The sequence below is a fragment of the Phyllostomus hastatus genome, unplaced genomic scaffold (assembly GCF_019186645.2).
Source record: "Phyllostomus hastatus isolate PE091 unplaced genomic scaffold, TTU_PhHast_1.1 phas_contig_150, whole genome shotgun sequence".
Classification (NCBI taxonomy): Eukaryota; Metazoa; Chordata; class Mammalia; order Chiroptera; family Phyllostomidae; genus Phyllostomus; species Phyllostomus hastatus.
In genome coordinates this window covers 39,828,030-39,885,291 of record NW_025333611.1, presented here as the reverse complement: position 1 = coordinate 39,885,291, position 57,262 = coordinate 39,828,030, and the positions used below count along the sequence as shown (strand labels likewise).

The following is a 57,262-nucleotide window of genomic DNA, read 5'->3' as shown; positions in this document are numbered from 1 at the left end:
AACAAATAACAAGTGTTGGTGAGGATGTGAAGAAAAGAGAAACCTTTTGCACTGCTGGTGGGAATGCAGACTGGTACAGTTACTGTGGAAAGCAGTATGGAAATACCTCAAAACAAAAGATTAAAAATGGTTCTGTCTTTTGACCCAGCGATGCTGAGTCAAATCGCTGAAGAAATTTAAAACCCTAATTTGAAAGAACATAAGCACCCCTGTGTTCACTGCAGTGTTACTTATAATTGCCAAGATATGGAAGCAGCCCAGTGCCCATCAGTAGATGAGTGGATAAGACAACTATGGGACATTTACATGATGGGATACTCCTCAGCCATGAAAAAGAAGAAAAATTTACCCATTGTGACAGTAAGGATGGACCTGGAGAACATTATGCTGAGTGAGATAAGCCAGTCAGAGAAAGACAAGTACCATATGATTTCACCCATATGTGGAATCTAGTGAACGCACTGAACTGGCAGGTACAAAAGAGGCAGACGCATAGATAGAGAGCGGGTTGACAGCTGTCGGTAGGGAGGTGGAGGGATTGAGCAAAAGAGAAAAAGAGCTGTGCGTTTTTATCACCCCAGTCAGATTCCTCACCCTCACAGCCCCAGGCCGCCCCTAATCTGTTCTCCATCTCTATTGCTTCCCCTTTTCTGGCCGTTTTACATCATGGAAATCATACACTATGTGGTCTTTTGTGTCTGGCACACTAAGCATGTTTCCGAGGCCTTTGTAGTATTTTACAGGACAGTTGGTGATACCTGAATAAGATACTTAAAATGGCTGATAATATTGCATCAATATTAATTTCTTAGTTTATATAATGGAAAAATGGTTATATAAAATTTCAGTATTAGAGGAAACTGGGTGAAGGGTATGTGGGAACTGTGCTATTTTTGCAACTTTTTTGTTTCTTTTTTTTTTTTAAAGATTTTATTTATTCTTTCTGGCTGGTGTGGCTCAGTGGATTGAGTGCCATCCTGTGAACCAAAGGGTTGTGAGCCAGATTGCCAGGTGGGGGTGCAGGAGAGGCAACCACACACTGATGTTTCTCTCCCTATTTCCCTCCCTTCCCCTCTATCTAACAATAAATAAATAAATACATACATACATAAGTAAATAAATAATCTTTTTTTAAAAAGGATTTTATTTATCTATTTTCAGAGAGAGGAAGGGAGGGAGAAAGAAAGGGAGAGAAACATCACATGCCCCCTACTGGAGATCTGGCCCATATCCCAGGCATGTGCCCTGACTGGGAATCAAATCTGCAACCGTTTGGTTCACAGGCTGCAACTCAATCCACTGAGCCATACCAGCTGGGGCTGTTTCTGTAAGTAAAATAATTTCAAAATAAATCTTCTGTTTTTCTTTTTCTTCTTCTTTCTTTTTAGCTTAAGCTTATGGTCTGAGTTGTGCAATCCTTATGATGGTCTAGCATACCAAAGTTGTGATTTCTTTTCTATGTAATGCTTCTGATGGCCTTTCTACTCCCCAGAGGTCTTTGGTGAGCTCAGCCTCCAGAATGTTCTCCAGGGTCATGTGGGGGCTGTAGTGCAGAGGGCATGGGTCCCGAGTCACAGAGGCCCATTCTGCCTGGGTTCAGGGGGAACTTTTCTCACTTCCCTCCTGATGACGTGGGGCTGCTCAGCAGGGGGTGGGGGTGGGGGCTGGTGCCTGGAGTTAGGCTGCCCCTCTGTTGCCAGAGCAGACTTCGCCCAGGCTGGGATCTGAGAGGCCAGGCCAGCCCAGAGGGAGGGAGGTGCAGACCCAGGGCCTTGGGGACGGCTGCAGGGCTGCAACCCGGGACTTCCTCAGAACTGCTCTTTGTTCTTGGTCAGCTTCCTGTTGCCAAAGCAAAAGCGTGTGAACTCAGAGGGAGGATATTGAGGCCTCAGAACAAACCAGAGCTTGGCAGAGGAAAGGACCTGAACACGTACAGGAACCCATGGACACACGCTCAGGACACAGACGGTCTGCGGTTCACTCCCAAGCACTGGGACCCTGAGAGGGACACATGGAGTGGCACAGGCTGACCGACAGGCACGCACTGCACACAGACTCACTCGGTGCACAGGCCCCGCTCCAGCATGTGCCCCACCCTTCAGGAGACTCGGGCTGCAGGGGCAGCCAGGACAGGGTCTGTGGTCAGGGCAGGTCTCAGGGAGGAAGGCAGAAGGCTGAGTGGGCAGCCAGAGGGCTACAGGACGCACCTGACATGTGTTCCCTGCTGCTCCCGTCCACGTCTGAGCCTCTGTTAGCCATCCGTTCACTGAGCTCCTACTGGTCAGACCTGGAGCCCCTGCCCTGCCCTTGAGGAGCCTGCCATGCTGCCAGCGGGGGGAGCAGCTGGTTGGGGTGGGGGCAGGGGGGCCAGAATGGCCACTCACTGGCATTGGCTAGGTGAGGAGAGTAAAAGGGGTACACAGCCTTCAGAATGGAACCTGGCCTTGGAGCAGCAGGAAGGGAGGCGGGGGTGGGGTACAAAGGCATGGAGGTGAGGGGGGGCAGGCCACCATGGTGACCCAGGCCTGCTGCGGACCCAGCAGCTCTGTGCCTGCCCCTCTACAGTGCTGCCCGTGCTTGCTTGTGGCCCTGCCTCTCCTGCTGGTGCTAGTGTGCCGGTCTGTGCTCTGCCGCCACTCACCAAACCCACTTCAAAGGGGCGTGAACCAAAAGGAGAAGAGGGCTCACTGTGCAGACAGGCTGGACAGCTGGCCCAGGTGAGGCCGCTTCCCTCCTGTTACAGAGGCTCTATCCCCCTCAGGCTGGTGTGCACCTGCACCTCCAGCCGCCTTCAGCAATCTCCCTCCTCACCCTGAACTCCCTTTTCTGAAGTTCTAAGGAAGTTTCCAGAACTTCGTCTCACTGCCTTGAGTCAGCCTTGGCTCTACGGTCACTTTTGGTTCCAATATCCTTCCCCAGTCCTGGGAGAGGAAGGGGCAGCTTTGTCCAGAACACAGGACCTACGTATGGGGAGGGTCAGGGCCTCGGGAAGGAGGGCTGCAGGCAGGCAGAAATCGCAGGGGACTGGCCTGGGGTCAGAGGCCCAGAGAGGATGAGTTCAGCTGTCCCCACTGGGCTCGCCCACGCCGTTAGGGTACCTGCAGGACTGCCCAGGTACAGAGCCTGGGTGGCTGTGAGGTGGGCGGGCAGCAGGCTTTCTGACAGAAAGTGAGCCCTCAGCTGTGCCCAGTGTGGGCTGTTGGCTTGGGTGGGCCTGCAGTCAGAGTTGCAAGTTACAAAACAGCCCTGTTTGGGTGGTGGGGAAAGAAATAAGTGGGTGTGGATGAGTAGGAGGCAGGTCTGGGCTGGAAACCCATGAAGTGCCTTTGACCTGTGCCCGGGTGAGATATGACTGGGACAGGGTGGGGCTTGGAAGGGGGCACTGGGAGTGAGTGTGAGAGAGTGGGACTTGGTGACGGATGGGAAGCAGTGGTCCTGGGCGACGGATGGGAAGCAGTGGTCCTGGGCACCCAGATAGGAGACTGGTTTCCTGAAAACAGACCTAGGACAAGGGGCGGTCTGGAGGGCCAGGTGGGACCTGCTGAGGGTGCAGGGCCTGGGAAACACGAGGATAACATGGTGGCTGGACACACCTGAGGCTGGAGCACAGCCGGGTGGACTTCTGTCAGCGTGGGGCTTGGCACAGGAGCTAGGAAAACTGGGAGGAAGTGGCCAGGCTGTCCCAGCCAGCTGCTCACTCCCGCCCAGATTCCTCTGACCCTAGTTCCGTCTGTTCAGTCTGACCAGGCTCCCTGCCTCTCTCTGGCCGTGGTCACGCCCTGCCCCTCAACCCCCTCCATCTTGAAGGGGCGGGAGAAAGGCCGCTTCTCCTCTCCTGGGCCAGCCTCTGAGCCGCAGCTAGGCCAGGGCTGATAAGAGTTTGAAGCTACCCCCTTCCATACCTGCAGACCCGACAGAGCCACCGGCATCACCATGAAGGATGAAGTGGCTCTTCTGGCCACTGTCACCCTCCTGGGAGTCCTGTTGCAAGGTGAGCTGGCTCCTGTTTGGGAGGTGGGTGGGCCTCACACCCTGCAGCCTGCCCTCTGCCCTGTAGGTCCTGGGAGGTATTGGAGGGCCTGGGGCCCAGGTAAGGGGCAGAAGTGGGGCCTCCGGCCCAGTCTCCAGGGTCCGAACTCTTCTAACCCCACTGACTCTGCTACTGGAGGCTAGGATGTCCTGGGACTTAGGGGCAGAGGTAAGCCCTTGAAGGAATGTCTGCAAGAGGAACTGTGAAACCCTTGGCAGGAACCAAGGCTGACAGGGCAGCCAGATAGACACAGGCCCCAGAGGAGCGGCTGAAGTAGGCACACCAGACACTGAGCAGTTGCAGTGGTGGCACCTCAACCAGCATAAAAAACCCTTGAGGAGACTAGGGGCTTCCAGGGAACAGAGGTGTGCCAGGAGGAATGGGCGGCCTGGCACCGGGTGCCCAAGCATGACAGACATGGGCCTGCTGCAGCCCTGCTACTGCCAGGCCCCACCCTCTCCGGCTGTCCCCTCTCCGGGTGTCCCAGCAGGAAAGCCCCATTCCTGGGCCTTGCCTTCAAAGGTGCCCTCTCAGTGGTGGGACCCCGTGGAGCTGGACACGGTTTTAACTTTCCAGGCCCCAAAAGATGCCAGCTTGGTGCCCTTCTCAGACTGGCTGTTGAGGACACATTCCTGAGTCAGATGTCCCCACTGCTTGAGACACCACAGTATATTGGGCTAGGACAAGACAGCCTGGGGGACAGGCCTGAAGAAGCCTGGCTGACTCATCAGCAAGCTTGACCCTCATCCCCTGGTCCTACAGTCACAGGGTCTCCCCACACTGTGTGGGCCTGGCCACCCCTGGAACCCACAGTGCACCAAGGGCTCCAGAGCCACAGGACTTGCAGGAAGATAGCCAGGGACACCCACCTTCGGAGCTGGGTGTGGTGAGGGCCTGGTCTGGGGTTAAAAGAAGGGACCCTACAATGCAGATCGCCTAGGGCAAGCCTGCCTGTGCTGGAAGGAAGGTGGCAGAGCCCTTGGGGGCCTGGGGTTGGACAAGAACATCCAGGCTGCAATGCTGGGGGCCAGGGGAGAGTGTGTCTGTTAGATTTGGGCCCAAGTACCTGCACAGAGAAACCGAAACAGGAGGCCACGCCAGTGTGGAAGTGCAGGAACCCCCACCAAGAGCCATAACTAGAGAGGGGACAGGAGGAGCTGGGCATTTACTTGTATTTTGCAAGTCAAATGGTTTCCAAGCAAAGTCTAAACGGCCTGCCCAGGGCAGGTGTCCCTGTGACTGGCATCCCCTTCCCCTACACTCCCAGGGTGCCCCAGGATGCACCCTGCCCTTCCCACTGAGCATCACGGATGCAGGGCAAGCCTGGAGCAAAGCGGGGAATGGAGGTCCCCTGGAGAGTGTAGTCCCACGAGTTCAGTGTGGAGGCAGGAGTAGAAGGTGCGACTCCAGATGGGAGGCGGGGCCCGGGGGGAGGCTGCGGGCATCAGGTGGCCAGACCTGACTCCAATCCCCTTTGCCCCCAGCCTACTTCTCCCTGCAGGTAATCTCGGCACGCAGGGCCTTCCGCGTGTCGCCGCCGCTGACCACCGGCCCACCAGAGTTCGAGCGCATATACAGAGCCCAGTGAGACGCAGCAGGAGGGGGCGAGGCGGGGTGTGGAGCTAGGGAGCCCTGGGCCGCAGGGTCCAAGGCCCGGGTGGATGCCCTCACACCGCCCCACCCCCACCGCAGAGTGAACTGCAGCGAGTACTTCCCACTGTTCCTTGCCACGCTCTGGGTGGCCGGCATCTTCTTTCACGAAGGTCTGGGAGCAGGGCAGGGGTGAACACACCTGGGCCCCAAAGTTCCCCGCACCAGTGAGTTTATGCCACCCCGTCCGGCCCTCCCCTAGGTGCGGCGGCGCTGTGCGGCCTAGCCTACTTGTTCGCGCGCCTCCGCTACTTTCAGGGCTACGCGCGCTCGTCACAGCAAAGGTGAGAACCAGTGCAGGGAAAGGCGGCTATTGTGCTGGGTTGTGACAGCCGGGGCCTACGGCTGATGGCACCTGGGAACTGGCCTGATTCCGGACCATTTTGGGAGCTAGGGGAGAGGGATGGGGTGGAAGTCCTGGTCGGGCTGCTGGACCGGGTGGGGCGGGGCTACGAGCTGGGGGCGGGGCTGCCACCCAGCCCGGCTCTGCCCCGCCCCCCCCGCTGAGCTCTGCCTGCAGGCTGGCCCCGCTGTACGCGAGCGCGCACGCGCTCTGGCTGCTGGTGGCGCTGGCGGCGTTGGGTCTGCTACTCCACTTCCTCCCGGCCTCGCTGCGCTCCGCACTTCTGGACAACATCGGGACACTGCTGCCCAGCGCCTGAGTCCGAGGACGCGGGGTCTGCGGGGCTGGAGAGGAGCTGGGCCACCTGGAGAACGGGGGAGGGGTGGTGGTGGCCGTGCTTGCCCTTATTCCAGGCCCTAATTAAAGTGCTTGTGACCAGATTCCTAAGGCTCTCTGGGTCAGATGAGGTGGAGCCTGGCGGGTGGGAACCTGAGGTGCGGCCCAGCCGTGGGCCGCAGCAGTCGGGTGGGCTTCCTGGGGGCAGTGGGAACCAGGCCGAGAAAGGAAAGGGGCCTCCCCCGGGTGGGGTCGATGTGGTCCCAGATCCGTCCATTTCCGCCCTGCTCTGGGACCACGGAGCAGGACAGCCAGCCCGCAGACGCTCGCTCTTGCTGAGGTCCACCCCATGGCCCCTACTCCCTGCGATCAGCGCTCTCCTCACCTGCCCCTATTCCTCGCCCCCTGGTCTTCATAGCTGACCTCAGGAACCCTTTCTTGTCAGCACTCAGTCCCTGCCATCTAGAATAGCAGAGGTGTTTGGGGCACGCTGCCACAGAGCCGTGAGGAGCATAGACGTGGGCCGTGTCCTTGTGATAGCGCTTTCAAGAAAAAGTCCAGGTGCTTTGAGGGACCAGACTCCGCGAGGGGCGGGGGCGGGGGGGTTGACGCGGTGGCTACTGGCCGGAAATAACGTCAGAAAAGAAAAAAAGGTGACTTGTAGCCAAGTCGGCAGGGGAGAAGCTTTTCAATCAGGGCAACATTGAGGGCAATGGCCCCGAAGTGGACAGGAGACCCTAAAATGTGTCAGAAACTGTGTAAGGGTGAGCGGGGCCTTGGGGGCCCACGAGGGCAAGGCTGAGACCAGCGAAGGAGGAACAAGGAGGTGGGGAGATGTTTGGGTTAGAAAGGCCCCCACCTCAGGCAGTTGGGGTGGGTAATGGAAGGTAGCAGCGTTTGAGGGTCCTCGTGGAGTCTTCGGGGGCCAGGGCCTCAGATTCCACAGGGCTCCACCCATGAGCATGCAGATCCTCCAAGTTGTCCCAGAACCTAGACCAAACTGTCCTGGGAAAATGGGATTAAGGTAGTAAGGAGCTGTGCAGAGGTTGCAGCAGGGTGACATCACCTGGCCGCTGTCCCCCTCCACCAGCTGGGGCTCAGAGCACCAGGCAGGAGGCACATACTTTGTTAACCCTTTATTACAAGTCACGTTCTTATAGAAGTATATGTGGACTTAAGTGAAAAAATCAAATGTATCCAAGAATAAAAAACACAGCACATAAAGTAGTATATGCATTCCAGTGTTCGCGCCGGAGACAGCAGGCGCCCAGGAAAACGCTCTTCCAAAACGGCCTGGCTCAAGCCAGCCGGCTGCGAACGGTTCAGGGCGGCACAGGCCAGCCTCAGGCACAGTGTGGGGGCCACCGCTTCCTCCCGCGGCCGGGCGGGCAGGCAGCACCGGCTCCTGGGGTGTCCGGGCCAGCGGCGACCCCAGGCTGCTGAGAGGTACCAGGAACAACCCCTCAGGCTGGGTGGACCACCTCTGGCCCTGGGGACAGCAGCGAAGACATCCCTGGCGTCCTGGGCTTCAGGGCCAGTCCTCAGAAGCCCTCCCTTAGTCAGCCTTTTTCAGGAAGATCTGAAAGAGCCGGCCGGGGTCAGCAGGGGCCACAGAGCCGGATCGTGGCTACTGGGAACAGCCCCTGGTTCCCTGTGCCCGCCTCACCTCGCTCAGAATGACCCACACCGGTGAGTCTGTCTGGATGGAGAGGCGCAGTGCTTCCAGGGGACCGAAGGCTGGGTCCACCTCACCCTCAGCCACGCCTTTGTAGAAGGAGCCTGGGAGAGGACAGCACGGAGAACTTGCCCCAGGACCTCTGCTCGGTCTAGGCTCTCCCCCCACCTCTGCCTGCCTGACCCCACTCACCTATCTGGAGGTAGCCGTCAGGGCTCCGAGGGTACCGGAGAGTCGCCGAGCGGCCCTCCTGCAGGGTCTCTTTGTCCGCCTGTGGGCTCTGGGGGTAAAATCGAGGGGCTGCAGCCAGGGGCTGTGGGAGAGGCCAGCCTCAGGTAACAGCCACACCCCACAACACTCACATCAAAGGGCAGCACCTCCACAGAAGTGTTGAAGAGCTTGTCTTCTGGGTGCTCGATGTTCCCACTGCGGAAGAAGAACCTGCAGCCAGGCAGGCCTGTGAGCTGCTGCAGGGTGGGCACTGCCCAGGAATGCTGCCCAGCAGAGCAGAGGCTGGGCCTGGGCCTGGGCCTGGGTGGTGGGCCAGGCTGGCCACCAGGGCCAGGCGAGGTTACCGAGGCTGTGCAGGGTAACCAGGGCCTTCCTCATCCAGACGAGGGTGATAGGCAATATCTCTGAGCCCCTGTGTCCTGTCTGTCGTAGTCTTTACAGAGTAGCTGCCATTACCCACCCTACTCTTCAGACAAGGAAGCTGAGGCATGGCAGGGAGGGTTGAGGAATTTGCTGGGGGTCAGAGAAATATGTGGCAAGGCCTGGACCCTGGCAGCCACCCTGCCCCTCCTCCCAGGGGGCCTGTGGGTGCTGTCACTAACCGCTCAAGACGCAGTGGCTGGAAGAAGCGGAAGCGGATGAAGTCCCCTGCAGCAGGTGTGAAGGCCCAGAAGAAATCCTCGCGCAGGTAGGCCTTCTCCAGGGTGAAGTGCTGGTATGTCTTGAGGCTCGTGCTCACTTCCGCAGGGGGGTTCACGTGTTCCTTCCGCAGTGCCTGCTTCCCGAAGTCCTTGTCCTGTGGTACCACAGGGACAGTGGGGCTGGAGTGGGGCCTGGCCTGGCCCTATCGGCCCCTCGTTCCATGCCCAAGGAAGTTTTGCCCCTACTCGGCCAGGCTCACATAAGGCCCCGCCCACCTTCAGTTTCTGAATCTTGCCGGCCAGGGAGGAGTGCGTGCCCACGTGCTGGAAGAGGGACGGCTTGAAGCGGATGCGGAGGTTGGCCTTCTGCCGGTCACAGTGCTTCTGCGGAGGGAGGGTGACACTCCAGGCCTGAACTCGTGCCCCTCCTCAGAGGACAGGGCTTTATCTTCTCGAGTCAGGAGCGTGCCTGCAGGCCAGGTCCCCAAGGGAGGCTGTGGGCCCCGCTGCCCAGCCTGTACCTGTCAGCCCCTGCTCACCGCGTCCTTCTCAGGGTTGCAGACCTTCACCCACAGAATATGGTCCAGGAGCCAGTCGATGGGCTTGTCCCGGTAGAACATGAGGATAAACTCCACAATCAGGCTCAGGTCCAGCGACTTGAACATCTTCCCTGATGGGAAACGTGGGGGGAGGGGGTGCTGAGTGGGCAGCTCTGCCCTGCCCTACTTCCTCGCAATCCCTGTGGGAGCCACTGGGGAGGGTCCCACAGCAAACCCTGCAGCCAGCTGCAGGCAGGTGTGACTCTGAAGGCAGGTGGGAACAGGCCAGATGTGCTGCAGTGGCCACTCCAGGCAGAGGTCCCTAACATGACATTGCCAGGGGTGGGGTTTGGGGCCTGGAGCAAGGTGGGGGGATCATGACAGAGAAACAGAGGAGGGTGGGACTGAGGAGCTCTGTTCAGGTCAGCAGGGTGGGCGTGGGGAACTGACCAATGAAGCCCAGCTGGGAGAATTCCAGGATCATCCAGTCCTCGGAGGGCTGCTGGAGTGCGAAGTTCTTCATGGTGCTCAGGTAGTTGGGCTTGGCCACTATGTCATCCTCCAGCTGCACAGTGAGGGACAGAGGGGGGTCAGGACAGGTGCAGGGCAGGGTAGCATGCAGCCCGAAGGCCCAGCCAGGATTTGGGGTCGGGGGCAGAGCCGGGGGTTGGTGCTAACCTGTACATAGTAGATGCCTTTGGACTGTGCGTACATCATAAGGAAGCAGTAATCGAGGTTCTGTTTGGTCCTCCACCTGTGGGCCAGGGGCAGGGGCCTCAGGAGCACAGACCCTCCCCCGTGGGTGTGGGCAGAACACCCCACCCCTGTGCAAGGGTCCTGCAGCCAACAGCCTGGGCTCTGAGCATTGCTGGGGGTGCCAGAAGGGGGCAGTGCTAGTACCTGACTCTCTCCTTGGGATCCCCAAAGGACTCTCGGAGTCGGGAGAAGTCAGGGTAGAAGTGGGGGGAAGGGGAGATGACCTCCAGGAGCCCAGAATGGATCTCCGTGGGGAACCTGGGAGACAGAAAGGCCCAGTGGTGTGCAGCCTCCAGGGCCTGGGGCAGGAAAGGGGCAGAGCAGGGCCAGCTAGGTCCTGCCCCTTTCTTAAGGCCCACTAGGCAGACACCACCCACACCACACCCAGCCTCCCGAGGCAACAGGGCTTGGAGGGGTCAGGCCACCTCCGCACACCCACTGCCTTTCAGCTAACAGAGGAAGCCCCCACCCCCAGAGGGCACTAACTTGTGAGGGAGACAGGAGTTTGCCTCCCCCACACCCTGCAAAGGGCCCTCCTTCTACCAGCTTGGTCAGCTGCCAGTACTCACAAGGCCTTGATGTTTTCCGTCACCACTGAGGTGTACTGTGGGTCAGTCTGTGGGGAGACCAAGCACCTTCCCTAAGTGGGACTGCCAGCACAAAAGGCCTGGAAGAAGGGGCTCGGGGGCGGGGCCTGGACTTCAGATGACCCCCTACATGGAGGGAGGGAGTTCCCTCTCCTGAGGGTGAGTATGGCTGGGCCTGGTGGCCACAGTGTCTCAGGAAGAGCCCTTTGGGGACGTACCTGGGGCAGTGGAGTCAGGACACACTAGGTAAATGGTATCTCCACAAGGGGGCACTAAAGTGTTTCCTTTAAATTTTTTTTTAAGATTTTATTTATTTTTAGAGAGAGAAAAAGAGGAAGAGAAACATCGATATGCCAGAGATACATGGATAGGTTGCCTCTTGCCTGACTCCAACTGGAGAGCTGGCCCGAAACCAAGGCATGTGCCCTGAGTGGGAATCAAACCGGCTACCTTTCTGTCCACAGGCCAGCAGACAATCCACTGAGCCACACCAGCCAGGGCTTTTCCTTTTTAACTTTTCATTTTCACAAATTTGTGAATGGCAGAGACCCTCTGCTAGCTTTCCCCTCTGGAATGTCACCCTGTTTCCCTTTCTGCTCCTTGTTGTCTGGTGTGTCCACCCCCCACCCCCGCCCCACGCCCCGCCCACTCGCCTCAGCAATCAGCACCACGATGACTGAATCCTCCTTTTCCTGCGGACTCAGCTCAGAGATCAGTGAGTGCAGCGTGTCCGTCAGGTAGGAGTGCACCTCGCGCCGCACGCTGGGGATGCCCATCACCACCGACACTGCCGGGACCACAGGTGGATCAGGCCCGACAGCGGACCGCCTGGTCCTGTCCCTGGGCACTCCCAGCCCTGCCCCTACCTCCAGTACGGCCCTGGCCCACACGCACGGCGGGCTGCAGGCTGCTTTCCTTGGCCAGCAGGTGCGGCAGGTGGTGGAAGACAGTGGGCAGGTGCAGCACGTGCTTGTGCGAGATGTTCCACAGTTTCAGGCGTGGGTCCTCTGGGTGGGTCAGGAAAGGACAGGTGAGACAGCGGGGCTGCCACCAGCTCCACCTCCCCTGCGCCCAGCCCGGCCCTCACCGGTTAGTCGGCCCCAGGTGCGGTTGCTGTCTCTGTCCCGCAGCGCCTGCCTCTCTGACACGGCCCTCTTGATCTCATCCAGCACCAGGTTGAGCTCCTTGGAGCGCTTGAGGCTCTCTTGCTCAGCGGCGTGTAACCGGTCTCGCAGCGCCAGGAACTCCCGCTGGTACACGTCCACCACATCGCCTGTGGGTGGTCCATATGCTATCACCAGGGGGTGCCCCATAGCGGACCCACAGTCCCCTTGAGGGTGCTGGCACATGTGTCTTCCTGTGCATAGGTGCTATAGACCACGGGTCCCCAACCCTGGGGCCAGGGACAACTATTGGTTCATGGCCTATTAGGAACCAGGCTGCACAGCAGAAGGTGAGCAGTGGGCAGGTGGGTGAGCTAGCAACATTTCATTTGCATTTGCAGATGCTCCCCATCACTGGCATCACTGCCTGAGCTCTGCCTGGCATCAGATCACCGGTGGCATTAGATTCTCACAGGAGTGAGAACCCTACTGTGAACTGTGCTCTCAAGGGATCTAGGTCGAGGCTCCAGGAATGAGAGTCTACCTTCTGAGGACCTGAGGCGGAGCTGAGGCAGGGAGGCGAGTGCGGGGAAGTAGCTGCCAGCGCAGATCCTCATTAGCAGAGAGGTCTGACTACACAAAGGCCAGGATAAATCAATGGCTGGCAGAGTCATATCAAAACCCTATCCATGAGCGGCAAGTGACAATTAAGCTGCACCTGGTAGCAGGCTATAAAGCCATCCCCTTCCCCCAGTCTGTGGAAAAACTCTTTCATGAAAGCCCTCCCTGGTGCCAAAATGGCGGGGCATTGCTGCTACAGACCGACTGCACCTGTCCTCGCACCTGCCACGTCCGGGCTCTCTGGGGCTGCACAGGGCACTCTGAAGTCACACTGGCACCCCTGGGGGAGAAAAGCCTCCACTGGGAGGACTAGTGCTCTCCGGTACTCCCTCCCCACCCCCGTCACTCTCTCCTTCCCTCTGAGGTGGGAGGGCTGCAGGGCCACTTCAGGCCCTAGGTGGGGCATTTCTAAGCAGAGGCTGGAATAGCTTCAGACTAAATCCTTTCCACCCAGTGGCTCCAAAAGACCCTTCTGGCTTCTCCTTGCAGCATCTGCTCCTTCTATGGCCCAGTACACCCAAAGGTCTCATCCAGGGCACAAGGCTCCAGCCCTTCCTGAGGAGCTTCTTAGCACCCAGCCTTGCCCTGTCCTTCCTCTCCCCGCCCTGCTTCACAGGGAGATCACAGCCCCATGCCCAAGGCTCTCTGGGGATGGACAACCTCCCTGAGCTCCCCATCCCATCCTCCATGTGGGACTGAGCCTGGACACAGGGTCTGTGACCAGTGCCCTGGTGCCCATTTGTCATTGTCCTCATGGTCATCACTGGTTGCTCAACTCTGCACTAGCCACTGCCTCTGGGTTCCTTCAGTCTCATGCCAGCCCCAGGGGTGGCTGCTCCTGTTCTAGCCCTCAGCACTCAAACGAGCAAATGAAGTCGAGACACTAGTCCAGGGTCACTGAGTCGGCAGTGGAGAGAGACCAGCTCTGAAGGCCCCAAGGCCTGCTCTGAAGGAGACCTGAGTCAGAACCTCCAGCTGGGCCCCAGTTCCGGGCTTTGGGGGGGGTGGGGTGCCAGTCAAGGAGCAGCACAGAGATGGGGCTGCCTGACCGGGCAGAGGACTCCCCAGGGTGCCTGCACCTGGCCCCACTGGTCAGGCAGGCAGGGACCAGTGAGCAAGATAAGACAAGCAACATCCCCCCAAGGACTTCCTGGCCATCTTTGCCTCCTGCTGTACACAGCTCCTTCCAGGCCTGGTTTCCATCTCCCAGCCCAGGCAGCTCTTCTGCCTCTCAGTCCCTGGTAGGTCACAGTCCCCAGAATGCCCTAGATGGTGTCACTGCTCACAGCCGTGGGCACTGGGGGTCACAGCCAAGGCAAGTCACCTCAGGACACAGCTACTTCTGTAGCACTTCATACCCAGCTTGCTCCAACCTCCATCCCCACACCCAGCCTACTGGGGACAGCCCTGTGTGGGGGGTGTGGGGATGTGGGGGGAACTCAGGTTACCGAATCTTCCAGGTTCCTCGCTGAGTTCCGAGGCCAGGTTACCCTGGAAATCTGAACCCCTGAACAGGAGCTGGCCATCCCTGATGCTGGTGGGGGAGGCGCTGAGGCCAGGCAGGAGGCAGTTCAGAGCTACTTGGACACCAGGACATGGCAAGTGGCCTCCCTTCTGCCTAAGTCCCTAGCCATCTACCCATTGATCCCTGCTGCCTCCCCAGTGCAGTGGAGTCACTAAGCCTTGCCCAAGGCAGCCCCTGGCAGCGGGCCCTTTGTGAAGCAGGGAGAATGTGAGGATGCCTCCCCTACCCTGACTGTGCCTCATCCTGTCTTCCCCACTCTCTGATCTTTAAGTAGGATGAGCTCAGCCCAACCTTAGTCTGCCCCAGGTGGGCAGCAGTACCCATGGCTGCCCTGCATCACCCTAACCACCAAGGCCTGGACACAGCCTGCTCTGGACCCCGGCTGCCTTTCCCAGGGACTGCCCTCTGCCCAGGTCCTGAGCTTCCCTCATTTACTAAGACTTGGTGATGGACCCTGGGATTCTGGGGCCTGGCTTCTGCCCCCTGCCCCCCACAAGAGCCTTCTGTCATTTCCCTGAACACTGAGGCTCTGTCCTGCAGCACCCTGCCCCTGCCCTGCCTACTGCCTGTAAGATCCCCAGCCTGACCCTCGTCCCTGGCTTCTTGCTCATGGGTCCAATCTTTCCTTGCCTGTCAAAGCCAGAACCTCAAGCTCTGTGCATGCCTACCCAGGCGCTGAGCCCAGGCCAGAGCTCTGCCAGGTCCTCATGGCCCTTCACGACCTTTCTGCGCTGGGTGGCTGGACAGAAGTGGGGAGTGGGCTGGGAGGGCAGCTCGAGTGATGGGAAGGGCGAAGGTCTGGGAGGCCCTGGTTTCTGTGGGCTGGGCAGGAGTTCCTGGGTGCTGGGACTAAGGGGATCTGGCTTCTTCTTCCAGCTACACCTTCCTGCCCCAGGGAGGTGGTGTGGGGGGCCTGGCCCCCCAGTGCAGCTGGCTCCATAGAAGGACTGCAGCTGTGGCCACTAACAGAGGTTTTTCCCAACCGAAGGCAGAGTAACCAGGATGCCTGAGGCACATGGACCACAACCTTCCCTCTGGTCCCTTCTTGGCTAAGAAACAGGCCTTGCACCCCTCACTCAGGGAAGGGGAAACAGATGCAGAGTGGCACAGGTTGGAACTGGGCCCAGGGAAGGTCTGCCATCAACCGGCAGGCGGGGCAGGAGGTGGAGAGGAGGCAGGTGTTTGCCTCCCCTCCAGGACTCGAACCCATCTTCCCAGTGGTCAAGAAGGGCACCCAGACTCTGGCAGGGCAGCTCAGCTGGTTAGAGCGTCCTCCCCATATGCCAAGGTTGTGGGTTCAGTCCCCAGTCAGGGCACATTTGAGAAGCAACCAATGAGTGCGTTAAATAAGTGGAACAATAAGGCAATGTTTCTGTCTGTCTGTCTCTTGCTCTCTGTCCCCCTGCCCCTTCCTCTCTCTCTTTAAAATCAATAAAAACAAACAAACAAACAAACAAAAACCAGAAGGGTGTCCATTCCTGCTGAAGTACAGGATGTTGGGATGCTAGGGAGTACTCTGTGGCTGAAGCTGGCCCCCTGGGGGATCTTCTGTCCTCTGTGGGGACAGGCCTTCAGCAGACCCTTGGCTGAGGGCCCCAGTGTGAGGCCTGGCAGAACTGCTGTACAGATGGGGTCCAGCCTGACCGTGAAACCCTCACCTGGGGCCCATCTTGCCAAGGCCTACACATCCTTCCTGGCCCCGGGCTTCCCGGATGTCACCTTCTCCTGCTGCTTCCTTCCTCTCTGGCTATCTGCCCACCTCCTCCCTTCCCCACAGGCCCAGGCTCCTCTGCCCTTACCCCAAGTATGGGTGCCTGGGCTCCCCACCTTCTGCACCCTAGAAGCCAGGATGCAGTCCGGCCTCAGCCTGGTTTAGTCTGGCTTCCCCACAGGCTTAACACAGCTGTCTACACGTAAGAATGAGCAGAGTCTTAACATAAGAGTCCAGGTTCAGGCTTTCTCTTGAGGCCGCCAAAGATCTGGCCCTGCTGGGCCCCCTGAAATAGCGGCACCCCTCCCCACACCTCAGGCTCCTGGGCATGCCCAGGGACCAGGAACCATGCACCTGAGCTCCATAATTCTTTGGCTGAGGGTGCTCTCGTATTCCACAGCCCCTCAGAGTACCAGTCTCCTTGATGCCCCCCTTCAGGGATAGTGGGCCCTAAATGGAGCCCCTGGAGTCCCCTCACTCCACTGTTCTGGACACTGGCTCCCCTGTGCCGCCCAGGCCTCCAAAGAAGGTGTCTTGGTGGGGTTTGTGCTACAGTCCTGATATCAGGCAGAGGGCCCGAGGCTGCTGCAGGAGGCCCAGGGAAACTGCACCCCGGCCAAGGATGGGGTGCAGGGGCTCATCACCCCACTCATTGTCAGATGCAGCCCCACCTGGGGCCACTCTGCTTGCACAGACACTTTTCCAAGGGTTTAAAGTGCCCTCCTCCAGATAACACCCCCACCTAGAGACCTACGGGGAACTCTGCCCCAGGCAAGGCCTTCCTGTGCCAAGCCCTGGCCTCCGCCCAAACGGGAGGGCTGTGCTAGGCTAGGCTAGGCTGGGCGGGCAGGAGCAGGTGGGGGCTGTTGGGGCTTGGAGGGTCAGGAAGGCTCTAGCTCCTCCGCCAGCCTTCCCCCTCCAGCCTCCCATAGGGGACAGGGAAGCAGGAGGTAGGAGGGAGGCAGAGGGTCTGCTGGCCTCAGCCTGATCCTGCTTGGGTCTTCTGCAGGAAGGCCAGGAGGCAGGAAGGAAGCAGCTTTTCCCCATGCCTCCAATGTGGCCCTAGCCACCCCAGCCAACACCAAGTGACTACAGCCTGTCTCCCCCACCTGCTTCCCCCAAGTGTGCTGGCCAGTCAGAGGGCCTGAGGGGTGGAGTGGCCAGCTTGACCAAACCATGACACCACACAAAGTGAGTTAACGGGCAGCAGCAGCTAGGAGTGGCTAGGGCATGTGAGGCCCTCTGTGCACCTCTGGGCCGTCTGGCCCAGCACCCGGGAGGGCCCTGTGGGGCAGTTCCCGGCAGCGAATGTCGTGGAAGGCTGCGGATGCCCCAGGGAGTGCTAGGCAGTGGGCTGGGGTGAAGGGTGGTGTGGGCTGGGGTAGAGGGTCACTGCCTGGGTGTCTGGCTGTCCCCTTACACCTGTCTCATGAGCACAATATCTATTCCTGCCCAGGTGCCTGGAGCTGGTACCTTAGGAACCACCTGGCACAACCACCGCTGTGACCTTGTATCTCTGTCCCTCTCTGAGAATTCCTAGGTCCCCAGCTACTCAGTGGGAGCGACCACCCCTAGCATGGGCGTAACTGTACTCATGGAGGCGGGTCCCAGCGCCTCATGGGGGGCCCCTGCGATGCCCCGGCCCCGCGGCCCAACGCGGGCCAGAAGAGAATTTCGTTATTCCGGCAGCAAACAAGTGGGGGCGAGGATGGGAGGGGCGTCCTCCCGCGCCGCCGGGCGGGGAAGGGCGCCCGCGTCGGCTTCCGGCCGCCTCCGGAGGCCACTGCCCGGACCCGCTCGGCCGCGGGCGCCCAGGTGCGACCAGGTGCGAGACGAGTCGCGGGGCGCAGAGAGCTCACCTTTCTGGCCGCCGAGGGCCGCGTACCAGGAGAGCGAGAGGAAGGCGCACAGGCAGAGCAGCAGCAGCGTCAGGAAGGTGCCATTGCGGAGCCTCATCTCCTCCGGTGCGCGGCGGGCGCCGGCGGGGCCGAGGCCGCATGGCCCGGGAAGCCGGGGCCGGGGCGCGGGGTGCGGGGCCGCGGGGGGCCGCGGGGGCCCCGGCCCCGGGGCGGGGCAGGGCGGGGCCCCGGGCCGGGCGGGGCCGGGAACGGCTACTCCGGGGCGCGGGGCGCGGGCTTAGGGCCTTCCTCCGCCGTTGGGCCAGGCCGGGCTCGGCTGGGCTGGACTGAGCGGCGAGAGCCGCGGCCCGGCCTGGATCCGGGGCCGCCGCGGAGTCGGCGGCGCAGGGCGGGGCGGCCCGGATTTAAAGGGGCCGCAGCACCCGCCGCCGCCGCCGCCGCCGCCGCAAGCCCTGCGAGGAGGCGGGGTGCGGAGCCGCGCCCGGCTGGCGACAGCGGCCGCTGTTTGAGCTCGCCGAACCGCTCTGGGTCCGGCCTTCGGTGGGACTAGGCGGTGCCTTCGCGAATGCGGCGCACCCGCTGAAGGGCAGGCAGCGCGCCCTCGTCCCCATAACCTGAACCCCACGGCATCCCACCCAATCCGATCCGACTCCCGTTTACTCGGGGATCCCCAGGCTTCTCCCCCAGGTCTGAGGAGGGTCTGGGCGTTGGGAGGGGGAAGGTATGGCTGGAGCTGGTGCGGCCTCCCGCCAGGGGACTGGGCCTAGTGGCCCTGCCTGCACCGACACCCATGGCTACCTCCCTTCCCAGGACCTTTCTCTAATCGGCGGGATAAAGGCATGTTGGGGACAGAAGATGCTCCTCCTTCATAAAATAGGGACAGTGGGATGTTTTCAGGAGTAAGGGGGCTGACCTATGTAGGCGATGGGCACAGTGGCTGGCCTTCCAGGTGCCAGGTGCAGGGGGGCTGGAAGCTGGTACGACCGCCTCCGGGGGCCCCCAGCGGTCCAGCTCCTCCTCTCCCTTCACGGCATGGCGCTCACTTACACTTTCATTCGTGTGCCAACTCGGGCTTTCCCCAGTCCTCTGTGGAACTGGGAAGGGGACAAACCATAAAGGGATTAGTTCAACACAGGCTCGGGTGCACTGGGGGCCTCTGAGCCATTGCTTGTAGTAGTCCTGGGTCCTGGCCCTGGCTGCAGTGGCCCTGAGGGCCCTGGGGCCGGCGGTGGGGGTGGAGGGGAGGGCTTTTGGGGAAGGGTTCAGACTGGAAGATGCTGGGCATTTGTCTTTTGCTTTCAGCCCAGGCCCACACCTGGGGCAAGATGGAAGCCTGGGAGCAGGTAGGGCCTGGGCATTTGCCTCTGCAGAGAGACTTATGCCAGGAGCAGTAAGGCAGGGCCAGTGGCTGAGGGGGACTGGCGCTGGGGCCTGATTCAGTGACCCGCCTCTGTTTTCCCACAGGCAGGATGCCAGTACTGGGAAAGCAGTGCTGCTCGCCCAACTTGCTGATGAACTGGACAGGCTGAGACTGGCATTGCGGAGCCTTCTGGAGGAAACTGGCTTATTCCAAGTGCCTCAGTTTTCACCTTCTATTTGTAGCAAGGGATAAGAACTTTCATTTGGGCTGTGATACAAAAGGTTTATTTACTTATTTATTTTAATGTGTGTTGAAGCTTAAAATGAGTTGATTTAAGGAAATTGAACCAGTAAAAATTAAGGACATGGCCTGTCAGTAACTAAAGTTCGGGAAGCTCACCTCTCCCCTCCACACTTTGGCTTTGGAACAGGAGGAGCAGGGAGGGGGCTGGGGGGATGACTCAGAAGGGGGGTGGCATTCTGCCCCGACCCCTAGAGACTGCAAGGCCTTTGTCAGGAATGGGACTTCTGTGGGCCAGGGTTGGGGAAGGGGGCAGTCAGGTCCGGAGTGATGGGAGAGGGGCCAGGGTGAGTCGCCTGGAGGGGGTCACACTCCAAAACTGGTGGCTGAGTTTGGGCAACCATGGCGTTCAGGCGATAGAGACCGAGGACAGTCTTTCCGATTCCCCCAGCCCTGCTGTTTCCTCCCCACTGCCCCAGCAGAATACCAGGAGGGGGTCCTCTGGGCCATACACCACTTAGGGGCAGGCGCTCGCCACTGGGCTGAGAATGGGTCAGCACCAGGCTTGCCTGTCCTGCCAGTACTGTACACCGAGGGCAAGAAGGACAGTGTGGTGCTGCTACCAGGAGGGGCTGGAGAAGATGGTTGTGGAGTGAGCAGAAGCCTAGGGGACCCTGGCCCCCAGGGCCTGCATAAGTAGCAACGCAGTGAGGGAAGGCCCACCGCAGGCATGCATCAGGCCCTGCGACCCCTCCCCAAAGCCTCTGCACTCCCAGCTGTAGCCTTTGCAACAGTTGGCTGGCTCCTGGCCAGTTTTCCACAGCTCTCTGTGCCCTTACTGCAATGCATTCCTTGGGGTCTGCTTCCACCTCAACTCCCTCTGGCACTTCTAGGCAGGTGAGCTTTGCCTGCCCTCCTGCCACCCAGGATGGGATGCCCCCTCACCCAAGAGTTCACCTTCTTTGCTGGAGACAATGACACTGGCCAGACGGGTGTAGAAAGTCCTGCTTTCTCTCCCGACCAGGCTGTGGCCTTGTCCCCTTTGTTCTTCTTGCTTCCCACAAAGGGAAAATGCCTTTGAGTTGGAATTCCAAGCCAGCCCTCAGCCCACGCTGCTCTGGAGATTTTCTGGGACAGCCTCCAGAGGTGGCTGCTCCTTCCATCCTTCCTCACGGGGCTTCTTAACCTATGGCCTAGGGATCCAGTGTTGGGGAGGTCTAAGAGCTGAGACGAGCAAAGACAGAAGAAAATCCATCTTTATTTTTTTCTAACCTCTAACTGAAACTTGGCATTTTCTTGAGTTGTGAATGGAGGCAGCAAAGTCCAGCAGAATTCGCAGTGCTTGGGGCTGTCACATGGCAATCTCCCGGGTTTCCACCCCGCTGCAGGTGCTGCAGCCACTGCGCCCTGGTGTTGCCAGTGCTGACCGGTCCTACCTCTACATCTTGTAATGTGATGAGTTAATAAAGAATCACAGCTATTTCTATATCATAACTTGGTGTGTGTTTTTGTAACTTGGTATTTGCATTTCAATATTAGCAGTCCTTTTGTAATGCACTATATTTTATGCATCTTAAAATATGGTTCTGCCATATTTTATGGTTCTGCCCTATGGCTGGTGTGGCTCAGTGGATTGAGTGCCAGCCTGCAAACCAAAGGGTCGAGGGTTCAATTCCCAGTCAGGGCACATGCCTGGGTTGCCATCCAGGTCCCCAGTAGGGGGTGCGTGAGAGGCAACTACACATTGATGTTTCTCCCCCTTTCTTTCTCCCTTCCTCTCTCTAAAAAAAAATTTAAAAATCTTTAAATAACATAAAACATTTCTAAGCAGGAGTCCTTCATCTTTTCCCCATGCTGAGGTGTCTCTTACACAGACAGTCTGGAAGTTCTGCCTGGCCTTATCTCTCTGCTGGCCCTTCTTTCCTTGGATGCCTCCTCCTCCTGTTCACTCATAACAAGGTCCATGGGGCTCAGAAAGCTCCCCCTAGAGGATAGAGGCCTCCCTGAGAAAATGAGGTTAGCAGTCTGACCCAGGGGAGAGGTGGGGTTGCCTGGAAAAGGTGGCTGGTGGTTCAGCATATGCAGATGTGTATGTTGAAGGAACCCCCAGGCCAGCCGGGGCAGAGCTCAGTGAGAGGGGTGCCAGCGGCCCGCCGATGGGACAGGGCAGAGCACCAGTGCCTCGCACACCTTATCAGTGCTTTGGGTTCATACCCTTGGGGCTATGGGTAAAAGCAAGAAGAGTGGGGGGTGCCCTGGGGTCCATGCAGTCAATTTGCATTTTGGAATGATAACTTGGGCACAGAGAAGGGAGAAAGTAAGAGAGGAAGCAGGGAGACCAGCCAGGAGCTCTCGTAGGGACAAGAGTTCAGAATAAACCTCTGGCATGAAAATTATTTTGAGCGGAAAGCATTAGAAAATAGGCTTTTTCCCCCGTAACGATTCAATTGTTCCAAACCCTTCACCAGGAGCAACCAGGGAGATTGATCTGATCACCCCATAAACTCAGGGCCATCACAGTGCTATCCACCCTATCCTATCCCTGCTTCCCCTATTAAGTTGGTATTTAAGCCTCCAAATTCTAACTGCCTAGTACTTGAATAAAAATCCTTTTTCGGGACTTCCAGCCAAGATGGAGGCGTAGGGTAGACACACTGTGCCTCCTCACACAACCAAAATAGGGACAACAATAATTTAGAAATAGAATAACAACCAGAACTGATAGATAATTGAACTGTATGGAAGTTGGACAACCAAGGAGTTAAAACAGACACGTTCATCCAGACCATTAGGAGGGGTGGAGTCGGGTAGTCGGGCGGAGAGGGGTCAAGGCACAAAGAGCAGTGGGACTGGCCTAAGGCACCCCGGGCATGCAAGACCGTAGCAGAAGGACCCTGGGCATGCAGGCGGTGGGCTGGCAGACCCTGGGCCCGGGGTGGCAACGGCCAGACCCAGTGAGGCAGTGATTGTGAAACAAGGCACTGAGTGCAAGGAGGCTGGCTGACCAGGCGGTCCCAGGGTCCCTGCACCAGGAAATAGAGCCTCAGGGCACTGATTGAAAACACCTGTGGGGGTTGAGGTGCAGGGAGAGACTCCCAGCCTCACAGGAGAGGTTGCTGGAGAGACCCACCAGGTCCTAGAATGTGCACAAGCCCACCCACAGAGCAACCAGCACCAGAAAGGCCCAGTTTGCTTGGGGGAAGCAGTCGAAGGGACTAAGTTCGAAAGGAGAGCAGAGCAAGTGCCATTGTTCCCTCTTGGACCCCGCCCCACATACAAAGTCACAACCCAGCCACCGGGTTGACCCGCCTTGGTGAAATACCTAAGGCTCCACCCCTCATAAATAACAGGTGTGACAAGACCAAAAAAAAAAAAAAATGGCCCAAACGGAAGAACAGATCAAAGTTCCAGAAATAATACAACTAAGCGACTAAGAGATAGCCAACTTATCAGATGCACAGTTCAAAACACTGTTGATCAGGATGCAGAATTGGTTGAATTTGGTAACAAATTAGATTTAAAAATGAAGGCTACAATAAGTGAAATGAAGAAAAATGCACAGGGAACCAACAGGGATGGGAAGAAAACTGGGTCTCAAATCAATGGAGTAGACCAGAAGGAAGAAAACAACATACAATCAGAAAAGAATGAAGAAACAAGAATTCAAAAAAATGAGGAGAGGCTTAGGAATCTCCAGGACATCATTAAACATTCCAACATCTGAATTACAGGGGTACCAGAAGGAGAAGAGGAAGAGCAAGAAATTGAAAACTTATTTGAACAAATAATGAAAGAGAACTTCCCCAATCTGGCAAAGGAAATAGACTTCCAGGAAGTCCAGGAAGCTCAGAGAGTACCAAAGAAATTGGAGCCAAGGAGGAACACACCAAGGCACGTCATAATTACATTAGCCAAGGTCAAAATGAAGGAGAGAATCCTAGAAACAGCAAGAGATAAGGGGACAGTCACCTACAAAGGAGTTCCCATCAGACTGTCAGCTGATTTCTCAAAAGACACCTTGCAGGCAAGAAGGGGCTGGAAAGAAGTATTCCAAGTCCTGAAAGGCAAGGACGTATATCCAAGATTACTCTACCCAGCAAAGCTTTCATTAGAATGGAAGGGCAGATAAAGTGCTTCTCAGATAAGGCCAAGTTAAAAGAGTTCATCATCACCAAGCCCCTATTTTATGAAATATTAAAGGGACTTATCTAAGAAAAAGAAGATAAAAAACATATATAGTAAAATGACAGCAAACTCACAATTAACAACCATACCTAAAACAAAAACAAAAGCAAAAACAAACTAAGCAAACAACCAGAATAGGAACAGAACCACAGAAATGGAGATTACATGGAGAGTTAGCAAGAGGGGAGTGGGAGGAGAAGGGAAAAAGTTATAGAGAATAAGTAGCATAGATTGTAGGTAGAAAATAGACAGGGGGAGGGCAAGAATTGTATGGGAAATGTAGAAGCTAAAGAACTTATGACACATGGACATGAACTAAAGGCGGGGAATGTGGGTGGGAGGGGCTGTGTCGGGTGGAGGGGAATAAGGGGGTGGGTAATGGGACAACTGTAATAGCATAATCAATAAAATATATTTTTTAAAAATCCTTTTTTGGTCTTGTTAATCTGTCTTATGTCAGTGTAATTCACAGTCCCCAACTACTGAACACAAGAGGGCAGAGGAAAGGTCTTTCTGCCTTCACACAGGAGAGAGATGGCCCAGAATGGGGAGCGAAGTTAGAGATGACAGGATGGGTTTGGGACAAGCTTAAGGAGACTGTATATCACTGAGGTCAAGAGCATGGACTAAACCCTGACTGGGCGTAGGTCCTCGAAGTGAAAAGTCACCGGTTCAATTCCCTGTCCGGGCACTTGCCTAGTTGCAGTTTTGGTTCCTGGTCAGGTCGTGTTCAAGAGGCAACCAATCGATGTTTCTCTCTCACATTGATGTTTCTCTCCCTCTCTTCCTCCTTCCCTTTGCTTCTTTAAAATTAAATAAATAAAACCTTTAAAAAGAAAAATAAAAGAGCACAGACTGGAAAGACAAGACAGCCTGCCCGGGCTCACAGTTGCGGCTCCGCCCCCATGTGACCTAGCCGAGTGACATTGCGCCAGTTAATCTGTTCCAGCCCACTCCCCAGGGGGTAAGGTGGGGAGAATTATCCATCAGAACAGGCTCCTTAGACTGCCGTAGTCACCCCAAACTTCTATGATGTAATAAAGGCATCTTTCTCACAGCTGTGCATCTCTCAAGGGTCCCCAGGGGCTGTGCTCATGGGACCAGCCCAGGCTGTGGGATTAACCACCCGAACATTGAAAGCTTCACTGGCAAAGGGAAAGAGAGCTCCAGCAGCTCCAGCATTGGCAAGTGAATAAGTGCTCGGGCCTCTCAGCGACAAGTGGCTCTTCTGTCTCCAGTCCTTGGCCGGAATCACATGGTCTCACCTCAAGAAAGCAAGTCAGTTAACATATATGAAATATTCAGAAGACTTCCTGGCATAAGGGAAGCACTACTTGAATGTTATTGCTATTATTACTGGAATGTATAACCAACTGGAACTGGGGGACATGCTGGAACAGCTGACCCCACGCTTCTGGCCTGTGTTCTGGTAACCAACACCGCCACTGGGACCCTGGGGCAGGCATGGTGGGTGGGCAAGCAGTGGTTCAGTACTCTTGGGTTTAACTGACCTAGACCCAAAGTAGCTGGCTGAAGCCCTCTCATGATGCAGCCTCAGGCCTGCCAGGACCCAGGAGCTCAGGTGCTGAGGTCAGGCCCAGGTCTCCTGCTCAGTGTGGGCCTGGCTCTCGGGCAGACTCCAGCTTTCAGGTGGCCCCGGTGGGCATTTCATCCGCCAGCTTGGGTTACAGGTGAGGTGCATCCCTGACTCAGTGGGCTGCAAGGCTGTGGTTGGCCAAACCCAGGTCATGTGCCTGCCCCACCCTACCCACAATGGTAGGGGACAAATGTATCCCCAAAGGAAAATTTCCATCCAGAAAAGAGATGGAAATTGAGCAGGGTGATTATGGGAATGGGGAATGTGTAGCAAATCTAGGAACTGCAGCCAGGGAGGCTTAAACCCCTTCCCTCACCAGAACTGTCTGGGGGAACCGCAGAGCAGAGTGTGGTGGTTGGGGCATGGAGGACTGTGCCCTTCTCAGTAAATGCCAGCTTCCCTGGCACATCCCTTTAACAAGGTTGCAGGGGTGGCCACCCTGCCAATTTTTGAGTCTGGCCTCCAGCCCTATTTTCTCTCTGCTCAGGGCCTGCCAGAGGGTAACTGCTGGAAACCACCCTGGGTGCCAGGCAGAGCAGGGTGCTGAGGACCCAGCCTCAGCTGTCAGGGCCTTCCCAGACCTCCCTTCAGCCTGGCTGCACCCATTGTCCCACAGTCAAGCACCTGAAAGCCCACAACCCCACAGGGCAGCCCTGAAGAGCCTTGGTGGTTTGGTAGCCTGGCACCGCAGTGGACTTCTGCAAGGAGGGCCCCTTGCTGTCCTGCCCGAATGTCAGGATTACAGGGTAGGGGACATGCACTGGGGACATGACCCCCAAGCCCCCCTCCCCAAACATGCTACCTGAGCTCCCCATGCTCCAGGTGAGGAACTCAGGCTGAGTAAACGGGGTGCCCACAGCCCTGGGGCATACAGGGATATGCGGGAGCTTAGTCTAGGCCAGAGGGCCGATTGAGAGAAGGGGAGTCAGGTCTGGCACTGGAGAGAGCTTGGTGAAAGCCATAGAACTTTTCCAGAAGGATTTTGATGGGAGGAGGAGGAGAGGGGGGACAGAGCCCTGAGCCTGACCCTCAGCAGCTGCCCTGTCCATGTGACCCCGAACTCCTAGTCGAGGGAGAGCTGGGGTGTGGGAAAAGCTACCCTCTTACTGCTCAGCCTGGGACATGCGCTCCCTGGGGAGTGTCACACTGACCTCTCTGCTGTACTGGCCAGTTTGGGAGCCTGCCCCAATGGGTGCTACCTCCCTCACCCCCCACCCCCCACCCCCACCATCCTCCCACCCCTCCTCTTCCCCATCGCCTAGAGCTGCTGTTGCCCAGTCTGCCAGGCCCAGGCACCTAGCTCTGCCCTGGGTTGCAGCGTGGTCTCTTAGGGCCCCCACCCTTACGCCTTGTGAGGGACCCTGTTTACTTCGGCCTGAGCCCCAGCCACTTCCTATGGGCTGCAGGCGTTTTCCAGGAAGGGAGAGCAGGGCTGGGGACTGGGCAGAAGGGGCCCCTAGCGTGGCTCATCAGGTAGGCTGAGTGTCCCTGCCTACCTTGGGCACAGGGCTTTGTGACGTGCGTTTACAGACAGGGCCCTGCACCTGGCCCCACCTATTTCCCTTCCCCCACTGGGTGTCGCCCTTGCCACTGCCCAGGGCGCAGGCTGTTGACGATCTGCTGTTCAGAGGCCCTGAGCGCCCTCAGGAGGACTCTGGCGGTCCATCTCCTGGCCTAGTGCGGGCAGTGGAGCTCCGAAGGGAGCTCCCAGCCTCCAGCTGCCGCCCAGGAGGCCTCACAACTTGGTATTACCTGACTCTCTATCCATGTCTCTTCCTGGCTTCCGTTCCTGGATGACTTGAACCACTTTTCTTTAAAAACACCCCACCCCCCACCATAGCCCTGGCACCGCTTGGCTAGGCTGTAGGCATTTGCAGGAATGGCTTAAAGGAGGTGATAGACATTGCCTGGGGATTTTCCCGAGGGGGAAGCCGTGGGAAAAGGCTCCTGGCAGGAGGAGCCAGGAGAAACTCACCAGCTGGGATGTTTAGAAACTGAGCAGGGGGCACATCCCTCAGGGGTGAGGGAGTGAGGAAGTGGAATCCCATCCTGGCTCAGTGTGACCTGGAGGCCACCCTACCCATGATCCTGTGCCCCCATGTAGAATGAACTATCCCTTGGGCCTGGGGTCTGAAGGAGCTTGATTCCTGTAATCCTCAGTACAGTGGCCTGTCGCCTGCTGGCCCAGCACCCACCTCTAGGCTTGGCTCCATAAGCCAAGCATGGATCTTCAGTAAATCATTACCCAGGGATGGGATTATTTTTTGAAGAGGGGAAGGGGAAATGAGGAGGTGGTTACAACGCACCGGACAGCAATAAACCAAATCATGTGAACTCCTGCCACCCCTGCTCCCTGAGTACCCTGGAAACTCTCCACTTGGGTCTCTTCCTGGCTCCCCACTCTTTCACCTCCACCTTGGCTGCAGTCTCCTTTCTGACATTCCCACCCCCCAAGCTGATACCCCCAAAGGCAGCAACTAGCACACCTAGGGAGCATAACCTGGGAGGGGGCACTCAAGGTTATTCTGAAACTGGAAAAGCTGGCATTGGCGAGCCTGTCACTATCAGAATCAATAAGCAGAGACAGGGATCAGATCTTTATGGGCGCTTTATTCAGATGGCCGGTGATCTGAGAAGATGGTGGCCTCACAGACTGCCTTCCCTTGAACCTGTAAAAGCAAGTTTATATAGGGGAAAGGTGGGAATTTGGGAGGGGGGAATTCCTAGGGGAAGCCCAGATATGCAGACAAGCTGGTTCTAGTGGGAGGCGGGGTGTTGACAGGAGTCACGAACCTTCTTCCCAAACTGGCTCCCTCTGTTCCTGTGTTATCTGTCCATTTGCCTTGGCATTCCTCTCTTCCCGGGACACCTGTGGTTCATGGTCAGTGAGGCTTGCCTTCTCTGGTCAGGGAGGAGAGGTGTAAACCATTTGCTCTCAAGTGTCCTTGGTCAGAGGAGATAAGGTCTTGTGATTCACCAGCTGGCTGTACATTGCTTAAACTGGCCTTGTTCAATTTTCTTGTCTCAGTTTTTTTGTGTGTGTGTGTTAGGTTTTGTTTAGTTTTGTTGTTTATTTGGTCTTAGTTTCCCATTCCACTTCTCCAGGAATTTTCCTAGCTCCTCACTATCCTGTCTCAGTTCTACACCAGCCCCACTCAAAGACAAGGAAACTGAAGCTGGTCATTTGCCCAAAGACAGCATGGTGGTGGACAGTTGACCGGATTCAGGTACCAAGCTTCCCACCCCCATCCCCCCAACCTCTAAGCGTGCATGCCACGACCTGGAAGGGGAGGAGGGGCCAATGGGCCCAGTGGAGGTTGGGGGGACTCCCTGCAGCCCAGGGTTAGGGGAACCACAGCAGATATCAGAAGGGGAACGCAGAAGAGACAGACAGGTCGAGTCTGGCGTCCATCATGCCAGCTCCCTGCTACCCTGGTGTCTGCTGGCTGTTTCTGCTCCCCAGGCCCCCAGACACCCACAGGTGCTCCCTATGCCTGCCGCCTGGCTCCCTGGTGAGATGTTATCAGGTTGGCGGCATAGGGGCTGGGGAATCCCCCTGTTGTGACAGCTAGTCATGGGACGCTGACTCACTGCCGCCTGACCACCTGACCAGGCCTAGGCTGGCTGAGAGGGCCCCGCCAGGGGGTTCCCCTGCGGCAGGCCGCCTTGTTTACCTCTCCTGGCCATGGGGGAGGGCAAGGGACGGACTTGTACTCCCAGCTGGGCATGCTGGGAAAACCACAGCTGGGGATCGGGGGTCGGCTGGGCAAGAGTCTCCAGGCCAGCCTCCCAGCAGAGGCCCTTCCTGACATACTGTTTCCCCCTGAGTTCTCCACCCCTCTCTGCAACCCCCACCGTCCCAGACATTGCCAAATCCAGCGGGTCCTGCGGGCAGCCTGTTCATCAAATGTTTGGATGGGCAGCTCCTCGAGCCCTTCCTGAAACCGGGTGCCATGGATCACAGGGCTTTCCTTGTGTTCCCTCTGCCCACTCAACCTGGACACTGGGGCACTGCAAGTGGGAAGCCAGGCTCTTGCCCAGTCTCCAGGAGCTCGAGGTGCCCCTGTGCTGCTGAGTCACATCCTCAGGCACCTGTGGACAGTGCAACCTCTGCCCAACACGGCCCCTTCTCCGTCCCTAGCCCGTCTGCACAGCCGTGGGTGGAGGGTCACTTTCCCAGGCTCACAGTAGGGCGGCAGGGAGGGCCTGCCTCCACAGGAATGCTGGGAGCAGGGGACAACGCACAGCGTTGCCTGTCTGGAACAGAACGCTCTGGGAAGCAGCCACAACCGTGGACAGGCCCCGGACGGGCTCCCCTGGGCAGTCCCTGCAAACCTGACTCAGGGGTTTCCCTGCTCCCACCCTGACTCTGACTCAGCAGGCTTGGGCTTCTGCTCACAAGACTCCGCCTGGGAAGCTTCACAGAACGACTACTCTTCCCCCTCCTCTCCTTTCAGGCCCCTTTCCTCCAGGCCTGGTGAACAGGTCACTTTTGTCACGTAATGACTTCTTGGATCCTACTGTAAGGCGGTTGGTCTGACCGGTGGGCTGCCCACGAAGCCAACAGACCTGAACCCACCCCCCCCCAAGGTCCTTGGGCACCACCTGCTGAGCGGAACCCCCTTGCTGATACGTGGGATCCCACGGGGAGGGCCTTCGGCCGCCATACACACTTGGTAGCGACCGAGGCCTCAGCTGGCCTCCCGCTGGGTGGGGGTGGGGTGCCAGTGCGTATTCAGCGCCCCCCCCGCAAGCCCGATCTCCTAGGAAACAGGGACCTCTCCGGGAGCGGGCCTGCTGCGGGGCGCGCCTCTCAGCATCCTGGAGAAGGCGCGGGGGAGGGGGGGCGAAGTTGAGTGGGCAGCCGCCAGGGTCGCCGACTGCTTCTTGCGGCAGGGGCTGTCTAGAGCAGCCGAGCAGGGGCAGCGCCTCAGGAGCCAGTTTGTTCTGGTCGGCGGTGCCCGCCGGACACCTAGGACCCTCCTGACTTCGGGCTTCTGTTGCCCCCCTCCCTCCTGCGTGGGGAACCCTGCGGTTCTGCCCCGAGGAGTCGCGGCTAGGTCCGGGCCTGTGGCGGGACCACTGCGCGTCCTCTCCTCCAGGGGCAGAGGCCCGAGTCCAGATTTACATGTCGCAGTGTGGGGCGCCCTTTTGGGTCTCCGGTGCACCGGGGGCAGTGAGGAGCTGGGTCGGAGACCAGGGGGCCGGGGAGACCACGAGCAAATGGCATGGGTGGCGGCCCGGAAGGGGCTCCACGCGTAGGGCCGCGGCAGGGCGGCTCTCGCGCCGCAGCACGATCGTTGGGGGAGGGACCAGGCGCGAGACCCCGCCCTAGGGGGCGGGGTCAGGCTTCCGGCGTCCCTTACAAAAGCCTTTCGCCCATCGGCTGCCAGCTATCCGGCGCCACTGCAGCTCCTCGATTTAAGGCAATGGCGTCGCTCACCGTGAAGGCATACCTTTTGGGCAAGGAGGATGCGGCCCGCGAGATCCGCCGCTTCAGCTTCTGCTTCAGCGCCGAGCCCGAGGCGGAGGCCGAGGCTGCGGCGGGCCCGGGACCCTGCGAGCGGCTGTTGAGCCGGGTGGCCGCCCTGTTCCCGGCGCTGCGTCCGGGCAGCTTCCAGGCGCACTACCGCGGTGAGTGTGTAGGGCACCCTTGGGAGCGGCGCGGGGCCCTGAAGCAGGCCTGCCTGCGGGCTGGTGGCTGCCTGTTCCCTCTGGACAGGCTTGGTGACGTCTGTGGGGGTCTGCCCTGGCCGCACCCTGGGTGGGCGGAGGCCCGCGTGGGTCCCCAGTGCAACCTCAGGTGCCAGCCTAGTGACCAAGAGTGGTGACTCTTGCGGGACCAGGCACTGTCAGGCTCTCCCGGCGGGTCTCAGGCCTGGGGCGGAAGAGGCCTCCCCTCCCCCCGCCATGATGTTGCAGATCTTGGCGAGGGAGCGCTGGAGCGTCCTGCCGGCTGGCAGCGGGCGCTGGGTGGTCAGGCAGGCACTCAGGTTACACTGACATCTTGCTGCTGTCGAGTCTGGGCCTGCTAGTGCTGGCGGTGGGGGGTTGAGACCGTGTCCCGGAGAGCCTGGGCCAGCTGGAAGGAGCGGTGACGCGGGTAAACAAGGGCGGGGGTGCAGGGGACTCGGGGCCGTGCGGCCCCGGGCGGCTGAAGAAGGAGCGGTCAGGGACAGACTGCAGTACGCCCAGGCCAGGCTGAGTCCAGACGTCATTGCACTGGTAGTGGGCAGAGGGACCAGATCAAAACCTTCAGAAGCGGTGGCGTGAGCCAGCAGTCCAGGAACTAGCTCAGTGTCCTGACTGGTGGCTGAGAGGGGAAGGGAGGGGAAGGGAGGGGAGGGGAGGGGAGGGGAGGGGGAGGGAGGGGAGGGGAGGGGAGGGGGAGGGGAGGGAGGTGTGGTGTGGCGTGGCAGGGAGGGAGGCAGACTCGAGGCAGGCCCCTGGGCGGGGTAGTGCCGGGACATCCCTCGCGAGCACCGCCCGTTCCTGGTTGTTATTTTTGTAACAACTTTACTGAGCTATAGTCCACATGCCATACAGTTCACCCGTTTTAAGTGCACAGCTTTTAGCATTGTCGTTAAGTTCGTGTCTCTGCCTTGTAAAGGAACTCTGCGCTTCAGCCATCATCCTACCCCACCCCACCCCCGACCCGGGGCAACCAATAAGCGACTCTTTTTCTCCCTGGATTTCCCTATTCTGGACGTTCCACGTAAACGTGCGAATGTAAACATACAAGCTGTAGTCTCCTATAACTGGCTTCTTGTACAGAACGTGCTGTTCCAGCTACACCTGTGTCACAGTAGGTGTCGGTGCTTCCTTTTTTTAGGGTACTAGTAATTTTATTTTTTATTTATGTAAACAATTTTTAAAAGATTTTATTTATTTACTTTTAGAGAGGGAAGGGAGGGAGAAAGAGAGAGAAACATCAGTGTGCGGTTGCTGGGGGCCGTGGCCTGTAACCCAGGTATGTGGCCTGACTGGGAATCGAACCTGCGACACTTTGGTTCTCAGCCTGCACTCAATCCACTGAGCTACGCCAGCCAGGGCTGTAATTTTATTTTAATTTAAGTTTTTAGTGCTTAACCTTTTTTTTGTGGCTGGATCATATTCAGTTGTATGGACATACCATGTCCTGTTTATCTGTTCATTAGTTGACCGTTGTTTTCATCTTTTGACACTGTCCCTGTTCTTTTGGGCCATGCCACATCTGGTGGCCTTCACAGTTGGCCCAGCCTGCAGACGAACCTGTGGTTTGGCCTGCGCTGTGGGGCTCTGAAAGCACTTGAGTCAACATCAAACAGGAAGCAGCATACAAATCCATAGATCGAGCCTCCCCTTTTGGGGGAGGAGGCAAGCAGATGTATCCACCCTGTTTACTCTCCTAAACCACAAGAGGCCTTTGGAGGGGCTTGGTTTCCCATGGCCGGTCACAGGTGGGGATTGCTCCCAGTTCCAGATGGGCCTGGGCCTGGTCAGATGCCCACGGCCTTGCAGGGTGCAGAATGCATCTTCCAGGCAGCGGAAGAGTAAACAGGCAGTCTGGCCTCGGTCCTGCTTCAGTGACAGCCCTCAAAGCCCCCTTTCAGCACCAGCCTCGGCCCTGTTCAGCAGTTGTGTCCAGGTGAGAGGCCCCAGGTGCTCATGTGCTGTCTTCTAAACACCCTAGACGAGGACAGGGACCTGGTTGCCTTCTCCAGTGATGAGGAACTGATGATGGCGATGGTCTATGTGAAGGATGACATCTTCCGCATTTACATTAAAGGTAAGGGGCTATCCTGGGGTACTGCTGACCAGGAAAACTGGCAGGCTGGAGGTTATGGGGAAACCCTGCTGGCAGAGAGGGGAAGCACGTTGGGCCATGTGGACAGTGGCAGGATCATTGCTGGGCTCAGCCTGTGAGGAGGCCGTGCCCACCATGGTGGGTGGGGCAGAGGGTCTCTGGGTTCCCTCTTGATTGTGTTCAGACCAAGTACCATGGGCTGGGGGCAGCTTTGGGGGGTACCTTGGGGTTAATTTTATTTATTTAAGGTGTTATTTATTTTTAGAGAGAAGGGAAGGTAGGGAGAAAGAGAGGGAGAGAAACCTCAATCAGTTGCCTTTTGTATTCCCCAAACCAGGGACTGACTCTGCAACCCAGGCATGTGCCCTGAACGTTCAGCCCACTGGGCCTTGCCGGGCAGAGCTGTGGAGTTCCTTTGAGTGCAGGACAAGACCAAAGCTGTATAGACAGCTCCCTGCTGCTTCTCTCCTGCTGGGCTCTGCGTGCCCAGGTCATGCACAGGGGCTAGGAACCTTCTGGCAAGCTCGCAGGTTGCTTTGTTGCTCTCACTTGAACAGCCTAATTCCACATGGACTCAGGGTCTGGAGAGCGGGACCAGGGACCTGCTAACTGACAGCGGTGACAGCCCCGCAGCAGTGACAAGGGGGGAGATTTTGTGGGACCCTACTTCGTGTCTCTCCCACAGAGAGGAAGGAGTGTCGGCGGGACCACCGCCCGCCGTGTGCGCAGGAGGCACCCCGCAGCATGGTGCACCCCAACGTGGTCTGTGATGGCTGCAGTGGCCCGGTGGTGGGGACCCGGTACAAGTGCAGTGTCTGCCCTGACTACGACCTCTGCGCCAGCTGTGAGGGGAAGGGCATGCACCGCGAGCACAGCAAGCTTGCCTTCCCCAGCCCTGTGGGGCTTCTCTCTGAGGTGACCGGGCCTCCTTGCTGGCCAGGGTGGGTGTGGGTGGTAGGAGTTCCCTGACCCAGCTCTGCCTGCCCCCCTGCTTCCTTCTCCCCAGGGCTTCTCTCACAGCCGCTGGCTCCGGAAGCTGAAGCACGGGCACTTTGGATGGCCTGGCTGGGAAATGGGCCTCCCTGGGAACTGGAGCCCTCGCCCTCCTCGGGCGGGGGAAGCCGGCTGCAGCCCCACAGCAGAGTCTGGTGAGCCTGGGTCTGCTGGCTTCGGCAGGGCCCCGCGGGGAGGGCTACGGGGCTGTGCTGGGGACATCTCAGCCATTCAGGTTATTTAATCCTCACTAAACCCTGCAGAGAGGGGTACTATCTTTGTCTTACAAAGTGCATAACTGCCTAAGTGCCCAAGGCCACTAATTCACCTGCACTAAATCTAGACTTGGCCTCCAGCACCTGTGTCTCTGTAATGTGCTGTGTTCTCTTGCCATTAGCTGTTTGGAAAGTCAAGGCCAAATTAGGTCTTTAAAAACACAGTCACAGTTTAAAACTACACATAGCTCACATCTAGATTTTTGGATTCTGGGTTTATTACTCTTACTGTGTTCTTTGATTCGCCTCATCCTTTGGGACACAGGTGAGGATTTTTCTTCGATTTTGAGAGAATAATGTATCTGGGATGTAGCTGATATTTTATACTGCATGTAGAGAGCCCCTTGCAGGGTTCTGATCACTGGGGTCACAGATGACAGAGGGATGAGGAGGCCCAGGAGGTGGCCTGGAGTGGGAGGGAGAGGAAGCACTGGGGTGCAGCTGTCAGGAACGGCCCCCAGGATGGGGGACATGTGGGGTGAAGGTCATGGCAATGCAATAGGTATCAAGGTCATTGAGAAACGTTCTCTGAGTTAAACATCATTTTTAATTCAAAGCTTCAGGTCCATCGGAGGATCCCAGTGTGAACTTTCTCAAGAACGTAGGGGAGAGTGTGGCGGCTGCCCTCAGCCCCCTGGGTGAGTGCTTGCCTGTCTGTCCCCTGGTGCCAGCAAGGCCTTTCGGTAACTCGGGGTGCAAGTGGCTGCTGGTGGCTTTCCCCTGAGATGCTCAGAGGAATGGGGATGCCCTTGAGACTGGTAAGGATTGGTGGCCTCGAGTCGACCTTTGCCAGGTGTGGCACCACAGGCCACTGGAGGCCTGCTGCCCTGACAGACTTGTGAGCTCTCTGCATGCATGCAGGAGAGTGAGCCAGCCGTTGGCTGGAGGTCTCAGCAGGGAGGCCGGCCTGGTGGCTTCTGCCTGTCTGGCCTTTGGGGGAAGAACAGTCTTCATTTTTCCCTCCTGGGAGTGAGCACTGAGTTGAGATGCCTTTTCTTTTTTCTTCCCTCTTTTTTGTAACTCTCAACCTTTCCTGGTGCTACCTGAGTACCAAGTGTGTGCTGGAGCCGGGGAGCAGGGAGCGATGGGGGAGGGGCTCTGTGTGACGCCCTGTTCCTAGTGTGCAGGTTCAGAGCAGATCTCTGGGTCCGTGACCTGCAGCAGGTACCCCACAGCGGTGTGACAGGCATGACCTCTGAGGCTTTCGAAGGTGCCCATTGCGTCTATAGGTCTGGGTACGGGTGATCAGTTGGTGAGGGCCATGTGGTGGTGAGAATCAGTTTAAAAAGGTGACTTCTAGCCCCAGACCACCACAGACCTGTGACCTCAGACTTGAAGGGACTCGTCTTTGTGGTGGCAATGGCAGGTGGTATCCACCCTGTCTATCCTGAAGCTGTCTCCAGTATCTGAAAGCTGACAGGAGGGCACCCGCACCACACCCACCTCCTGCCCTGTGGCTGGTGTGCATTGAAGCAGCAGTGGTTTCTTGGCATTGCTGCTCTGTGAAACAGCTCAGAGCACCCATGTTTTTTAAATTTTTAAATATTTATTTATTTATATTTCTTATTATTTTTTTAAAGATTTTATTTATTTTTAGGGAGAGAGAAAGAGAGGGAGAGAAACATCAATATGTGGTTGCCTCTTGTGCATCCCCTACTGGGGACCTGGTTCACAACCCAGGCATGTGTCCTGACTGGGAATTGAACTGGCGACCCTTTGGTTTGCAGGCCGGTGTTCAGTCCTGAGCCACACCATCCAGGGCCACCCATGGTTTCTCTATTAGAGTTATAAGGCTTTTGAGAGAATGAGAAAAAACAAGTGATATTCTTAATGCTTCCCAAGGAGCATAAAACAATGGTCAGGTGATATTCAGATTAGCTGTGTTACACTCTGTCTGCCACTCGTGTAAGACACGGTGAGGGTGAGTGAGTGGGATTTTGAGAGCTGGTCCTCCACCAGGGGGGCTGTGGCTAAGGGCCATGTGAACTGCCCTGTGGAAGACAGCAAGTCCACATGGTTCTCACGCTGACTGGGTGTCAGAATCACCAACGGCGGCTGTTTTTTATTAATTGACGTTTAGAGACAGAGAGACACACACACATAGGTTTGTTCCACTTTTGCTTCCATTGGCTGATTCCTACCTATGCCCTCGACTGGGGACTGAGCCCTCGATCCTGGCATCCGGGGAAGGCGCCCCCCGTCCCCACCCCGAATGAGCACCCAGCCAGAGCCAAGGCCATTTTCCTTTTCTGTTTCTAAATCTGTGTTCATGTGAATGGAGACTGTGTTAAAGTGGCTCACTCTGAAGAACAGCCCTTCACCGAAAGAACGAATGAGATCCCCCCTGGGCAGTCCCGAAAGCAAGTCTGGGTTCAGGGAGGGAACCCGACAACAGCGCGGGTGCCCCATCTGCCTTCTGGGTGCTGGCTTGTGGGTCTTAGGGAGGGCCTGGGTGCTGTGTTTTGAAGGCTTCCCAGGCGACTCTGGGTCCCACTTGCTGTCCATCATGACACTGTCTGAACTTATGGTGGGTTTCAGAACTTGACCAGGATTCCCCATTCGACACTTGGGCACCATTTTGGAACTGCTCAGAGGCTTTTGGGAGAAGGATAAAGGCCTTTCCCTATCTTTCAAAGTGGGCAGAGTTGCTTTCTGCCAACTAGGGAGGAGCCTGTAAAAGGAGGAAAGTTTGAGGAAAATATGCCTTTGAGTAGCTTTAGTTGAGAGTCATTGGAGGAACTGAGTTACTGAGGAAGTGATTATATTCTGCTGTTGGAGTTACAGGTCTTTTCTCAGGAGGAGCTAATGCAAGGGCGACCCACACTGCTAACTGCCCAGAAGGTACTGTTCTCAGAGCAGGGCTGGCGGGGGTGAGCCAGCAGCACCTCCCAAAGGGCAGGCTGTGTGCAGGGAGTCAGCGACTCTAGAACCCAAGGCTGTTTTTGAATAGCTGCTGTATGAACTGGGTCTACCAAGGCCCAGAACTATTCTTGCTCGAGGTCAGTCACTTGCACCTGGACATAAAACAGCAGGGCCTTCCTCCTCCTGAGGTGTTCCAGGAGCCTGCCCCCTGCCCCTGGCTGGCCCTGGGGGCAGCAGGGTGCAGACTGTGGTGCGGTTTTGTAAGCCCCAAAATCTTGAGTTAATCGTCAGGTTGGAGGAGCCCTAGTTCTATCAGCTCTGATCCATTTATAAAAGAGTCGTGTCATTTACCCACATAACAAAGTGAGAAAGTACACGGTTTCATTCTATTGTTCCAGGTTTTCTGTTTGTGCCTTTCATGATAAAGTTGGAGGGAAAAGGAAAGGAGAAAAATAACTGAAGCATTGCAGATGAGGGTACTGGCAGTTAAGCCTGCTCTTCTCTCTGCTTTCTCCTCCAACTTTGCTAAAACAATACAAAAGGGATGACAAAATTTAAAGCGACGTAGAAAAAGAGAAAGGGGAACTGATGCCGTTGAACTTGGGAAGGTGGGCTATGGGTGGAGGGTATTAACTCCTCTTGAGGCTGCTGCTGAGAATCGAGGCCGGCCGCCAGCCAGGAAGGCCAGGGAACCAGGGGTGGGTTGGAGACCCCAGTGAGCATCCCACAGAGACTTCAGGGCCCTGCTCAGCCAGGCAGTGGCCCTTGAGGGAGACCTGGAGCACTTGGTCCCGGGAAGCTTCAGCTGTAGAGACAAAAGGGACATAGGGCAGGGGGAGGCACCAGCCCGAAGTTAGGGGCCGTGATGATGAGGAGCGGGCTCAGCAGGAGCCGGGGAGCCTCTGCTCAGGAGAGGCTGTATGTGCCAGAGCCGAGTCCTGCAGCTGTGCCGTCTGGGATTCTGAAGCCTGGCTGGGTTGGAGAAGTTGTCACTTGTCACTTGCTGGTGGAAGCTCCTGGCCCCAAAGGAGGTGCTTCCTGTCAGCCTTTTCTTAGTATCACCCTGGGGCAGACAGCCGTGGGCCGCCAGCCGTTCGGGAAAACCTCCCAATATGAGAAAGGAGGAACTGGGGAGAGAGAATGTTAACATCCTCCGTGAGAGAGGGAAAAGGTATTTGTAGCCGTGAAAAAAACGGTATAAGAATAAGGGAACCGAATGAGAAAGTTCTTGGAAATTAAAAAAAATAGTGAAGAAAGGAAACTTCAGAAGAAGACTTAGATTTTAAACTCATCTCAAAGAAACATTCCAAAGCAAAACAACAGAAGTGGGGGAGAGAGGACGAGAAAACCCAAGGGAGGATGCGAGCAAGGAATACAAGGTCAGGAAAGTAACCTCCAGACTGAAAGGGACCCCCGAGTGCATTGTACAATGGCTAAAACAGGCCCCACACCAAAGCTTACCGTTGCCAGCTGTCAACCTTTGGCATAAAGAGAGACCTGAACACCTCAGGAGTCTGGGCTAAAATGGCTTTCAACCTAGACTTATAAACCCAGCTAAAATAGTCAGGTGTGGGGGCAGCACCGAGTTGTCTGGTATGCAAAGGCATTGGTTCTTTTACGTGAGCCTGAAACCTTTCTGTGGCCAAAATGAAGAAATAAACCCAGAATGAAGAAATAGGTGGTTGCAAGCAGGACCTCACACAGGAGGGAGACGGAGTTGCCATGAGGAGGGGGAAGCTGGGCTCCCTGCAGAACTGCCTCTGGCCTGGAGAGCTGCCTGCTGGGTCAGAGCCTGAGGCTGGTGCCCCGGGGCGATGGCCTCCGGGGGGGGAAACCAGAGCCAGTGGGCATCTGGTCCACTGACTTGGAGTAGAAAACTTGGAGAACATGTTGGGGAGGGATTGGCAAAGGCAGCAAGTTAAAAAAAATGGACATCATTAATGCTACAAAAAAAAATCTCTATAAGGACCCAAGTCCAGGCCTAGGTCCAGCAAAGAACAATAGATAGTGGCAGTAATATAGATTTTTTTTTCACCGAAAATTGAGTTTTTGGAAAGACAGGGAGGGGAGCTGAGTGTTGCTTTTCTGAAGGAAGAGACAGTAAATGAGCACTTAGGACGGAAGCAGCAGTGGGGGCGGTGAGAGTTGTCTCAGGGGAGGCTATGCTGGGGGCTCTGAGCGTGGACAGACAGTCCTTCGAGGAATGAATTACAAACAGCACTAGGGGCTGCCCCTGCCAGTGTGTGCCCGGAGTGGGTGGGGCTGGAGGTGGCCGTCCTGCCCACTCAGAATTCCAGTGTTTGTACGCGTGGTTTTTGTCTCGGTCAGCCCTACCCACAGCGTGGCACTGCCTATGGTCCTCAGCATCAGGATGGGGGCATTCTGGCCACACAAGGCACTCAGCCACCAGGTCCCAGGGCCAGGTCCTGCCACTGTGCAGCTCTGTCCTGCACAGTTAGGGAAAACAAGGCCTCTTTCTGGATGTACTGGCTCTGTAATTGGCCTGGGGTGTCAGCTGTGATTGATGTTTTTAAAAGCTGGAGGAAGAAAAAGATGCAGTAAGAGTTTTTCTAGAAGCTAAGATGATTTGGGGCCAGGATTTTGGGAGGAGTTTAGCCCTTAGGATCCTGAAGGTCAAAGAGGACCATCCACCTGCCTTCTGGCTGGCAGGCTCCATCCTGGCTGCCCCTGTGGTGCTGCGACCCTGAGTATTGGACACCAGCATCCCCATCCTCCATGCTGGGGGACTGACAGACAAGCGCTCGGTAAGCGGGCAGGGTCGTCCTCTGAGGACTGCGGGTTCTTGTTTTCTCCTGGGCTTCTAGGCATCGAGGTGGATATTGACGTGGAACACGGAGGGAAGAGAAGCCGCCTCGCACCAGCGTCTGCAGGCAGTGCCAGTGCAGAGGGCAGGCGCAGCTCTTCAGGCCCCAGCACACCCGACGGGGTCGTGGAAGGACCCGTGCAGTCTCTGGCCGAACAAATGGACAAGATAGCCCTGCAGTCGGGCACACAGCCTGAGGCAAGCCCCCCCGCCCCATGTTCCAGCACCCCACCCTCGGCCCTGCCCACACTTGTGTAGCCAGCCAGTTGGGGCAGGGTCCTGGCACAGAGTGAAGTCTGGCATTTGTCCCTCTGTGGCCCCTCCAGCTCTGCGCCAGCCAGCGTGGGCTCTCCCAGGGGAGGAGGCCAGGTTGGGTGGGCCTGGGTGCTCACAGGCTCTGTTCCAGGAGCAGATGGAGTCGGATAACTGCTCGGGAGGAGATGACGACTGGACCCACTTGTCCTCAAAAGAGGTGGACCCGTCCACAGGCGAACTCCAGTCTCTGCAGATGCCTGGCTCGGAGGGACCAAGCTCTCTGGACCCTTCCCAGGAAGGACCCACAGGGCTAAAGGAAGCCGCCGTGTACCCACATCTGCCGCCAGGCAAGTGATTTCAAGCAGTTTTGTGTTTCTTTTCCTTTACTCAGAGCCTCCTATTGCCTGTCATTAGCAACACAGAAAGTTACCATGTTCTTCACAGTGGGGCTTGTCTGCTGATGTGAGAGGAAATTAAGAGTTGGTTTTGTCCTCGTGTGCATATGCTGAGCCCTTGTGAGCACAGCTAGTTTTAGTTTTAGTTTCTATAGCTCAACCCGCAATTCTGAAGGCAGATGGGACGAGGCAGTGGCACTGACTTTGGCACTCCGGTCCACCATCACTGTTTCCTCATGGAGAGTGTCTACCTGATAGGGCCCAGCTGAGGCTCCTGGGGGAGCCTGGCAGGAAGCCGCCATGGGGAACAAGTGGTGTGAGGCAACAGGGCTAGGTGGGGACTGTGGCAGCCAGCAAGCATGCATTGAATAGAAGAGGCAGCAGGTCTTCTGCTCAGTTTGTGGCTGTCACCTCACAATGCTGTTGAAGATATTATCAAATGGAGAACTCATCTGTGGCCAGTGTGGCCCTTGGGACCCCAGTGTCTCTTTTCTCTGCCTTAGAGCATGGAAGACCAAGGATAGCCAATAGCCGAGAACCATTCTCTTACTGTCATAATAGCTGTTTAAAAGGTTACGGCTTGTGATAATAGATGAAATCCAAGTATCAATGTCAATAAATATAAGGGGTCTCACTTAGGCTCAGCGATCCCCCGCCTCATGGCTTTTATTCCTCTCTCTGGCAGAAGCTGACCCCCGGCTCATTGAGTCGCTCTCCCAGATGCTGTCCATGGGCTTCTCTGATGAGGGCGGCTGGCTCACCAGGCTCCTGCAGACTAAGAATTACGACATTGGGGCTGCCCTGGACACCATCCAGTATTCAAAGCACCCGCCGCCCTTGTGACACTTTGGGCTTGCCTGTTATCCGTCCCCTTTCTTGTCTCATAGTTGTTGAGCTAGCATACAACCCAGGCCTCAGCAAGGGCCAGTGTCTCTGCATTCTTCTTTCAGAATTGGGGGTGGGGATGCATGAAGCCATTTAGGGCAGTAGGACAAGAGTCATGAGGAGGGAGTTCCAAATGTGCTGATGTCTGAAGAGCATTTCCCAGCGTCCCTTGGGTGCCTAGCTCTCATATCCAGCTTGGGCTGGGATGGACCCTAGGGCAGAGTGGGGCTCCTAGGGCAGAGCGGGGCTCCTCCGCCTCCTGCCGCTGCTGTCCACCAGCCAGAATCACACCAGCAGTCTAGAGTGCATCTTGCCTGATGGCCTTCTGCTTTTTTTAAAATGACTAACAGTACACTGACGTAGTTGATTTTCTGCTGGAAACCTGATCTGCTCCAAGGTTAGCTGGAATACAGCCACCATCCTGCCAGGAAGGAGGCTGTCCTGGAGCGAGTCCCTGAGGGCAGGACAGCCTGGGACGGGCTTCATGTCTGGGAACAGGCAGGGCTGACGGGAACTGATGGTGGTCGCTGACCGCTGCCTGTTCCTTAACCATTACAGTTCCCTGGTTTCCAAATGTGTCACCTGCTTTTAAAGGAAGAATATCCCTTTGTAGCCATTCTGTTAGCATATTTGTAACGCACCTGTAATTAAGTGATGTAAGCACTTTACTCAAAGATGTTGCAACAAGAGATGATCTGTTTGAAATGCATGTTTATTGTCGGTTCTCAGCAGTTCCCATAAATCCTCAGTCCCGCTCACTAGAAGCAGCGACAGGTCTTGCTGGGAAGGCTCACATAGCAGACACACCCACATAGTGACACCCCAGTCTGTTCACAGGGCGTCATCGAAGTCCTCCCCAGTGTTAAAGAGGTCTTGTAGTCGCACAAGTCGGGACTCTGGTGCCCCTCTGACCAAGGACCCGCCCTCTGCTTGAGGGCCTGTACCCCACAACTGCTCAGGGATCACCTCAAAGGGCCTCTTGGGCCCACATGGAGTGTGTGTGGCCCAAGGAAGCTGGAGTGCACCAGTAGTCTTGTGGTTTGAGTCCTGTGGGGTCTCCTGCTCAGCTCGTGCTGCCTCAGCTGGCATGGGGCCCCTCTGCAGCAGTATTGAGGGCTCTGTGTCCACCTGTGTGCTGTTCCTAGGTGGTGGAAGGAATCGTACCCACTGAGAAGGCATGGCCCTCACCTGCTGGGTGGCACACTGGCGCCCTCCCAGGCCCAGGGCTCTCCCCAGTGTCCCAGGCCTGGTGACTGCTCCCTCTGACCTTCCTGGCCAGGTTGGTGTGACCCTGCAGTGGAGACAAAAGCAAATGGCCACGTCCTTGGTTCAGACAAGTGCCAGCTGTCCAGCAGTACCAGGTGCTGCCCACTTGTCTCTTCCTCTGGACTCTGGCTTCCCTGCACTGTGCTGTCCGCCAGCTAGTCCTCAGGTTGCAAGGCAGGGGCCTGCTGGGATTCTGAGGGTTTACCCAGTGGGGAGAGTAAGTGCCCCTAACTTCGATCCAAACCCTCTGCCAAACCCCAGGACCAGGCTGTCCCCAGAGAGAAGGTATAAAGTGACTAGTCATCTGTTGGGGACGGCAGACTCAGGTGAGGGAGGGCCAAGGAGGGCTGAGCTGGTGGAGACCTAGAGGCCTTTGGCAAAAGGATGTAGGCCCCATCCTGCCTGCTTACTGCCAGGCTGGCGGGGCGGTCCAGGACCAGGCTCAGGCCAGACCTGGGGAGGTGGCTCTATAGAGGCCCCCCGTGGGCATAGCCGTGGTGCTGGGGCCTGGCTGCCCCCACCCCAGGAACCAGATGCACTGGAAATGGCATCATTTGAAAACAATGGCGGGCGGGACCCTGCCTCACTAGGGCCAGGCGGTATGCAGGAGGCCTGGTCTGCGGTGCTGACTCATCTCTGCCCTCACCTTCCAGACAAAACTGGCTCATGGTGCGCATGGAACTCACAAAGTTAAGGGCTTAGCCCAGGGACTGACACTCAGGGACCGTCACTAACGTCATTCTCTAGTGTGGAGGGTTAGGGCCACACCCTCGCATGCATCGCACAGCCAGTGAGCGGCAGCACCAAAGTCTGGCCTCTTGCCTCTCGCCTCTCGGCTTGGAGCCTGTGCCCTGCACCACTGCTTGGAGCCAGCCAGGCCAGCCTTGGTCTGTGTGCGGGGTATCTAAGACGGGACATCCAGCTGAGTTCCCCTGCCCAGGCACCTGGGGCAAAGCCTGTGTTGGGCCCTGAGAGAGCAGCGGGGTCTGCTGGGGCTGAGGCATCAAGACCATGGGCAGGTCCTGGGGGAGAGGGCACCTCTGTGCACAAGACACAGCTGCGTCTGGGCCTCTGAGGTAGACATGGCGCCTGAGAGACCAGGGCAGGACCCATGCAGGAGTCTGCTGAAGGCACTGCACGCAGACACATGGAGCCTGGGAGCCTGTCCCGGCTCCAAAAAGCCCTAACTCGGTTGCCTCCAAGGCACCCAAAGGCCCCCTGACCAGGAGGTGACAATGAGAGGCCGAGCATGGCAGGGTGCAGATGCGGCCGGAGAGAGGGGAAAGAAGTGGTGATGCGCGTGGGTCACCGGCCAGCAGTGACCACGGAACACTGTGGATGGCTCGACGATAAACACGCGAGAAAAAATAACACATGCACAGAGACAGACTAGTTTCTGTGGGGAAATAGGGACAAAATGGCCACCCACCCTGGTGGGAAGCGCGCTGATTTACCGTCCATACCTGCTTTTATTAGGCTCATTCTGCATAATAATTCAGGTAAAGTACAGTACTCATTAGGGGGAAGTAAGGAACCATAGAAAACAAAGAACTCTGCCGGTCTATTGAGTTGGGGGTCAAAGAGCTGTAAGACTGAGGAACAAAATAACTTCCTCCTAAGACCCTTCTCATTCAACTGAGAGCATTCTAAACAAAGAAGGTTTCACAGTAATTTACATGTTCTTTCTTAGGCCTGATCACCCCGGGGAATCCACACTTCTCAGCACAGAGCTGCACCACCCTGTCATTGTTTCAGGCTTAGGTGGAGCAAGGGAACTAAGGCAACTGGGAGACAAGGAGGTTTTTTCCCAGACGCTGAGAACTCAGGCTATGTCAAAGCCGAGGAGCAAGGGTCCATCACCCCCCTTTTGCTGCAGCCCCCCAAGTCCTTCTTTTGGGGGGCCTCCCAAAGTGATCGTGCCTGTCTTAGGTCGTTCCCCCGTGGGGAATCTTACCCATCTTTGGCTAACCGACCAAGCTTTTTGGGGTTCAGTCATGAATAAAGCAGCAGAAGCAGCATTCCTGCCAGGAAGATAAGCTTTTGTCTCCTTGCTGGCTCACGGTTCCAAGGGCATTCCCTTAGCTTTAGCCTAGGCGGGGGTTTCAGCTTCTGATACCAGTCAGGGCGGTTCCCAACAAGTGGGCTTCAGACAAAGACAGGGCGGGGGGTGGGGGGGAGCTGCACTTGTCTGGGCCAGTAAGTCTCATACTTCAGCTGTCCACAAAACACGACAAAGTGCTGTGGGCACTCAACAGTCAGTGGGACGGGAAGACAAATGCTGTCCTCAATCACCAACTTTCTGGACCTTCTGTGTCTCCGAGGTGACCTCAGAGTCCCCCATGTCCTGGCCAGCAGGTCTGTGTGGAGGCTGGACCTCGCTCTGGCTCCACCTCCTGGTAGAGGGGAAGTGCTGTCAGAACCCAGTCCCATCACCATAGAGCCACCTGCTCATCTGTGCCACTGGCTGGGGCTCCTGGGCCAGCTCCTGCCCCCTGCCAGTAACCGCCGCCCTGCAATATCCAAGGTAGTCAGTCCATTTCTCTGCTCCTGGCTGAGTCACTAGAAAGTTCTTATTTGAACTGAAATCTACCTCCCAATAGCGCCTGCCCATAACCACCTGGATCTAGATGAGGCGGAACTTCAGAGAATTCACATCTGGAAAAGAAACCCGTCCGTACAAGTCAGGTCTTTCCTGCTCTCGGCCACAAGCTTCCAGAGCTGTCAGCTACTCTGGCCACACTTCGCTTTCTCAACCCTGCCCATAAAATAAATTCTTCCCTGAGGGCAGTGCAGTCCAGACGTTCACAATTCAGGGAGTCTGGGGACGATGCCCACGTGGTACCCTGCCCAGCCTTCACTGCATCACCAGCAGTGCTGGGTGCCCGGCCAGGCCAAGCAGGGCCCGGTAGCGATGAGCCGGCCGGCTGGTGATGCCAGCCTCCACCAGCCACTCCTCAGCCTCCATCCTGGGGCCCGGTGGGCACATGCTGGCTCCGTGACTCACCTTGTTCTAGGCAGGCGGGTCCCAGAGGGAGCGTTCAGCTTTCCCACTGAGGACGAGGACCAGCTGCTGAAACCCACGGCTCCCTGCAGCCCTAGCTCTCCAGAGCCCCTTTCCAGGTACTTCCGCCAGCGGTTCCTGGATGGCTGGGGTTCTTCCTGCCGGATCAGGAAGTGAATTTATTCTCCCAGCTGGAAAGCCGGCACTTCCACTGCAGATCCCCAGCTGAGTCTGAGGCCTGAGAATCTGGGGGCCCTGCCTCCAGGGAAGGTGTGTGGCAAGGCACAGTGCCCCACAGCCCATGGGCCTGGATGCACCAACAGCGTCACCCTGCTCCCCCCTCAAGCTCCTACACACACCACCCAGCCACGCTGTGCGAGCACCTCCCTGACCAGGCCCCCTGGCAGAACTGCATGTGAGCCCCGCTGTCAGGCTCGGGCCGGAGAGCAGGAACACGGAAACTCAGGGTCTTCATAACCTCATCCTTCCACCAGGGGTGTGCCCCAGGCGAGGAGGGGAGGGTGGAAGCACAAGGAGGTGAGGTTTGTGCTAAGTTCAGAGGAGCTCTCCAAACAGACAGAGAACACTGGAGTTGTCTGCACACAGCGGCCTCCACCCTTCCAGAAGGGACAGGTCTGTCCATTCGTGTTCCTTGGAGCTTTAAGCAAAGTGCCTGCCATTCAGTAGCATAAGCAGGCTTTTACTGAATAAATGACTGAAGAATGACTAAATGGAGCCCTCCGGTCGGAGCCTGCCCAGGGGGCTGGGCTGATGGTGCTGGTGGCTCACCTGCTGGCTCACCTGTGCACTCAGAAGCTCGGCCGGCCCAGGACCTGCATTTCTCCCTCTGCCAGCATGAACAGGCTCTTCCGGAGACCTTTGGGAAAGGTTGCACACACCTTTTGTAAAATGACCAGGAAGCTGAAGGAGAGGAGGAGGGAAAAGCAGGACGCAGGGACTTGCCCAGGAACACCAAATACCAAAGACTTCTTGGGGAGCACCCTGTCTCAGCTCTGCGGTTCTAATGTGATGCGGTAATCTTCTGGTAGTTCTGAGGGCCTGACCCCAAGCCCTGTTTTTCCCTGGACTCAGACTGGGTCAGCCCCCCACTGACAGGAAGAGATGCAGGCACCGGGGCAGACGCTTCACCCAGAGAGACCGCAGCTTGCATCCAGGCTTTGCCAACGACTTGGCTGTTACCGTGACAGTGTGACTTCAGGGTTAGTACTGTTTGCTTGTGCACAGACAGGGACAGGCCTGCGTGGGTGGCTAGGGGGATAAACAAGGCGTGTGCCCATGGGACAACATGCCTGCCTGGGGTCTGAACTCCTGTAGTGCCGAGAGTCCTCCCATTGGCAGGGGACAGGTTCCCATTGCACGGGCCACATGAGAGCCTTCAGTTGTGCTGTGCTTCACCACTTCGAGAGAGAAGAGGTGTGTTCTTGAGCTTGACGTGTCGCAGTGAAGGCTTTGGGGAAAGCAGGGCTCTCCCACCCCAAGAAGAAGAGAAAGTGGCCTGGATGCCCAGTGGGAAGGTGCTGTGCAAAGGCTGGAGGTGAGAACCAAAGCCACCCCCAGCCATGCCAGCCAGGGCTGTCATGTCACATAATCCAACTGGAACCCCCTCCAGTGAATGCTGAGAACCCTAAACTTCCCAAACTCTGGCAAATGTGGGCACCTCGACTTCCATTTGTTCGTCTGTGAAAAGAAGTCAGTGACCCTCCCAGGGCAGTTACAGCGAAGTGAGACCAGGCACACAAAACCCTGCCCCGCACGCGGGCACCCCCAGTGTGCCACTGGGCTATGGCCCTTTGGCTGTTACCCAGAATCCCCCAGACCCCCACTCTCAGTGTCTGGGGGCTCCACTCAGTCTTCTTGCTTCTGACGTTACCCCTGAGAACTGGGGTGTCTGTTGTCCCATTAGAGGTGATCTCACCTCTCCCCAGCTGCTTTCCGGCTCTCACCGGTGCCTTCTGTGCCCTCCGGTTTCACTGTGCCTCGTCTAAGGGCAGACAGTCTAACCTTCAAAGTTACCTTATTGATGGAGGTGGCAGGGGGAATGGGGGGATAAATGTCAATGGAAAAAATAAAAAGAAAATCACCTTATTGAGGTATAAGTAATATACAAGGACTGTCTGGAAAAAGTCCAGCCTTTGTTAATATAACGGGAACTGTTTGCACAACATCAATGTAACCTGGCAGCCAAGGAGAGTGGACTAGAATGAGCACATGTGAACAATGACACCTTCACTGTTCTAGTCAGTGGGGGCATAGACACAATTGAGTGAGCATGTATGCTGTGTGGTTGTTGCATTCAAAATGACTGAGTAGAGCAATGAATCTGCATCAAATTTTGCAATAAACTTGAACATCCCTCTGTAGAAACTATTCAGAAGGTAGTTTCAGAAGGCCACAGCTGTGGGCAACTGGTGATTGGCAGCTTTATCATGACAATGTGCCTGCTGATGCATCTTGTCTCATGCAGAGTATTTTTGGCAAAACATGAAAACACCCAGGTGACTCAGCTCACCTACAGCCTAGATTTGGTGTCCTGTGACTTCCGGCTTTTCCCAAAACTAAAATCATTTTGAAAGGGAAGAGATTTCAGACCACTGATGAGATTCAGGGAAATATAACAGGGTAGCTGATGGTGACTGGGAGAACTGTGTGAGGTCCCAAGGTGCATACTTTGAAGGGGACTGAGGTGTCTCTGTCCTGTGTACGATGATGTTTCTGGTATCTTCAACAAATTTATTTTTCATATCACATGGCTGGATATCTTCTGGACAGACCTCGCACACTAAAATACAGCCATTTATGTGTATAGTTACTAAGTTCTGATAAATTATACCTTTGAAACTATCATCCCAATCAAGATATAGGAAAAATTTTTATTGAGATATAATTAATAAGACATAGCAAATTTCATCACCCCAAAATGTGGAATCCCACTCACCAGAAAACGGCTGACCCTGTGCTGTGTGTTTTTTTGTGTCTGGCTTCTCTCACTTCGAGATCTCGTTGCCGAGTAGCGTCCCCCTGAGTGAGTGCGCTGCAGTTTGTTTGCTCACTCACCTGCTGACATTGCTACGCCTCTACCCGTCCCCAGCATCACCCTACCCTGACTATGCAGCATCAGAGTAAGTCTTGAAACCAGGCTATGGGAGTCCTCCAACTCCGTTCTTATTAAATTTGTCTCAGCAATTCTAGGTTTTTCGAATTTGTATATAAGTTTTAGGATCAGGTTGTCAGTTTCTAAAACCCCAGGCTGCTGGAATTTCAACTGTGACTGGGTCGGCTCCAGGACCCATTCAGGATGAGCCACCTGAACGACACTGTACCCCCCGGTCCCCGAATATATTCTCTCTTCACCGGTTCATACCTTTTTTATTTCTCATCATGATCTGTTATTGTTTTTACTGATCCAACCTTACACAAGCTCAGTATATTTAAGCCTAAGAATTTCATTTTTGATGCTATTAACACTACTTGATGTAAGCAATCATTTTCCAGTGGTTTCCTGCATTTATGTAAAAATAAAATTTAATGTTGTATAGTATGTTGATATGGTATCCTCGTGATCTCACCAGATTAACTTATTAGCTCTAGTCACTTTTCGTGTAGGTTCATCAGGATTTCTTACATCCATGGTATCTTTGTCAAGTTGTAGATTTATTGTGTTTCCTGAATCTAAGAATGTAAATCTTTGATTCTGGAAAATGCTCCATCCTTTCTCTGCAAATATTGCCTTTGTCTGATTCTTTTTATTCTTGTTGGAACTCTTCTTTGAATCCACCATGTCTCTCAGCTCCTATTTTCCACCTTTTTGTCTTTCTGGGCGACGTCGTGAGTAATTTCAGGTTTATCTTCCATTTCACCAATCCAGTCTTCTGCTGCACTGAACCTGTTTAGCTTGTCCACTAGTTTTATTTGCAATGAGTGTTCTTTGCATTTCTACACTCCTTTTGGTTCTTTTTTCAGAACTACTCCATTATTTCTTAAAGGTTCTTGCTCCTATTGCCAACCTTCTTATTTCATGAAATAATGAACACATATTATGATTCTGATGTCTTTGTGGGCCTGCCTTTCCAGCCTGTTGATCTGCAGTTTTTGCTTATGGGGCCTGATTCCTTGATCGTTAACTCTGAGTATTCGTACTCACTCCTTGGAACTCCATCTGCGGGGATGCTCTCCAGCCTGGGCTGATGATGCTGCTTCAGAGAGGCGCAGCACCGACCTCTGCTTCCTGGGACTGTCTGGTGGAAATGAATTCTCAGCTTAGAATAGGCTGAAAAAAGACACGTGGTAGCTCCCTTGTGCTTATAAAATCCTAGACCAATATTTCCCCTCTTCAGCCAATACCGAGGACACCCAGGCTGCCTCCCAGCTGCAGAAGGGGTATGTTTCCTGGGGGACTCGGCTTTCTGTGGCCTCTCCCGTTGACCTTCCACCCCGAGTGTGCGCCCGCCTCCCGCCAGGACTCTCCCGGCTTCACCGCCCTCATAACCCACGCGCTTATTCCCTGGAGCATGCCTTTTGCTTTGTCTTCGACCCCTGGTCATGATTTATTTCCTTGTCATCTCATCAGTGCATTCAACGCAGCATAGCTGGCATCTGAAATGATTTTCTAGCCAAGCCCAGTAGGCTGTCCATTCTGAAGGCACCCAGTCTCCAAACCTCACTTACTCTCAGTGGGAAGAGTTTCCAGGGCGTCCACTCGCTGCAAGGGAAGACCTGGATGTCTGGGACCTCTGGGTTAGTCCCCAACCCCGGGCCATGGACCGGTGAGCCCAAGAAGCTCACTGGAGGAGGGCCGCTGCAGGCCCCCCACCCCACGGGGTCCCCAGTCCCTGGACAGAACAATGCACGGCAGTGCACCCCTCTCAACCGCTGTACCTGCGTGGCGTCTCTGATAGCCGGGCCTGCAGCAGATTCAATTTTTGGACGTGGCGTCTACAGTCGGCACCAGAGCCCTCACCGTAAGCCTGAGAAACACACACACACATATTACGTCTAAAAAATGCTAACAGGATGCTGAGACACACCTGAGGGAGGTGAAGCCACACTTTGCAAGGCCCGGGGCGCCTGCAGCACCGCGCAGGGATCCGCGACTGACGGCTGCTTGCGGAGTGACTCACACATCAGCAGTCTGAGGCGACGAGTGCTGTCGGGCCATCTGGCTGCCCGTGGGACCCAGACCTTGACACATCAAAGCCAAACTCAGTCCCAAACCCCACCCCAAATGGTTAGTGGACATAAATTCAGAAGCCATACAAACTGCTAATATACATATGAAATAATCTCTCTCACTGATAATCAAAGGAATACCAATTAAAATGATACTTTTTTCACCATGTAGCTGTTACTCATGCGTTCAATAAATGTTTATTGAGTACCTATGATGTTCATGACATGGATGGACCTAGAAGGCATTACGCTCAGTGAAATGGGCCAAGACAGAGGCAAACGTATGTGACTTAGTTTTCACGTGGAACCTAGAAAACACAATAAATGAACAAACAGAACAGAAACAAACCCACAGATACAGAGAACAGACGGATAGCCACCGGAGAGGAGGGAGGCTGGCTGATAGGTGCAGGGGTGGAGAGGGCAGGCGGGCAGGCAGGGGATGGTCACCGCCGGGAAGTGCAGCCCAGGGCCTGAGGTCGGCAGTACTGTGATGCCGAAGGGTGGCACCGGGCGGGGACTAGACTCCTCCAGGGGGACCAATGTTTATGTCTGACCGTTGCGTTATACACCTGAAATGAATGTAATATTCAACGTCAACTGTAATTAAAGAAAATAAATCTATCAAAAAGAAAGAGATGGGGATGGCTGGGGGAAAAGCAGGCGTGCGGTGAGGTTGGGAAGTGGGGAGGATGGGAATCCAGCAGAGGACTGAGAGAAACACAGCCCAGGGGACAGGAGGGCAGGACAGGAGGAAAGCCAGGAGCACAGTGACAGGGCCGAGTGCAGAAGGTTGTGAGGACAAGGAAGTGACAAAGTGACAGTGGCCACTGAGAATGTGGTCAGCGGAGCACTGAGTGCGCCCCAGTATTCTTCACAGCGCACAGCGCGGAGATTGCTGCTGACGAGGACAGAGGACAGCCGTGTGAGTGGCCTGGGGGGCCCGAGCTCCCTCTGCGCGCAAGCTCAGGTGAGAATGAAAGGGGAGGAGCTGGAGGGGACAGAAAGCTGAAGGATGGGAAGCCACAGCTGGCATCACCAATAGGACGTGTGCTCGCTACTGCGTGGCAGGGGCCCCTGGCTGAGCACTGAGATGCCTCCCCTGTCTGGGAACAAACTAGGCTCCATTTCCAGTCTTCCTTGTGGTCCGGTGTGGGTGTGACACTTGGAGTATGCACCACTCCAAGGCCTGGCCCCCAAAAGCCTCCTGAGGGCTCCTCTTTGCTGTGGTCAGCCTCAGGGAAGAATAGCACCCAGGATAACAGGTGCCTGGGTCCCCAGAGGGCCACACCATGGACAGGGCCCTGCTGACCGCAGTCCCTCCCAGGTCTGTTCTAAGAGCAAGAGAAACAGCTGCTACCATGTCTAACCCCTTGGTGTTGGTATCCACCTCTCACTGCAGCCTCGTCAAGCCCGAGTCACGCCCCATTGCACGTGCACAGAGGTGCTGAGCAGGCGGCACAGCCCCTGGGAGAGAACTCGGAAATGCAGGCCAATGCTTAAACAGGCAGCAGTCCCTTGACCCAGCTGTGTGCCTGGCTCAGGGAGGCCTGGGCAGCTAGCTCCCCTTGAGGACTGATGGTCTCCACCCCGCCCATCCCCAGCTGTCTCGCCCGGAGGCGGGCATCTGAGTCCGCAGGCCCAATTGGATCACTTCTGCCAGGAGCTGACCACTGGGACTCAGCCCTTCCAGCTGGCATGCAGGGAGACCCTACAGTCTGTGAGTGAAGTCGTGAACTGCCTGGGGAGAGAGGCAGGGAGAGGGGAGGAAAAGATGGTGCCTGCTGGTCAGCAGCTGTGCACCTCAGTTGAAAAGGTACCCTCTGAAACAGAAATCTGACTTCTAGAATTTGTCCTAAGTAAGTAAGTAATTGGCCAAGTGAAGAAAAGAGGTGTTTATAAGAAGCATCAATGCAGAGTTCATCACAATAAAAACTAAAATAGACAGAAATGCCCATCAACGTGAGGCTGGTCATTTACTCGACACATATTTACTGAGCACTTTCTGGGTGTAGGGCACTGTGCTGGGTGCTAAGAGGACACCCCTCAGTCATGCCAGCAAAGCCTCTGCTCATGGGGTAACTTCCAGTCTGCGATGGGCAGTGCTCCCATAAACACACTGTGACATAATTGCCTTCCTCCCTTCTTTTAAAAGAAGATTTCATTTATTTATTTAGAGAGAGGGGAAGGGAGGGAGAAAGAGAGGGTGAGAAACACTAATGCAAGAGAGAAACAGTGATCGGCTGCCTTTTATGCACCCTGACCTGGAACCAAACCCACGACCCTGACTGGGAACAGAACTGGCGACCTTTCACATTGTGGATGATGCTGAACCAACTTAGCCACACAGATCAGGGCCACTTCGAAGTAATCCCTGATCAGGATAATGAGAACAGCTAGGTGAACTCCAACAAAGGGCACAGAGGCCCTGGCAGGGGCACAGGTCTGGACTGCTTCCACATCCAAAGGAAAAGTCCCCATGGCTGAGGGGTGCTGAGATGAGGCTGCAGCCAGTGAAGGGAAGCTCGGTAAGGAAAGATCGGAGGACAACTTGAGGTGTGAAAGAGATCGGGGTGGGTCAGCAGGTGTGAGCCTACACAGAGTCCTGATGCTAGGTGAGAAAACGGGTCAGGTAAGAGCACATAGAACGTGGTGGTGCCTTGCATCCTTGAATGCTGTGAACGCCGCATCCTGGCTAGCCCAACACCTCTTGACCGCCTCCGCAGCCCAAACGTGCCCCACCCCCGACTCCTACCCCTGCAACCACCAATGGCTGTTTGCCACTGCCAGCTAATTCTGTCATCTTTTTGGCCCCTGCACTTTCTTTCATTGTGCCCACTCTAGTCTTATTCATTTATTTTTAAATTTTTATTGATTTTAGAGAGAGGAAGGAAGGGAGGAGAGAGCGAAACATCAATTTATTGTCATTTGTGGTTCCCACCTACCTATGCATTCATTTGTCAGGCCTTGTATGCGCCCTGACCAGGATCAAACCCACAGCCTCGGCACATCTCCGGGCCACTGAGCTACCTGGCCAGGGCCAGCCTAGGTTTTTGGTTTTGTTTTAAATCCTCACCCAAGGGCACATTTATTGATTTTAGAGAGAGGAAGAGGGAGAGGAAGGGAGAGAGAAACATGGATCCCGAATGTGCCCCCGGGGCCCGGCTAGTTTCACACTGTGCGTGATGTGTTCATCTACCTATGCTAGTTTCTCCTTCCCTTCCACAGGAGCAGATCTTTGAGCGCAAGAGCGACAACGCTGGTACTAAAAGGTGCTCAATAAATACTTGCTGAAGGAACGGAGGGCTGAAGGCACCTTTCCGGTTCCTGCTCCATTCATTTCACTGGCCGAAGGACCAGGACCCTAGGGAGCAGGGGCTCTTTCTGCATCTCGTGGACTTGACCTCCACAGCAAAATGCTGGGACTCCGTGAGCAGCAGACTTCCTTGGTGCTAGGGCCAACCTGCTTCCTGGCATGGGTACTAGATACTCTGTTTCTTTCTTTTTTTTAAGATTTTATTCATTTATTTTTAGAGAGAGGGGAAGGGAAGGATAAAGAGGGAGAGAAACATCAATGTGTGGTTGCCTCCCATGTGCCCCCCACTGGGGACCTGGCCTGCAACTCAGGCCTGTGCCCTGACCAGGAATTGAACCAGTGACCCCCTGGGTTCACAGCCCAGCACTCAATCCACTGAGCCACACTGGTCAGTGCTGGACACCCTGTTTTGTAGGACTCACCCGTAAAAATGACTGCTGCTCTCCACAAACTTTGCATGTCCACTTGAGACTCTTTTTCACCTACAATGAAATTTCAGAAATGTGGCTTAGGCATTATTTAAAACAGGTAGAACTGGATCAGAAAAATAATTTTAAAAGATCAATGAGAAAAAAATCAACAGTCCCAAAACAAACCACACACACATATAAAAATTCAGTATGTTATAAAGGCGAGGAAAGAAGAGACTGTTAAGCAGTGCTGGGAAGGGCAGATATCTGTATGAAAGAAATTCAAGTTGGATCGTTACCAGGTATGGTTTGAAGAAATAATCCTGTAACATTTTGTTCTGATTCTTTTAAAAAATATATTTATTTATTTATTTTTAGAGAGAGGGGAAGGGAGGAGAGAGGAAGAGAAACATCATGCATGGTTGGTTGCCTCTCAGGTGGCCCCCACTAGGGACCTGGCCTGCAACCCAGGCATGTGCCCTGATTAGGAATTGAACTGGAGACCCTTTGGTTCACAGCCCGCACTCAATCCACTGAGCTACACCAGCCAGGGCTTTGTTCTGATTCTTGATAAACTTAAATGGGTGGGTTCTCAGCATGATAAAATACCTTATACCCAGCTCTGAAGCTGAAGAATCACTCCTAGCACCCCCACAAAAGCCGAAACATGCCAAGGATCCCCACTATTATTTACCATTTTTTCCTGGATGTTTACCCAGTGGAATTTTTTAAGAGAAGGTAATAAAAGGTATAAAGATTGGAAAGGAGAAAAAAGAAAAGTATCATAAGATATAGATATAATGAGGTGTTTTGTTTTGTTTTTTTAATCCAAAAGCCCAGAATCCAGTGAAAAACTACCAAAGGGAGCAAACATCTGGGTAGAACCTATCCACGCAGCAACAAAGAAAATGCTATCAACAGGCACTGAAGTTGCTTGAAGAAACAATGCAATAGTATGTTCAACATCATAAGAATGTCTAGGTCGGTTTGTAAAAGTTAATATGATTAACATGATCCTGACACAAAACCCACTAAGGTTTTGGGGATGTGTGCCTCAATATTCTAAGGCAGAATAGCAGCATCTAATACAAATTCAAGTGGGTATATATCTTACGATTTAGCAATTCCACTTCTCAGCATCTACCTCAAACACCATACAAATACTGTGTGGGTACATAGGCAAGTGGGAAATGCATTTAAAAACAATAAAATGTCTGGAAGGACACACAGTGACAGGGGTATGGCTAGAGAGGGGGTGGACAGAGGCCACAGTGTGTAACAGGATCTTCGCAGTTTATTAGCCAGAGAGACCTAAAGAATACCTCCTCAGAAGCTGTTGGAACTGAGCGAGATATGCAACATTGTCTGGTACACAGCGGACTTGCAATTAACCTGTTAGCTCTCTTCCCCCTCTGGTTTCAACTCACTTTTCAGAGTTGAACATAACCGTGAGAGCACGTATTACATGACGCGTGAAAAACTTAGATGGAAATGATTCCCATTTACTTTCAACTCCTAGAACACAGTCCAAAAAATAAAGTAAGAACAGTTTCCAAGCCCCTAAAGAAGTCTGATGCCGTTCTTTTTCAGAATACAGCAGACTGGAAGATACCTAGTGAGATGAGGGGACTTTCAGAAGCGGATACACTGACTTTAAGTAGGAGATAGAATACGATCTAGTTAAGAATACAGAGTGGGGCGAGAGTAGGTTTACAGTTGTAAGTGAAACCGTTTATGAACAACTGTAAACCTACTCTCGCCCCACCTTGTACTTAACATCTTCGCTGGCGGTGCGGCTTTAGGCTTAGGCCGTAGGCGTCCAGCCCCTCGGATAAATGAGCCAAGGAGCGACGGCAGGGGGCGCACAGCCGCGTCCTAGTTCAAAAACTGCCTTCTCCCCTGTGTTTACATAAAGAGCCACTTTCTGGGCCGCCTCCGCAGAAACCATCATCCCTGGTTTCTACGAATCTTTCAATCTCCAAGTAAAACACGGAAAAAGCCCGGCGCGGCGTCGTGGAGAAGCGACATCAATAAACCCTAGTCCTCAAGATAGTCATCGTCATCTGCCCGGGCCTTAGGTGCACCGCGCGACCGCACGAGGCGGCGCCCACGTCAGGTGGAAGGGCCTGGGCAGGGCGCGGGAAGGAGGTCAGGTCCCGGAGGGGAGGCCGACGCCCGCCCCACCTGGTGCGCCTGGAAGACGCGGCAGCAGCAGCATCGCAGGACCCGAGCCTGCGGAGACGGCTCCATAGCGGCCTCCCGCCGGGCTTCGCGAGGGCGTGCGCTCGCCCCTGGGCCCTACGCTCAGTCCCCGCGTCCTCACGGTTCTGCTCCCAGCAGGCGCTAGGAAGAGGCTAGCTCCGGCCCCGCCCCACCTCGTGTGCGCTTGCGCCCTGCGCTCCGGCCCGCCCCGGCTGCGCCCCCTGCCGGCGCTCGGACGAGGCTAGCCCCACCCCAGCACCGCTTCCTACACGCGTGCGCCCTGCGCCCGAGCCTCGGCCCACCTCGCCTCTGCAGGCGCCCCCTCCCCGCTTAGCCCCCAGCGCGTCTGGGCGGTCGGCCCGGCCCACTTCGACACCAAGACTGCAATCTGCATTTGCTGCTTAGTGGGGCGTAGTTTGTGGTTTGAGTTAGTGTCTGATCTCAGACCAGTTCCCCTCTCTCCCTGAGCCAGCGCTTCCTCGTGGGTTGGCTGGACAGATCGTAGTCGCGAGGGCTGGGCCTCGACGCGCCGCTTCGGGTCCAGCCTTCGTCCGCACTGTTTCCTCTGCTTCTTCCTGTCTCGGAGAGGTGGCGGAGAGGGTGCTGGAGGGCGCCT

General features: G+C 55.9%; 4 protein-coding genes and 1 long non-coding RNA gene across 9 annotated transcripts; 3 read left to right on the top strand and 2 right to left on the bottom strand.

Moving 5' to 3' along the window:
* The first annotated feature begins 3,771 nt into the window (after window positions 1-3,771).
* Window positions 3,772-6,463, top strand: LTC4S (leukotriene C4 synthase). Its single transcript, XM_045823477.1, has 5 exons — window positions 3,772-3,991; window positions 5,515-5,614; window positions 5,723-5,793; window positions 5,883-5,964; window positions 6,201-6,463. Exons 1-5 carry the CDS (start codon window positions 3,934-3,936, stop codon window positions 6,340-6,342), a joined length of 453 nt encoding a protein of 150 aa, XP_045679433.1. The 5' UTR covers window positions 3,772-3,933; the 3' UTR covers window positions 6,343-6,463.
* MGAT4B (alpha-1,3-mannosyl-glycoprotein 4-beta-N-acetylglucosaminyltransferase B) lies at window positions 6,253-18,241 on the bottom strand. 3 transcript variants are annotated; one of them, XR_006783818.1, is made up of 16 exons: window positions 17,608-18,241; window positions 11,876-12,061; window positions 11,655-11,795; window positions 11,442-11,575; window positions 10,771-10,817; window positions 10,346-10,459; window positions 10,124-10,199; window positions 9,896-10,010; window positions 9,446-9,576; window positions 9,183-9,290; window positions 8,868-9,061; window positions 8,397-8,475; window positions 8,227-8,314; window positions 8,026-8,138; window positions 7,219-7,364; window positions 6,253-6,387 (listed from the first exon to the last, which is right to left on the bottom strand). XR_006783818.1 is itself a non-coding variant. In XM_045823453.1 (15 exons), the coding sequence occupies exons 1-15, from the start codon at window positions 17,702-17,704 to the stop codon at window positions 7,915-7,917; spliced, it is 1,647 nt and encodes a 548-aa protein (XP_045679409.1). In that variant the 5' UTR covers window positions 17,705-18,237; the 3' UTR covers window positions 7,483-7,914. The 3 variants fall into 3 exon arrangements, 2 of the variants coding, with proteins under 2 accessions (XP_045679409.1, XP_045679420.1); XM_045823453.1 differs by lacking the exons at window positions 6,253-6,387; window positions 7,219-7,364 and adding an exon at window positions 7,483-7,938 and having other exon boundaries at window positions 17,608-18,237; XM_045823464.1 differs by lacking the exons at window positions 6,253-6,387; window positions 7,219-7,364; window positions 10,346-10,459 and adding an exon at window positions 7,483-7,938.
* On the top strand, window positions 17,575-20,693 carry LOC123808684. Its single transcript, XR_006783820.1, has 2 exons — window positions 17,575-17,712; window positions 19,072-20,693. It is a non-coding gene; the product is annotated as an uncharacterized LOC123808684 (long non-coding RNA).
* Window positions 20,694-30,370: 9,677 nt separating this feature from the next.
* On the top strand, window positions 30,371-41,955 carry SQSTM1 (sequestosome 1). Of its 2 annotated transcripts, none has more exons than XM_045828371.1 (8): window positions 30,371-30,623; window positions 32,662-32,757; window positions 33,461-33,690; window positions 33,782-33,923; window positions 34,601-34,681; window positions 39,731-39,927; window positions 40,142-40,331; window positions 41,065-41,955. In XM_045828371.1, the coding sequence occupies exons 1-8, from the start codon at window positions 30,419-30,421 to the stop codon at window positions 41,220-41,222; spliced, it is 1,299 nt and encodes a 432-aa protein (XP_045684327.1). In that variant the 5' UTR covers window positions 30,371-30,418; the 3' UTR covers window positions 41,223-41,955. The 2 variants fall into 2 exon arrangements, with proteins under 2 accessions (XP_045684327.1, XP_045684319.1); XM_045828363.1 differs by having other exon boundaries at window positions 40,136-40,331.
* A 140-nt stretch (window positions 41,956-42,095) lies between these two features.
* Window positions 42,096-56,801, bottom strand: LOC123811868 (MRN complex interacting protein). Of its 2 annotated transcripts, none has more exons than XM_045828381.1 (6): window positions 56,629-56,801; window positions 54,457-54,516; window positions 50,428-50,516; window positions 46,321-46,408; window positions 45,535-45,689; window positions 42,096-42,555 (listed from the first exon to the last, which is right to left on the bottom strand). In XM_045828381.1, the coding sequence occupies exons 1-6, from the start codon at window positions 56,692-56,694 to the stop codon at window positions 42,096-42,098; spliced, it is 918 nt and encodes a 305-aa protein (XP_045684337.1). In that variant the 5' UTR covers window positions 56,695-56,801. The 2 variants fall into 2 exon arrangements, with proteins under 2 accessions (XP_045684337.1, XP_045684347.1); XM_045828391.1 differs by having other exon boundaries at window positions 46,333-46,408.
* Between the last annotated feature and the right edge of the window lie 461 nt (window positions 56,802-57,262).

Excerpts from the sequence above, each read along its gene's own strand:
- LTC4S (XM_045823477.1), top strand. The coding sequence starts at position 3,934 with ATGAAGGATGAAGTGGCTCTTCTGGCCACTGTCACCCTCCTGGGAGTC. Across the intron at positions 3,992-5,514 it reads CCTGGGAGTCCTGTTGCAAG|CCTACTTCTCCCTGCAGGTA; the intron begins GTGAGCTGGCTC and ends CTTTGCCCCCAG. Across the intron at positions 5,794-5,882 it reads CGGCATCTTCTTTCACGAAG|GTGCGGCGGCGCTGTGCGGC; the intron begins GTCTGGGAGCAG and ends GCCCTCCCCTAG.
- MGAT4B (XM_045823453.1), bottom strand. The coding sequence starts at position 17,704 with ATGAGGCTCCGCAATGGCACCTTCCTGACGCTGCTGCTGCTCTGCCTG. Across the intron at positions 8,139-8,226 it reads TGACGGCTACCTCCAGATAG|GCTCCTTCTACAAAGGCGTG; the intron begins GTGAGTGGGGTC and ends GTCCTCTCCCAG. Across the intron at positions 7,939-8,025 it reads TGTGGGTCATTCTGAGCGAG|ATCTTCCTGAAAAAGGCTGA; the intron begins GTGAGGCGGGCA and ends CGGCTCTTTCAG.
- SQSTM1 (XM_045828363.1), top strand. The coding sequence starts at position 30,419 with ATGGCGTCGCTCACCGTGAAGGCATACCTTTTGGGCAAGGAGGATGCG. Across the intron at positions 32,758-33,460 it reads CTTCCGCATTTACATTAAAG|AGAGGAAGGAGTGTCGGCGG; the intron begins GTAAGGGGCTAT and ends TCTCTCCCACAG. Across the intron at positions 39,928-40,135 it reads AGTCGGGCACACAGCCTGAG|GAGCAGATGGAGTCGGATAA; the intron begins GCAAGCCCCCCC and ends GCTCTGTTCCAG.
- LOC123811868 (XM_045828381.1), bottom strand. The coding sequence starts at position 56,694 with ATGGAGCCGTCTCCGCAGGCTCGGGTCCTGCGATGCTGCTGCTGCCGC. Across the intron at positions 50,517-54,456 it reads AGCAGCAGTCATTTTTACGG|GCTTACGGTGAGGGCTCTGG; the intron begins GTGAGTCCTACA and ends TGTGTTTCTCAG. Across the intron at positions 46,409-50,427 it reads CTATCAGAGACGCCACGCAG|GTCTCCGGAAGAGCCTGTTC; the intron begins GTACAGCGGTTG and ends CCTTTCCCAAAG.